Source organism: Chrysemys picta, chromosome 4 (assembly GCF_011386835.1).
Source record: "Chrysemys picta bellii isolate R12L10 chromosome 4, ASM1138683v2, whole genome shotgun sequence".
NCBI classification, from domain to species: domain Eukaryota; kingdom Metazoa; phylum Chordata; order Testudines; family Emydidae; genus Chrysemys; species Chrysemys picta.
In genome coordinates, this window is record NC_088794.1 from 149,571,367 (window position 1) to 149,642,979 (window position 71,613).

The 71,613-nt window shown below is 47.4% G+C and overlaps 1 protein-coding gene across 2 annotated transcripts; it reads left to right on the forward strand.

The window, feature by feature from the left end:
* The first annotated feature begins 4,694 nt into the window (after positions 1–4,694).
* Positions 4,695–13,919, forward strand: VCPKMT (valosin containing protein lysine methyltransferase). 2 transcript variants are annotated; one of them, XM_008168600.4, is made up of 6 exons: positions 4,695–4,962; positions 6,139–6,249; positions 6,634–6,706; positions 7,770–7,889; positions 9,989–10,093; positions 13,381–13,919. In XM_008168600.4, the coding sequence occupies exons 1-6, from the start codon at positions 4,739–4,741 to the stop codon at positions 13,393–13,395; spliced, it is 648 nt and encodes a 215-aa protein (XP_008166822.2). In that variant the 5' UTR covers positions 4,695–4,738; the 3' UTR covers positions 13,396–13,919. The 2 variants fall into 2 exon arrangements, with proteins under 2 accessions (XP_008166822.2, XP_005290302.2); XM_005290245.5 differs by having other exon boundaries at positions 4,697–4,962; positions 9,989–10,098.
* Positions 13,920–71,613: the final 57,694 nt, after the last annotated feature.

The following is a 71,613-nucleotide window of genomic DNA, read 5'->3' on the forward strand; positions in this document are numbered from 1 at the left end:
TTCTAAAAAAATAGAAATGTATTGCATAGCAAAAACAGTGCAAAATAGTGAAATTAAAAAATACAGTCCAAACTTCTAAAATAAATTAATAGAACCAAACTTTAAAATCAGAATGGCAGAAAACATTCCTGTCCATTTCTGCCGAACATACACTGACCTGTGAGAGCCATGGTTGGTGTATGTGAAGTTGTAGTTTTCCATACTGTCCCAAGACATGGAGTGGTGGGGTAGGGATGCAGACCATGATGTCATGTGGAAGGTTGGGGGGTGTAGGGAGCTGCTGGAATGGAGTTCTCCATTACCTGCAAAGGGAGGAGAGCCCATGACTATTGGACCTGTAGGCCAACAAGAGTCTGTACCATTTGTATTTGCTGCCTGGGAAGCCCCATTATGTCCTGGTGCATCTCCCTCTCTTTTTCCTGCTAGGACTCCTGTGCTTTCCTCCTCTCCGCAATTTCTTTCTCCAGGCTGTCTGCTATATTCATCCTCCAGGTCAGTGGTCCCCAACTTTTTCGTCTGGCAGGTGCCAGACGATGAGCCATGGAGGACCGTGGCGTCGGACGAGCATCCGCCAAAATGCCGCAGACAAGCGGCAACGTCAATAGGCGTCGCCGCCGAAATGCCGCCGACAAGCAGCGTCATCCAGAGACAATGCCACCGAATTGGCGGCATTTTGGCGGCGGCACCTCTGGATGAGGCTGCTTGTCGGCGGTATTTCGGCGGATGCTCGTCCGGTGGCCAGTACGCGGGCACTCTTAGACGCCCCGGCGGGGGCCATGGCGCCTGCAGGCACCGCATTGGGGACCCCTACTTCAGGTCCTCTGTTCACGGTCCAATGCAGCACTGGCTTGTGGGATCTCAGAGAACATCTCCTCTCTGGTCCGCTTCTTTCTCCTCCCAATCAGGCTCAGGCATTCCATGGGTTGGAGGGAGCGTCCCTCCAGACCACAACAGCAGCAACTCCAGATAAAACAGACAGATGTTTCATTGCATTTACAGTCACAAAGAAAAGCAAAAGGTAAGTTTCAGAACCCCCTTCCCTTATTCCCAGAAGAGTTTTAAATAAGACATGCGTCCTGACACTTCAGCTTCGGAGTGCTTCTGCACAGAACACTCTCCAGCTGCAGCCGTGGTGAGCATTGTCCACCATGGATGAGTGAGGGTTTGGTTGCATAAAACAATACCATTTCAGCCCGTTTCCATGGGTCTCAGCACAGGGCAATGGCACCGAATACTGGCACTATTTTCCACCGGCGGCGGTGATTTTAGCTGATATCTCACTGAGAGTCACAAAGGCACAGACAACACAGCTTCTGCTGGCATTGCAAAGCTGACTGGGCCCGTATGCACTAGCCTATTTAGTGCAACGGTGCCTGCCAAAGTCATTGCCGAGTGGTGTGGGAAAGTGTCATACCGCAGAGAAAGAAATAAGGCAGTCATCCCTAGAAACCTTCGGGAGAGGATTGCAGAGTACCTCCATGAACATTTCATCAAGATCTCTCTGTAGGATGCAAGGGACATCCCTATGGTTATAAACAAACTGTTCTGCATGCCCTTCACAGCCAACCCCCACAGTGAAATGAAAAGCAGATAACGCTACCTCTGTATATTGTGTACCACTCTGTGACAGAATGTACCTGTGTCCACATCTTACACACTACTTTAATCATCTTTGTACTAGGGCTGTCGATTAATCGCAGTAAACTCACGCGATTAACTCAAAAAAATTAATTGCGATTAAAAAAAATTAATTGCGATTAATCGCAGTTTTAATCGCACTGTTAAACAATAGAATACCAATTGAGATTTATTAAATATTTGCTTGTTTTTCTACATTTTCATATATATTGTATTCTGTGTTGTAATTGAAATCAAAGTGTATATTATTTTTGATTACAAATATTTGCACTGTAAAAAGGATAAACAAAAGAAATAGTATTTTTCAATTCACCTCATACAAGTAATGTAGTGCAATCTCTTTGTCGTGAAAGTGCAACTTACAAATGTAGATTTTTGTGTGTTACATAACTGCATTCAAAAATAAAACAATGTAAAATTTTAGAGCCTGCAAGTCCACTCGGTCCTACTTCTTATTCAGACAATTGCTAAGACAAACAAGTTTGTTTACATTTACAGGAGATAATGTTGCCCACTTCTTATTCACAATGTCACCTGAAAGTGAGAACAGGCGTTCACATGGCAATTTTGTGTCCGACATTGCAAGGTATTTACATGCCAGATATGCTAAATATTCGTATGCCTCTTCATGCTTCGGCCACCATTCCAGAGGACATGCTTCCATGCTGGTGATGCTTGTTTAAAAAATAATGAGTTAATTTAATTTGTGACTGAACTCCTTGGGGGAGAATTATATGTCTCCTGCTCTGTTTTACCCACATTCTGCCATATATTTCATGTTACAGAGGTCTTGAATGATGACCCAACACATGTTGTTCATTTTAAGAACACTTTCACTGCAGATTTAACAAAACGCAAAGAAGGTACCAGTGTGAGATTTCTAAAGATAGCTACAGCATTCAACCTTAAGAATCTAAAGTGCGTTCCAAAATCTGAGAGGGACGAGATGTGGAACATGCTTTCAGAAGTCTTAAAAGAGCAACACTCCAATGCGGAAACTACAGAACCCGAACCACCAAAAAAGATCAACCTTCTGCTGCGGGCATCTGACTCAGATAATGAAAATGAACATGTGTTGGTCCACACTGCTTTGAATTGTTATTGGGCAGAACCCGTCATCAGCATGGACCCATGTCTCCTGGAATGATGGTTGAAGCATGAAGGGACATATGAATCTTTAGCACATCTGGCATGAAAATATCTTATGATGCCGGCTACAACAGTGCCATGCGAACACCTGTTCTCACTTTCAGGTGACATTGTAAACAAGAAGCAGGCAGCATTATCTCCTGCAAATGTAAAAAAACTTGATTGGCTGAACAAGAAGTAGGACTGAGTGGACTTGAAGGTTCTAAAATTTTACATTGTTTTATTTTTGAATGCAGTTTTTTGGTACCTGATTCTACATTTGTAAGTTCAACTTTCATGATAAAGAGATTGCACTACAGTACTTGTATTAGGTGAATTGAAAAATCCTATTTCTTTTGTTTTTTTATAGTGCAAATACTTGTAATCAAAAATAAAGTGAGCACCGTACACTTTGCATTCTGTGTTGTAATTGAAATCAATATATTTGAAAATGTAGAAAGTATCTAAAAAGATTTACATCAATGGTATTCTATTATTGTTTAACAGTGCGATTACTCGTGTGATTGCGATTTTTTAAAATCACGTGATTAATTGCGATTAATTTTTTTAATCGCTTGACAGCCCTACTTTGTACAAAGTATGTCTTGTAAAGTTTCATCTGAAAACTCATAATTTGCTGGTCAATAGTGTCCTGATAAAATATGTGTGGCAACAGATTCCATGTTCCAAACTGGAGGCTGGCAAACAGGTCTGTCTTACACAAAGGAATGTGTGCTCAGTTTACTTTGCAGTTAAGTAGTGAACAGAGTGATCAGCCAGGAAGGGGAAACAAAGGAAGCTCAAACAGGTGAGAAAAATGCAGCAGGGAACATCCTTCTACATAGACTGTCTGTCTCCTGGTAGCCAGCTGGAAATGTTTTTCAAAAGAGGACTGAAACTATAAAAAGGAGGGTCAAAAACCTTCAGAGACCCCACCTTTTTTTAATCGCTTGACAGCCTTAAATATTTCTAGTTGGTTTGGTGACAAATTCTATTTTCCTTCGGAGACAGTGACATCTGCTGGTGAGAAAGTAAATATGTATCATTTTGGTTTGAAGTAACTATTCTTGAACAAAAAAAGGTCAGAAACAGACTTCAAAGAGAAACAACAGAACTAAAATTCATTTGCAAATGTAACAGCATTAATTTGGGCTTGAATAGGCTGTGTGCTGATTAGGCCGCAAGCAGCCCATGGGCCGCTGGAATAAAGTCTGAATGTTGCACTGTCTTGCTTTTCTCTCTTTTTATGCTCACATGCTGAACAATTGCTAGCAGATTGGAGGGGAGGAGAGAATTAGAAAGATGGAGGGGAAGGAGCTTCAGCCTGACAGACACACTGTGAAGGGTACAAGGAAAAATACTAAGTGGGTTGTGAGATGCCCAAATCCAGGATACGTGTGTGCTTGTGCTGGTGTGTTCCCAAGTCTCCTAGGGGACCATGGTTTCAAAACTGGGTGCAATAGCCTCTCCCCCCCCCCCCCAACCAGCTGTGCTTCTGCAGCTGTGCAGGGTGGGGTAAAGGGGGCAGGGCATGCTCTTCGCTGGGGGGGACAGGAGCATGGTTTGGCAGGGACAGAGATGCCAAGGGGGTGAGGGAGATGGATGTTGGGCATCATCTGGCAGGGGAGATGGGGAGGCCGGTTGATGTTGGGGGAGGAGGTGGAACTGGTGGAGACGCTCTCTCGGGCAGGGGGGTGACAGGATGGGCTGGGAGGGGGTCAGGCAGGCGGGCACCATCTGGGGGTACAGCGGGGGGGGCATCGCGGGTGGGCACAGTCAGGGGGCGGGACGGGAGCACGACCGAGGGATACAGTCAGGGGCAGGGGGCACCATCCCCGGGGTAGCGGAGAAGGGGATGGGGGGGGACGGTCTGGGGTGGGCAGGGGCCCGCGGGAGGCGGCTCTGAGCCGGGCCCGGGGGCGGGGCGGCGGGGAGCGGAGCGGCCTGTGCTGTGAGGAGCCGGGCCGGGGCCATGGCGGAGCCGGGCTTCGTGCGGACGCTGGAGAAGCGGGACGGCTCGGCGCTGCGGCTGCAGCAGCGCGGCGCGGGCGGGGTGGGCTGCGTGGTGTGGGACGCCGCCCTGGTCCTGGCCAAGTTCCTGGAGCGCGGGGCCCCGGGCCGGGCCCTGCGCCGCCGCGCCGTGCTGGAGCTGGGCGCGGGCACCGGCGCCGTGGGCATCATGGCGGCCACGCTGGGGTAGGGCGGCGGCTGGGGGCTCGCCGGGCCGGGCTGGGCGGGAGGTGAGGCGCCCCCTGGCCATGGGCCCAGCTGCCAGGGTGGATCCGAGCTCAAGCGAACCCCAAGTCCTTGGGGGGCGGATCTGGGGCGTTAGCTCGCCCCTTGGGCCCCCGCTGCTGATCCCCTAGGTCGGGGCTGCCCTCCGGGTATGTCCGGGCCACACACGCAGCTGGGGGCTGTGAGTCGGGTTTGAGCCCGACCCCCCGTCTGTGCAGGAATCACGGGGCGCAGCCCGGCGCAGGGCCCGGGGCCTAGGATCCTGCTGTGACTTGGGTCTGTGCCCTGTCAGGCTGGAGTGTGGACACAGCTCAAGCTGCAGACCCCAGTCAGAAGGGCTGTGTCGTGCGGTAGGGCCAGGTCCGGTATTGTAAACCCGGGTTTACAGCGCCGCGTGGAGGCTCAAGCACAGGCCTGGAAAAACCTAGTCACAAGCCCGGCTCCCACACACTTGGGCTTAGTGTTCAGTGTAGACATACCCAGAAGGTAGATCTATGCTGTAAAAAAAACCCAACCCCTGGCAGCAAGTCTCAGAGCCTGGGTCAACTGGCTTGGTCCTAAAAATTGCAGTGTAGACGTTCCTGCTTGGGCTCTGAAATTTGGCAAGGGGCGTGGGGCTCAGAGCCTGGGTGCCAGCCTGAGCCCGAATAATTTTTAGCCCTGCACCTGAGCCCCGTGAGCCCATGTTACCTGACTTGGGCTGGTCGTGGCCATGCTCCAGGGTTTTTTGTTTTTTTTCCAGCATAGATTATGCTGAGAGACCAAAGTTATGCAAATTTACATTGGAACTCACCTGGGAGTTTAAAGTACAGGTGGGGCCTTCAATGCAAATATCACTCTGTTTTCCTACAAGGATCCCACTTTGTAGGAGTTGTAGTAGAATCCTGTTTCTTGGTCTAACCCTCTTAAATTTTATGGCAAGTTGTATTTTGTGGGCCAAGTCGTCTTTCCATTAGAATAGGAGTGTGAATTGCTGAAGTAACTCAGCACGTATTAAGTCATGACTTTAGTCTGCAGTAGCTTTCCAAAAGGAATGAAAGAGGTTACAGATATGTCTATTTTCAAACATTAATAAGGAGTCTTAAATTTGTGTTTCTGGGGCTTCCATTTTATGTATTAAAGATATTTCTTTTGTAGGGCAGATGTTACGGTCACTGATCTTGAGGAACTTCAGGATTTGCTGAATATTAATATTGAAAAGAACAAGCATCTTGTCACAGGCTCAGTTCAAGCCAAGGTACTGAAATGGTTTGTATAATCTTTTAATCTTGATATTTAATTTATACACAATTGCTGTAGCACTTTAATAATAAATATTTGTTTTATCAGAGCACCTATGAGCCCAGATCACAGACCAGAACGCCCTTGGGCTAGGTACTGTGCAAACACAACAAAAGGAGAGCCTTTCCCAAAAGAGCTTACAGTCTAAGTTCAAAATATGTTTGGAAAATGTGATATGATAGATTACTTGTAAAAATGGAAATTCACCTAAAATATACAGTGGAATAAGTAGTGGAGGACTTAGCCCAAAGTCATATAGATTTTGCACTAAATGTTACACTTGTAAAACATAAAATTTTTTTTTCTATAATTAAAATTTGCATTTTATATTTACCTGTTCACTTTTTCTAGGGGTGAAGATGTAAAAGAATTTCTGCCTGCACCAGATTATATACTTATGGCTGACTGCATTTACTATGAGGAGGTAACTATTTGAAAACTGTAGAAATAATGCATTTGATTGGAAAGAACCTGGGAATTTTGGATTTGTTGTGAGAAACTGGAATTCATATTAAAATCTTTAAATAAATATTGCCACTAGTTTTCAGTCTGTGTGGCTCAGAGGAACATTATTTGATGGCTGAGTATTGAATGATGAATTTTAAAAGCTGTAATTTTAAGAATGAGCAAATAACACATTTAGGGTCATGTGGCACAGGGCCTGAATCAGGTCTTTTGAGAGCAGTAATTCAGAATTGTGCCCAATCTTTTTTTCCCCATGGAGTTGTAGGGAAATAAAACACTGGTAGCTGATACTGGAGAGTTTCACTATCGGTGGAAATCTTATACGATGATGCTTAAAGGCTCAGCATTATCTCCTACATGGATTCCCCATGGGTCTGTTGGGAGGAGAAACCATGCTTCAGAAAGTGGCCCTTCTGGTCCATCCCCCTCTGCAGAACTCTCTCCCTGTGGTACACCTGAGCTGAGGCTAGCACAAGATCTGGGCTGGGGAAGCAATCTGAAGGAACTAGTGCTCCAGACTCTTTTAGTTTTCTCACCAGCCTCCAGATCCTCCACCCTACAACTCTGAGCCCTTTTTTCCTAGAGGACAATCTCTAGCCCTAAATCACATCTTCACATTAAGTCTGGTTAGATATTTTTTTAATTTTTGAAAACAGGTGTCTAAGTCCAATGTATTGCTGTGAAGAAAGAGTAATCTTGCATATTTCAAGGAAACAGCTACTTTAGCAGTGTAGGATATCCTTAGCTTAGATGATATAGATGTATAGGTTGATCTAGGTATGTAAAATATGTAAAAGGCCATTTTTTCTAAGCAATCGCATATTGTAACTTGTTTTTCCATTTATCCTTTCTGCTACCTACATGTCACTTGTCCTAGGTACTATACTAAATCTAACTAGCTGTCTGAAAAGTAAAATAGGAAAGTGTCCAGTTCAGTGAAACTTGTCTCTAGTTATGGAATGTAGTAGTAGTAAAGTGAATTTTGAAGTCTAAGTGGCAAATACTTGATCTCTTTTGGGCAGTCATTAGGGCCATTACTGAAGACCCTGAAAGACCTGTCAGGTCCTGATACCTGTATCATATGTTGTTATGAACAAAGGACTATGGGTAAGAACCCGGAAATAGAGAGAAAATACTTTGAGGTAAGTGTCCTTCGCCGTCGCGCATGCTTTGTATATATGAGGACTGTGTAATGGTTCAGTTGAAATCCACAGACCCTTCTGTGTCTCTGTACAAGTACAATGCATAGTACAAGTCCAGTATGTTTGTTGTGGGAAAATTCCATGTGACTTTGGACGAGAACACTTTTTCAGATGCAGGGAAGGAGTTGATCACCAGTTGCTTAAATTGTGTTTTGTGGTTTATTGGTAGATGCTATCTATGCATTTATTTAAATAATCTCCTTTTTTGGGAAAAGAAATTCTCTCTTTTAAAAAAACAAAAAAACCCACCTTAGTTCTGCATTGATGCTTTTGATAATTCACATTCATTGTGAGCATAGTAAACCAGAGTCACAAAGGGAGTCAAATAGTTGTCTGTGCTGCTTGAAAGAGCTTATCAATTAATGAAAGAGCACCACATGTATAGGTCAGTGTCTGCAAAAAGAATAATGCAGTCACTTTTATAGACATGAGTACATTCGCATTTTGCTTTTCTTTTGCCCCCCAACAGCTGGCTTGATGTTCCCAAACAGGGTCTCAGAGATTTAAAATTAGTCCTTTCAGTTTTTTTTTTTTAAAGAAATCTCTTCAAAATGCTCTTTTAAAAGCATAGGCTTTTGGTATATTCCGAATATAGGTACAATTTTCAGAAGTGTTAGTGTGACTGAGGAGCGTAAGCCCCATTTTCACAAATGATTTAGGAGCATAAGTCTCATTGAAATTCAGTGGGATTTAGGCGCTGAAGAGCCTAAATGAGCTTGGAAAATCGGGTTTAAGCTGTTAAGTCACTCAGGGTATGTCTACACAGCAATTAAACACCCAGGGCTGGCCCGTGTGAGCTGACTTGAGCTCTCAGGGCTTGGGCTGTAAAACGGTGGTGTAGATGTTTGAGCTCTGGGACCCTGCAGTGTGGGAGGATCCCAGAACTTGGGCTCTAGCCCAAGCCTGAAAGTCTACGCTGTAATTTTACAGACTTGCCGTTTGAGCCCCGTGAGTCCGAGTCAGCTGACATGGGCCAGCAGTGGGTGTTTAATTGCTGTGTAGACATACCCACCTTAAGCACTTTCAAAATGTTCCCCCTATATGTCAATATTAGAGCATGAGTACGTGGCATAGAGGAATTATATCTTGGTCTGGGAACCTCATCGTCACAGCATAGTACTTCATAGCTGGTAGAAAAACCAAATCATGGGTAACAGCTGGATTCCCCGGAGGTACTGCAGGCCAAATAGTCAGAAGTTGTGGAGGTGCTAGTGAGTCCAAAGTTTGGCCCTGCATCTGCAAAGCGCAGCTGTTGCATATGGGCACTGGGGCCTACAGAAAGCGTAGTATGGGCTGGGGAAGAGGACAAGGATTTCAGAATAATGTCTGTGTATGCCAGCATTACCAATACTCTGAGCATTGCATTGGCTTTGGGGTATGTTTCATGGTAGTGGCCCTAACAATATCTTGAGTGGTTTGGAGCCTGGTTACCTGAGGAATATTGCCATGTTGCCAGAGTTGAGATCAGTGCTGGTGCTGGAGCCAGTGCTCCCACAATATAAACAAGAGCGGGTCAGATGTTCTCACGAGGTTCCTTCTTTGGCTTGCCAGAATCCAGATTAACTTCCCAGGCATTCTGAAAAGCCCATCTTTTTTCACTGGCATTTAGGGAGGTTGGGGGAAGGATGGGTGGTGATATGTGGTTCGGCCTAGTACTTTAGTTTTTGTGGAAGAGCCTTTTAATTGGAATTTAAGAACTCGAGATTTGAGGAATTGAAACACTATTTTGACTGATTTTAAGTTTTCCTGTTGGTTCTTAAATTTTGGGAAGTGCACATGACTCTGGATTTGCACCAGATAAGTTAAAATTAAGATAACTGTGCTCCGTGGTGTAAAAAAAAAAAAAGATTGTTAATTAGCTAAATCAACAAACTTCTGTGGAAGAGAGGGATCTTTTGTGCTTTCTCACCTCCTGAAGCATAGCTGCTTTATGCAGAATATTTTAGGACCGTCAGTGAAATGAATGCACTTAAAGGTATGTTAAAATGTCAACATTGCTAGGAGTATTTTGCTTACTACCTTTTATGTTTTAATAACAGCTGCTCCAGATGGACTTTGAGTTGGAAAAGGTTCCACTGGAGGAACATGATGAGGAGTATCGGAGTGAGGACATTCACATCTTGAACATCCGAAGGAAAAAAATGGCAGGGTATTTTTTATTGGCATATTGGAGATTGTCAAGAATTTGCAAAACTGTGGTTTACCTAGCATAATTTGAGCTGGTGGCTGAGTGTGAGGAGACAGAAGTAATATTCAGCCACCATTCCCAATGCTACAGTATGCAGCAGTTACAGATACATACAAGTATAGGTTTCAGAGTAGCAGCCGTGTTAGTCTGTATCCGCAAAAAGAACAGGAGTACTTGTGGCACCTTAGAGACTAACACATTTATTTGAGCATAAGCTTTCGTTATACATTCCATGAGCAAGACTTTAGAGTGGTTAGGAAACAAGGTTAATGTCCAATCCACATTGCAAACTGGAACTACATTTGTAACCAGATTGGGGACAAGCTAACTGGAACCAGGTTCCCTGATATTGTATTTTATAGTATAGGGTGGGTCTGAATGGCAAAGTGTAATAGCTTCGGAGGGAATAGTATTTCTGTCAACTTCTTGGTTGATACGCTACCTAAATAATTGGAAATGGCTGGCTTAATTGTGCCAGATAAGGGGACTTCAACTTTCCAAAACATCAAGCTTAAAGGTGAAATAAAAAGTTTTAAAAATAGATATCAAATAAGGCCCCAAGTCTGCAAATACACTTGAACAACACAGGCTTTAAAAGGAAGCTTAAGTTGAAATATTTGTGGAGAAAAAGAATTTCAGATTTAGTCATTTTAAAAAAAATATTTTTTTTAGTAGCAACTGGATGTCTAACAGTGAATGACGGTGAAAATGAGGTAGGATCAGAGGCTAAAATAGGGAAAGGACAAGTTAAAAATACTTAGACAAGTTAGATATCTTCAAGTCACCAGGGCCGATGAAATACATCCTAGAATACTGAAGGAACTGTCTGAGGAGATATCTGAACCATTAGCGTTTTAGCTCTGAAAAGTCATGGAAGATGGGAGAGATTCCAGAGGACTGGAAAAGGGCAGTTATAGTGCCACTCTATAAAAAGGAAATAAAGACAACCCCGGGGAATTACAGGCCAGTCAGCTTTAATTCAGTACCTGGAAAGATAATGGAGCAAATAATTAAGCAATCAATTTCCAAACACCTAAAAGATAATAAGGTGATAAGTAACAGCATGGATTTGTCAAGAACAATTCATGTCAAGCCAACCTAGTAGGTTTCTTTGACAGGGTAACAAGCCTTGTGGATGGGAGGAATCGATAGATGTGGTATATCTTGACTTTAGTAAGACTTTTGATACTCTCTCGCATGACCTTCTCATAAACAAACTAGGGAAATACACCCTACATGGAGCGACTATAAGGTAGTAAGCATAACTGGTTGGAAAACCATTCCCAGAGAGTAGTTTATCAGTAGTTCACAGTCAAGTTGGAAAGGCATATCGAGTGGGGTCCTGTGGGGATCTCTCCTGGGTCCGGTTCTGTTTATTATCTTCATCTTATAAAATTTGCAGATGATGCGAAGCTGGGAGGGGTTGCAAGTGCTTTGGATTAAAATTCAAAATCATCTGGATAAACTGGAGAAGTGGTCTGAAGTAAATAGGATGAAATTCAATAAGGACAAATGCAAAGTACCCCACTTTGGAAGGAACAGTCAGCTGCACACATACAAAATGGGAACTGACTGCCTAGGAAAGGGATCTGGGAGGTCATAGTGGACCACAAGCTAAATATGAGCCAATAGTGTAACACTTGCCAAAAAAAAGCGAACATCATTCTGAGATGTATTAGCAGGAGTGTTGTAAGCAAGACACGAGAAATAATTCTTCCGCTCTACTCTGCACTGATTGGACCTCGACTGTAGTATTGTGTCCAGTTCTGGGCACCACATTTCAGGAAGGATGTGGACAAATTGGAGAAAGTCCAGAGAAGAGCAACAAAAATTATTAAAGGTTTAGAAAACATGAGGGAAGATTGAGAAAACTGGGTTTGTTTTGTCTGGAGAAGAGAAGACTGAGAGGGGACATAACAGTTTTCAAGTACACCTCTACCCCGATATAACGCTGTCCTCGGGAGCCAAAAAATCTTACAGCGTTATAGGTGAAACCACGTTATATTGAACTTTGATCCGCCGGAGTGCGCAGCCCTGCCCCCCTGGAGTACTGCTTTACCGCATTATATCCGAATTCGTGTTATATCAGGTCGCGTTATGTCGCGGTAGAGGTGTACATAAAAAGGTTGTTACAATGGGGAGAGAGAAAAATTGTTCTCCTTAACGTCTGAAGATTTTTAAGAGCAGGTTAGACAAGCACCTGTCAGGTATGGTCTTCTAGATAATACTTAGTCCTGCCATGAGTGCAGGGGACTGGACTAGATGGCCTCTAGAGGTCCCTTCCAGTCCTACGATTCTATGATTTACGGTAAAGTTGTCTGTTATTGTTTGGAAGAAAACACTAGCTGCCAAGCCCTGAGTTCGCTCATGTAATAAAATGCTTTAGTTAACGTCTTGCACATTTCACTTACCTTGAAAAGCATAGGACAGATGCTTTTATAGTGAATTATAAGACAGTCTAGTTTCATTATAGCTCCTGAAAATGTCTGTCCTCTGAAATGCTATCTTGTAATTTCCTACAGCAAAACCTAGCAAATTCCAAAAGTATCCTACAGAAACAGTGCCCTAGACTACTACTCTTTCTTCAGTGCTGGAAACAGAAAAGTGTCACAAGGCTGTATGAAATTAGGTCTTTTGTAAACTTATACCAATAGGTCCAGCATTTAAAATGGAGATTGGAAAAGGGGGAAACTGCTTAAACTCTTCAAAAAAAGGTGCATCTCCAAAAAGCGCTACAGAAAAATGAATAGTTGATGTGGGGGTGTTGTTTTTCTAAATGGGACAATTGAGTTGCTGTTGGATATCTTAGGTGTAACAACATTGTACTGGAAACTTTAAGGATATGGGGTTTCTAACTTGGAATTACCTATTAGAGCTAGTCATTACCATGAGTTTCATTATGTTCCCTTTAGGAATAATGCTTAAGACCATCTGCATTTGTCTGACATTTGCTAAGCATAGGAGTCAGTGGAAGGAACACAATACAGTTTTATGTTAAACTTGCTGCTTGTTGTAGTGACAAACATTCTAATGCACAGCTTAGCACTGACGCTGGTCTATGAATCAGGTCCTTGGAGACATTGTTCATGGTAGCTAGATCATGTTCTTTCTATATGATGTAACATGGAGAATATATTTTACAGAGTGTAGTGACACAACATATCCAGACCTAGTGTTTAAATACAAATGGGCCATTTAAAAACCTGTGTTTGAGTTTTAAATCTTTTTTTTTTTTTTTTACAGAATTTCCCATCGTGAGATCTTTGACCATATTATCTGATCCTCTGGAGAAAAGAGAGAGTGTCAATTAACTCAAAGAGGCTGTCTCCAAAGCTGTTCATGGCAAAATTTACAGAATGTCTGCTAGACGGCGGATTCGGGATGAGACATAAGGAGACAGTGGGTCATTCGCTATAGAACCACAGGCAGTATCCGTCTTAGAGGACAAACGAGATCTGTTAATATTGACAAAGCAGCCTCACCAAGAGAGAGCTAAAAATGGGACTGAAATGTAATCTAGACTGATGTCCTGTTCCATTCATCTGCATGGGCCATCTGTCTAGATGGGAGGGCCACACTGGTGAATTGGAGACACGTTCAATGTGCTGAGTTCAAACAATCAGATCCAAGCGTTCCATAACAAAGCCTGTCTGAACAGAGGGGCGTGCAGGAAGCTGAAGGTCACCCACTTTTCCCGAAGAGGAAACTCTTTATCCTGACTGAATTTCACCTTAAATTAAGCGCAGATGTCTATGTATACTTCATAAAGAGTTTGTACTTGAGATGGTTCTTGGTTAGCTTTTGTTCTGCACTTAGTTTTGTAGCCTTATCTATAGTTATGGGTTACTTTAACTAATTACCCACCTCAAGGTGGAGGTTTACACCTACTTTAATCTAGGAGAGATCAGCCCCCAAGAATGACTATAGTAGAGAGGTTATCAATAGAAGAGAGCCTGCCCCAAAGTGAACAACAGAGATGCAACATTGATTTTTCTAGACTAATTACTTTTATTAGCTAACTGAACAATACACAGTGCAGTCTGATAAAGGAGAGACCAACCAATCCAGAATGATGGTATTTGCATTACTCACATAGAATATCAGGGTGGGAAGGGACCTCTGGAGGTCATCTAGTCCAATCCCCTGCTCAAAGCAGGACCAATGCCCAACTAAATTCTCCCCCCCCCCCCCCCCCCCCCCCCCCCCGGATTGAGCTCACAACCCTGGGTTTAGCAGGCCAATGCTCAAACCACTGAGCTATACCTCCCCCCTTGCAGAAAAGCCTGAAGTGTTAGTTCTCATCTTCGCTGTCATCATCATCACCACCACCACCATCACTACTAGTAGTCATCCTTTTGTTGTCTCACCCCACCAAGGCACACGGGCCAGGAGACAGCTTTTCTGATGTGGTAGGCTGATGCCCATGTGGGTTCATACGTATTTATGAAGGTTTTAACCCCTTTTCCTTATTTGCACTTCCACACCTCACTGTGTTTGGGGTTCCCTGTTTGCATAGGCTAACTTTTTAATTCCTCTCCTACTAATTAGCATTTACATCACCTTATCACTCAGCAGTTATTTTCAAAATATCAGCATATCACAAACCTAGACACCAGCTCAGCAGGTTTATTATTAACTTACTTATGCTAACTTATCCTAACGCCTAATTTGGCTAACCTAAATATTTTACAGGCCTGAGTCATGTAGGCTTTGTGTTACAATATTAATTAATACTTCTATTTCACTACTAAATATACCTGATACTTTTTATCCTTAGCTACAGTTTGTATATTATTATTTATATAGTGGTGGTGTCTCGGGGTGCCCCAGTGATGCACCAGCACCCCTTGTGCTAGGCACGATGCAAAACCCACATAAGATGGACCCTGACATATGCTAGATTGTTCTACTTAACTCTGTGTGTGTATTTATTTCCAAGGTTAGTAATTGAAATGTCAAAATATGACTTTCTGGTGAGTTTAAAATAGTCCTTGTAACATGCCAATCAGGTCAGCTTTGATTGCTAAGGTCCATCTTAATGCTAAATGAATATTTAATGAGATTTAATTTTGGTAGAAAACCTTTTCTTGCTTCTGTGCCATAGTTTAATCAGACATGGCGAGATTGTGCCATTTTAAATCCATGAGTGGTCGCTTTGAGATCAACGGGACTACTTGAGTAAGGTACGGAGTGTGTCCCATAATTTTATATTGGTTACATATTACAAAATGTGGCAATATTTCAAACTTCAAAAGCTTATATGTTTGGTGCCAGTGAACGTTACTTAAACCCTAGTCATGGATTACTTTGTAGGGATTAAGGTTTAACAATACAGGGCAAGGCATTTATTGAGTGGTTGGTTAAATTCTGGCACTGTGGCTTCTGTTTAATGCCCCTTCATAGCATTCCTTGTAAACCTTGCACTTCGCTGCATAGTCTTTGCATAGCATGGCCAACGTGGATTGCACTCTTATTTTAGTATGCAGTTGTGAGTTTGCCCTTGAAATGTAATTGTTCTGTCAACCTATAATGCAAGGAATTTGGTAACTTTTCAGTTTTACCTACATGGGGAAATCTACCAGCATAATTATACTGCTATAGTTATACTGATAACTTTCTGTGTGAACGCTCTTTTTCTAGAATAAGCATTCACATGGGGAGTTGTATAGGATAACTAGATAACTACGCTGGACATTTTTTCTTGTGTAGACAAACCCGTAAGCTCCCTTTGAGCTGAGTGGGAGCAGAATCAAGTCACCGTGAAAACCTTCCCTACTCTGGCTAGGCTGGCGTGGAAGGGTTTGCTGGGGGAAGGAGAGTTGCTTCTTCCCTGTCCTTGCCTCCCATTGAAGTATTCCGTCATCACAGCCGCACTGTACTTTGGCAGGGCCATGAGTTTCCATTGCTAATGTAGGTCTTGGAGCGGTATTTCTAACCACCGTGGGTATCTATGTAAAGTAACCGAACTACTTGACTTTGAGATTTAAACTTTCAATATTTTTCTTATCACAGGAGTTCAGCTTTTTAAAAATGTTATGAAGAGGAATGACGGTGGCTACTATAAATTATAATCCACCTGTCTGATTGGCTTCTTTTCACTACCTGCACTCTTTAGTTGTGTGTTTCTAATATGTGAGAATTGTGCTCCTTCAAGGAGAGTGGGAAAGCCCTTTCATACCCCCTCTGCTATTTAAATGGTAACATACAACTGATTCCACCCAGTAAGAGGGGGAGATGTTAAAACTCAGCTACTTTGCATGGCTTCTTGGCACGACTTCAGTTTTATGTAGAGGAAACTTTTTAACCCAGCTGGAGTCAAGGATCAGTCCTTAGACCTGATGCTGTTTTATTCCCAACTCCTGCCTTCTGGAGAAATGAGTTGGGGGAGATGCTTTCAGAAAGACACTTCTCAAGAGGGGGGCAGCAAAATATACCCCCTAAAAGCAGCTTGTTGTTGCCTTGTTGCGGCAACTGTGGCGTGGGGGACTGGTAACTCTGCTTTTGTTGGCTGGCTCTTGTTGTGGGTTCCCCAGAAAGGCAAACTCACTTCTGCTGCATTCTCTTTCTTGAAACTCACTTTCAGCAGGTTTAATTAACACAATGGTAAAAATGAGTCTCGTTGCTGGCAAGGGCACCTTGTATATACTACGTCTCCTACCAGTTCAGCTGTAGGCAGGACCGCAGTGGCTGGACCCATTTTTACTAGTGCAGTGTCAGTTCAGTCTGCTGGAAACAAGTGTGATCTATCCGGTAAGATGAGAGGAAGGTGCCTATCGGATGATTCCCACAGTGCTTATCAGTATGGATTCTTCCCCACACCAAGAGGATAAAAAGGTAGATGATCATAATCAAAAGTCTAAGTTGGCCCCTGCTCCACATGGGTAAAAGCTCATTAAACCTTTGTGGGAAGCGGAAGAGTTTATAGTTGTTGCTGACGTGGAGTTTGCTTTCTACTGACCCCTCCATTCCATTGCATGTTTTACTGGGTGTGAAGTAGTCAAGTGTGGTCTCTAGTTTTTGAGCCTGATGTCAGGACATTCATCTATGCTGCCTATCGAAGAACACAGACAATGTGAACACTCACCTCCATCCTTTGCTCACCGAGAGGCTAAGTGTCTGCTCGACAGCAGACAGGAGCCAGTACAGTATCTCCTCTAATCTGAAATACCACAGCTCAAACTCAGTCGAAGTGTCCATCCACTCAGTTTCTTGCCAAGCAGCTGGGCTGGCCTAAAATTGTGCCTCTAGCTACTCTTGGTGGGCAAATCTTTAATATACTTAGATCTAAAGCAGTGTCTGGATGCATAATTTTACAATGTAAAAGCAATAGCTTTATAGAATATCAGGGTTGGAAGGGACCTCAGGAGATTATCTAGTCCAACCCCCTGCTCAAAGCAGGACCAATCTCCAGACAGATTTTTGCCCCAGATCCCTAAATGGCCCCCTCAAGGATTGAACTCACAACCCTGGGTTTAGCAGGCCAATGCTCAAACCACTGAGCTATCCCTCCCCCCCCTCCTTAGTGTAGCTACAGACATCCTTTGCAACAAGATAATATGCATCGGATTGTAAATGTTTAATTCTATTTAGCCATGGAGAGAGACACTGAATTGTTCACCCTCAGAATGGTACTGTGCGTTTCAACAAAGTGTAAACCCAAAATACAATCCTTTTACATGCACTGCACCTCTTCTTTGAGACTGGGCCACTGATTGGATAGTGATTTTCTGTAAGACAACGCTTCTCCTGTAGGTGGCATTGCTTTTCTTTGATTTGATAATCTGTTCATATCGCTTTAACAACACAAACACATTTTAATGTTTAAGCTTACTTTTAATTAGTTCCTTTTTCATTTGCCTACCAGGACCCTTCTGGCTTTATTTCCCTTACTACACCTGATGACCTCATGAGCACACAGCAGTGCAGCTCTTCTACAACTTTTGGTGCTATAAGTAACTGAACAAATGCACAAATGTGAGGCTCTGAATTTAGGTCATGGTAAACCTTTAAAAGCACAATAACTTGTACGGCAGCTTTAAAATATATTTGTAATTGAAATATACAAGTGTTCTGTTAATGACTTGGGATCGTCAGCTGTTGAAAGATGTTTTTACTTTATAAGGTGAAGTCACATCTAAAGATTAGCAATGTTTAAAAAACCCTGTGTTTCAGCCAGCCAACGGTCATTAATACATACAAGATTCTGCCATCCAGAATAATCCCATTTCCCACCCCAAGCCCAGTCACGCTCCTTAGATTGCTGTCCCTGCCGTTTTTTTCCAGCTCCCTTTTTAAACAATTAGCATTTAATGAAGCCTCCTGCCCATTAAGTGCGTGTGCCTGTGTCCAGTCCAACAACAGCCAGATTAGTGAAGAAATTAAAATCCAGCCAATCCAATTACAGCATCTATTTTTAAAGGATATGATCTCGTTCTTGTAACTTCTCATTCCAATGCTAAACCGTGATGGCAATGTTTAATTGTGCGTACAAGACCCTTGCTTGTAGTTGCTTTCATAAACTTCCAGTTGGCGGGTGCCCTCACTGAGAATTGTTAGCCTTTCATTTCAATAGCCTTACTTTATGCAGTAGGTGATACTGTTGGTTTTATGCCACCTTGGTAATAGGTATTGGAGAAAATGCGAACCTTAAGACACAACGTGACTTGTGAAAGCAATAAGAATATGTCTGCTTAGCAAGATTACTTTTGGGACTTTAGTTTAATGAAGAATTACTCTGAGTGCAGGGGGAGAATTAAAATGTTTTGGTTTTGAGTAATTTGTTTTTTGAAGCCTCAGTCCAGTTCTGGATCACTCAATGAATTCAGTCTGATGACATTTTATATTGACAGGCATTGATTCATTAAAGCACTTGTGTGTGTGCTTAAGTCAACAAAGCACTTAAGACCTGCTTAAAGCGAAGTACGTGCTTAAGTGCTCTGCTGACCTGGGGTTGGTTGTGGGGCCAATCATATGAGGTGCTAGGTACCCTCAGTTTCCAGTATTCAGCACCTCACAGGATTGGGCCTAGTAGGAGTTAGGACCATGAAACATTTTTGTATGTTGTCTGTCAGGTTGGAAATAGTGCCTAGCACTGTGACAGACCAAGATGCCCTGATGACCGAGCAGGCAGTCATCCCCACTGTTCCTCGACCAGCAGTCTCAAACTTAAAACCTACAGTCAATATATAACCCCGCTGGAACTCCACCCACCCTGCCGCCACTCTGCTCTAGGCCCTTCTTTTCTGGAGCTGCCAGGAGTGGATTTTGGGTCTGATTTTTTAAAAATATTTTCTTTTCTTTTTGTTTAAGGTTGATCGTCACAGGGTAACTTTTATTTATATTCTGGTGGGTTGGGTAGAAGGGGGTGTCAATGCTTCAAGTGTCATTATGAAAGCCCCACTGTGAAACCTTGATATAAAATGTAAAAATAGAATATATCCGATATAATGTCTGCATCGAATACCTTCTGTAGATCTCCAGCAGTGTTTAAAGCCGGGTAGGTTTATATTTTTCACATTTTACTGCCGTAGTGGAGTTGCCATTTGCCAGGCCCCTTTTTAGGGCCTGAGGAATTTCCAAAGAGCCCTCCCTCTGCTCCCTCTCCTCAGGGACCCTTGGGAGTCCCTTGTAGACTATCCTCAGCCCTCCCCTGAAACTGGGTCAGTAGCCCAAAGTCATTCAAAATACTCCCCAGTATCCCCAAAATAAGGTCCATCATACTAAGCCCATAGTTCATATCTGTCTCCAATGCTGTCATCCCCGCAGACCTTATTCTGCTCAGCAGGTTAGCCGAATTCTGGCTTAGGCTTCCTACCTCTTCTGCGAGCTCCCTGTTTTGAGAGGAAAGGTGACGTATAGATTACCCTCCTTGTGAAAACCGATCCTGATTGGCTGGATGGCTAGCTTGGCTCAGAAACTGGACGAACCAGGAAGAAAGGAGGTTGTCCCAGGGAATTAGTGGGACGGGAAGATCCCAGGAGACTCACTTTAAGGGTCAGGGATCAGGAACCCTGCCCTACCCTATACCACAAGGCTCCTGGGCCCTTAAAGTGACAGTATCCTGGGATCATCCCATCCCGCTGCTAACTTCCTGGGACTACCACCACCTCTTCCCCTTTCTGCTGCTTTCTAAGCCTGTGTTTACACCGACATCCCTGGAATGGGGTCTTCTGGTCCTCCTTAGGCTTCATGGTTCCTTACCATGCTGGGGCCTGTGTCACTAGTTGCTCACACCAGGATGCCATGCAGAGAAGTCTGTCTCATTGTTACCTTAGTGCTCCCACAGCTGATAATTGCATCTCATTGTTCTCTCTCATCTTCGATGGTCTTTGGGGAACAGGGGGGACATTCTTCTAATTACGTGTTCGTACAGTCTCTAGCCCAATGGGGTCCTGACCCCTGATTTGGACCCTGGGGACCCACTAAAATACAAATGGAAAAAAAAGTTTCTTTAATCAAGTATTGGCTAATTTGGCGATTGTAAACTCTTGTGGGTGTGGACCTGGTCTTGGTATCTGTCTACGGGTCTGGTGTGTTGAAACAAAGGGGAGCTGTAATGAATAAATCACAATTTCACAGAGGGCGGGGAGATCATGGAAATGCCCACAAACCATGATTTTCTCAATGTTTTAAAAAGGAAAAAGGCCCCAGCAAAATCTTTAATAGCAAAGTTTACCTTAGCTAGTCAAGTCCAAGGAGGGTATGAATTTTACAAGTAATGTTAGTATTGACTAAATGTACTTGTAAAATTCACCACCCCCCCTTTGAAATTGACTAAACTTAATTGTAAAATTCATTCTGTGCAAACTCTGTGATGTTCAGTACTTTGCCATTTACTGTCATGAATTTTATAAAAAATAGTCTTTACACAGGGCACTAATAATGAACACAGATTTCACATTCGTCTGTTCCCTATACGTAAATCAATTATAGCATTTTTAGATGTCCTCTTGAGGTCCCTTCCACGCCTACATTTCTATGATTTCCTGGAAAACGATTTATAAAACAGGATGCATATAAGTGAAAAACACTGTGTGTATGTATTTATGGGTGTGCACACCAATGCAAAGAAACGTCATCATGACTTTTTCAGCTTTGCTGCAATTTATTTTTAAAATGTAGAAACATTTTGTAGTGCAGGTGAGTGAAGGACTTGGAGGCCAGTGTGTGTGTCCTTCAAAAATGGCTGTTGCCTGGATATTTTAAAAATAGTGTTAGCTTTTAATGCTGAGAGGCTCGTTTGGTTGAATTTGAACCCTGAGTCTGATTCATATTTATTTTGAAAGTTTGTCACTTTGCTCTTTACTGACAAATGCATTGATAAATGAATCATTTCTCCAAAGAAACCAAAACTCACTTCCCACCTTTAAGGCTCTGATCCTGCACCACTGATGTCAAAGGGAATGTAGTCACTGATTTCAGCGGAAGCAGTATCAGATTCTAACTGCCTGGATATCCATCTGTGGGCAACAAGTGGCCCTGTCCCGAGTGCTTTGGCTTTATTAGAAAGTACTACTACAATTAATATATGGATTCCAGCCTAGGCTGGTTTTTGCATGATTGTTGATCATTTAATGACTGTACACTATGAGCTCAACAAAGATATAAATAATAACCTGCCGTGCAAGACAAACAGGTGCCTTGGTACCTGTTTGTACACCAGCTCTGTTGGGCTAGACAAATAGCTTGCGGATGGGTTAGTAGAAGTTTCAGGCCTGGTCTACACAGCAGAGTTAGGTTGACGTAAGGCAGCTTACGTCGACCTAACTGTAAGCGTCTACACTAAAATGTAGCTCCCGCTGATTGTAAGTCGCCCACTACATCGACTTAACTCCACCTCCGCGTGCGGCATAGCGCTTAGGTCGATGTAGTTAGTGCGACGCAGTGTTCCTGTAGACACTGAATTACTAACATCGCCTGTTGGCTGTCAGTCCCATGTGGGACTCGCAGCTGGAGCCCCTCTGCCCTAGGCTGACAGCCAGACAAATATGAAATAATAACAACCACGAAACTGACAAGAATGTCAATTTCACTGTTTGTAGGCTCCCTGCCCTGGAGCTGGGAACCTAACAGCCCCTGCAGATGGGGCTTAGGGCTGCTAAAGCGGTGTGGAGAGCCTCAGTCCTCAGAATCCTGCCTCCAGCTGGGCACTTGCAGGCTGGCTGCTGTGTTGCAGGTAACCTGCCAGCCCCACGCTCCGGCTGTGAGCCCCATGGCAGGCTGCCAGCTTGGGCTGCCAGCCCCAGGCTGGGGAGGGCTCCAGCTGTCAGTGCTCCATTTCTGTTGGTGGAAGCGCTTCTGGTGAGGACATGCACCATTGACAGAAGGAGCATAGTGTGGATGTAAAACGCTGCTTTAATTACTGCTGGGGCTGTAGGTTGACTTAAGTCAACTTAATTTTGTAGTGTTGACAAGCCCTTATTGGAGAAATGTGGCCCAACTCACTGCAGTATGTTGGTTTAAATTCTTCCAGAACTCTCTTGTTCTTCACTTGTTTGGTATAAGTTGAAGATGAAAATGGAAAAAAAAAAACTAGTTCAGTGATCTGCAGGTGTTAAGACTGTGAGCAATCAGTGTTTGAGAGACCTATTGCTAATGTTTCAGGAATGGCAAATATGTTACATTTGGAGTCAGATCAAAGTATACGCTGGCAGGTGGCTCATTCACATACATTCCCTGCAAGCAACACCAGCATTGTCTCCTAGTGACACTAATTTGAATGGCTTTGTCATGTCATATTTCTGGTCCTTTGCCATATCGTTTAATCTCTGCTGTTACGGTTAATGTACCCTTTCACTTTCAGTTAGTTAAAGCAAAGAAAAGAGAATGTAGACTTTCCATTTAGCCCACAATGGAGCTTTTAATTTCCCCACACATGACAGCTCAGGAATCCAGACTAAAACTCATGCAGTCCAAACTATTCTGTAGAATTTACCAGGTGCTTTTCTGTCACTATGGCTGTGGCTTAAGTGAATTGTGAATGCCAGAAATGTGACAGCTTAGGTTGGAATATGTCTTTTGGGGAAGAATTTCAGGAGCTTAGACTACAAAATATGAGGAAAGCCACATTTCATCATGCTGTGTGATTTTCTTTTTTTTTCTTTTTTTTCTTCCAATGCTGGAACACAGGGAGAGTACAAAAATAGGTGACAATTGCTTTACTTAGTGCCAGGATAGATGGAGAGAGATTTCTTTCCCACATGGTAAGGGCTGCAATTTGGACTCAGCCCATATGACTGCCTGTGATAAATTAACTTGCAGATCCCATGACTTAACAGTTCAAAACCACGTGTGAATCTATTAAATGTATTAATGTATTAAAAATACTAACATAGCAGGATTGTGCTTTATAGACATTAGTAAAGAGGCATCTCCAGGGGATAATTGTATATTTGGGAGTTTTGTCTTCTGTCACTTAATTTTGTTCTGTGGCATGTCCTCTTGGATGGATACAGTTTTATGTTAGGAGTCAGGACTTTTTACCTTGGGCATCTAGGAGTTGTAGAAATATAGACCATTTGTCATGAAGGGCTTGATTGTGCTCCATTGAAGGCAGTAGTAAAGCTCTCGTTGATTTACTTAGAAGATCAGGCCCTTTGTAAACAGAAAAATGGGTTAGTATATATGTGCCTGTTTAATTTATATCCAGTGGACATCCTTAAAAACGTGCAATATATTGCTTTCCTTGTGGCATTACCTAAACCTCGTTCATGGCTTTCATCAACCTAACCAAGGCCTTTGACTCTATCAATCATGATGCCCTATGGAAGGTGCTGTGTAGGTTTGGCTGTCCCCAGAAATTCATTTCCATCTTCAGACTACTCCATGATGGGATGACTGCCACCATTCTGTGCAACAGCTCAGAGACCAAACCATTTATCATCCACACTGGTGTCAAGCAGGGCTGGGTCATTGCTCCAACACTCTTCTCCATTTACCTTGCCGTGATCCTGAGTCTCATCCACGACTGTCTTCCTGATGGAATCGGGATTGAGTATTGCATGGATGGCCAACTCCTCAAACTCCGATGTCTCCAAACAAAATCTAAGATCATGAGAATTGACATCACTGATGTCTTCGGTTGTAATGATTGCGTCATCCTCACATACACAGAGGCCGACCTGCAAAGCACCTTAAATCTTTTTGCAGATGCCTATCGCAGCCTGGGTGTCTCTCTCAACATCAGGAAAACCAAGGTACTCTACCAGCCCTCACCTGCACAAATTATTCTTTGTACTCCACAAATCACCATCAGCGGAGAACCCCTGGAGAATGTGGACCATTTTCCGTACCTTGGCAGCCACCTCTCCTAAACAGCCAGCATTGTCACAGAAATTGAATACAGGATCCTCTGTGCCAGCACATCCTTTGGAAGACCACTCAACGAGTCTTCAATGATAGGGAGGTGAAGGCAGTTGTCATCCCCACCCTTCTCTATGGATGTGAGACCTGGGTAACCTACAGACGACATCTCAAGTGGCTGGAGTGGTTCCAGCAGCGCTGGCTCAGGAAGATTTTCAGGATCAGCTGGGAAGACCGACGCACTAACATCCGTGTTCTCTCTGCAGCCAACATCAGCAGTGTAGAAGCACAGGTCATGAAACACCAACTCCGCTGGGCTGGCCACTGTGTTATGCCTGACACTCGCCTCCCGAAGCAAGTGCTCTTCTCTCAGTTAAGTCAGGGAAGAAGGGCTCGCGGAGGGCAGCGGAAGCGTTTCAAAGACTTACTGAAAGTAAAAAGGGAGGCATCAGCCCAACGAACTGGGAGGACTCAGCACAGAACAGAACACGGTGCTGGCACCACACCATACGCCAAGCCACAGCTCACTTTGAGGAGAGCAGACGTGCTCATGAGACAGAGACGCGACAAAGGAGGAAAGAAAGGGCACAATGCTCCAGCCACCAACTGTGTCTCCTCCAAGATCACACCTGTCACTTCTGTGGGAAAATCTGCAGGGCATGAATTGGGCTCCTCAGCTACTTAAAAACCCACCAGTGAACCCCCTTGGCAGAAATCATCCTCGCATCGAGGGATAGCCGAAGAACACCTGTACCTCGAATGAGGAATTTTTACACATCTCACAGTAACTGCTTCATGGAACCCACTGTTTTAAAAGCATCTACATATGCTAAGATTTTAATCTGTATTTGTATTCTAAATGTTGTAGGGTTCCAGCAATGTCTGATGTGTTGAAACAAAGGGGCGATATAATGATCACAGGTTGCACGTTTGTCTGTGTCCTCTATTTAAATGAAGGATAACATTTTTGTATATTTCCTGGAAAAGGATTTATAAAACGGGATGAAAAGCAGTTATGGGTCTGGGGGTTTATGGGTTTGGCGGCCAACGTAAAAAAATAGACCTTTGGGCTTTGTTACAAGTCTTTTAAAATGCAGAAAAATCTTGTAATGCTGAAGTGCAGGTCGGTGAAGAACTTGGAATCCAGGGTATTTGTCCTTCAAAGAGACTGCTGCATGGATATTGAAACCATCCGGCTAGTATTTAATGCTGATAGATTTATTTGGTTGAATTTGAATGTTCAGTCTGATTCATATTTATTGTCGTCTTTCCTGACAGTTTAGCTCCAAATGCAGATGAATCATTTCACCAAAGAAACTAAAAACCACTTCCCACCTTTAAGGCCCTGATCCTGCACCACTGACGTCAATGGCAGTGTAGTCACTGACGGCAGTGGAAGCAGGATCAGGCTCTGTTTGTCTGGGGGGAAGCAAGAAGCCCTGTTCTAAGTGCTTTGGGTTTATTAGAAGTACAGTTGTGATTACTCTGGGGCGAATACCTGGGCCGGTCTTTTCCTCACTGGTGATGGGCTCATGACTGTAGGCTACGAACTCACCAAAGACATAAATAATACCCTGTGCTTGAACTCTTGAGAGAGATCTCAGCACTACATATAATCCCTACTTACATAATTTAGCAAGTGTACTGTCTTATTCTTTCCTCTAAGGATCCTTAACTGGTGAAGAGTGGAGTATTGAGTTTCACGAGCCCTGCGATGAGCATGTATGTATTCAGGCCAAAGAGGTGGTTGGCTTGCCAACAGGTGTAAGTGCAGCAAAATGAAGGTGTTGCTTACCCTATTGATATGCCAGCATTGGGAACAACCATAGGAGTTTATCTACATTTTTCTTTCTTACCTTTTCCTTTGCCCAAATTCCCTTCCCTTGATCAAAAACCTCCTGGTTGTGTCTCACTGCTTCTGTATCAGCAGTGTGTGGAAACTGTGTCCTTTGTCAATTGCTTGCTTCTTTGAGAAGGCCTGATTGGTGATTGAGTGGCAGAGCCAGAACTAAAACCCAGGAGTTCCTGGTTCCCGGGCCCTGACCACACGTCTAACTGAGCCATGTGACTGGTAGGCAGGCGGCGTGGTAGATAATTGGCCAGGGCATTCCCAGGCAATCAGAGTTTGAAGGAAGGCAGGCTGCACGATTGTACAAGTGATTTGAATTTCCCCGAGCTCTAGAGCGAACCTGGAGCTGATGCAGGCACAAACTGAGGTAACCGGGGTGCTGGCCTTGCGTAGACTCCCCAAAAGCATAGTTGTCCATCTGAAGATCTGAAAAAAAGCTCTGGCAGTGGATAGGCTGGAGGTGATGTCCTGCCACAGACTGAATTAAATTGCTGCTGACCAATACTAGCTCTGACCAGGTTGCAATATGTTACAGTTCATAACCCTGGGGCTGCAAAACATGCGAGCCAGGCCATGACGGAGTGCACCTAATGCCCTCCGTATGTCCCCTGCTCATGCCCTCCGTTAGCTGGCTTCATAATGCGTGTGCATCCTAGCCGTGTCACTACAGGCACTGGGGTTCGTTCTCCGGCTGTTCTCTTCTAAAAGCCGAGATGTGTTCTGGGCACCGCACCACGTTATGATCTAGGGCACTCCAGTCAAGTTCGACTTGGACAGCCCCCACTGGGATGCATTGCGTCATTTAAGTCTTCATGTCTGTCACCAAGGTAAGACGCTGATTCATCAACAGGTGATGAGACGACACGAGGCTAGGCTGTGCTACCTGAGATGAAATAACACAGTAGGCAGGGCTGGCTCCAGGGTTTTGGCTGCCCCAAGCAGCCAAACAAAAAAAGCCGCAATTGTGATCTGCGGCGGCAATTTGGCGGGAGGTCCGAGCGGGAGTGTGGGACCATCCGCTGAATTGCCGCCGAACAGCTGGACGTGCCGCCCCTCTCCGAAGTGGCCGTCCCAAGCACCTGCTTGGTAAGCTGGTGCCTGGAGACGGCCCTGACAGTAGGTGTCACCTCCAGCTCTCGCCCTGCCTTGGGACCATCACCTCTCTCTGTCTCACCGCCTGGGCATTCCTGGCCTCTCTCCTCTCGCCCACCTCTTCTCTGTGGGGGACAAGGGCTGCCTCTGTTTGTGAACTTAGGTGCTCTACCCACGCCATGTTCGGAGAATGCTTTAGTCGCGGGGCTGTATATTAGCACTACTTAGACAGCAAGCTCTTTGGGGCGGGGACCGTCTCTTTGTCATGTTTGTAAGTGCCCAGAACAAGGGGGACACTGGGGCCCCTAGGCTCTGCCACAATGCAAATAGTAAATAATAGAAAGTGCCAGGCAAGGAAAGGGAGCTGTCCTGGGAGGTAAGCAGGGAAGCGGCCCCTCGCCATGGCAGGGCCTGCTGAGCTTGTGGTTCTAATTGTTGTATTAAATCTCTGACTCATCTGGCTTGGAGCAGGCTGACAACGTGCATAGTACACAATTTAATGTGCTGTGGTGGTGCTTGGATACAAATGCAAATAATCACATGTTTCAGATAGTTGGAGCACCAACCATGCCCATTAACTTCACTCGCTGGAATATGAATTCTGAGTCTCTGCTGCTCATACTTAGCCTAATTGATTAAACACGGGAGTGACTTTCCTGCTAGCACCATAATATCTGCAGCCATTTTCCCAGGGCATAGATTTCCCCCTCCAATAAAAGAAAGTCATCAGTTACTGTCTCAATCCTGATCTCTTTTGTCTTTTCCTACCTGCCTCTTAACTTTGCTCAACTTCACTGTTTAAAGATCAGAACGAAGTATACAACTGGGAGGTGCTACCCTGACCTGATTTATGGCCGCTGCTGATTGGTCAAGCTAGTTCATGCTGTCTTGGCTAGATCAGTACAGCAGGGGCTTTGGAATTGTGTTCATCTGACAATTTTACTGACAACTTGCCAGTAGCCTGAGGGCCATAATGAATGAGATGGAGCCGATTACAGTCAGGCTTATCTTTTAATAAAGGGGCGTACCCCAGAGAGGCTACAGATTGCAGTGTGTTTGCTGTCTTGATTGGGAAATGGTATTTGTTTTCGTAAATCCTTGTGCTGTGGTGATGGGCACTTTCTAAACGTGTGTAATAATAATGAAGGTCATGCCATGCCTCTGTGTGGGAAGTGGATGGTCTCGGGCATCATTGCCAAGTTCATTCAACTTGCGGGCTTCGCTTTGGTCATCCTGAGAAATGGCTCTTTTAGTTCCACACCATGACCTGAGCCTGCTAGTTGTTTTTATGGTCCTCTGGTATTTGCTTTCAGCAGAGACAGCCTTCCCTGAACACCCGCAAATGAAGATCTAGTGCTGTGAATTCTGATTATGACCTCGGTGACAGGGCTGGGATAAGTAACCGTGGCAGGGCACTAGTGTAGCGTCTCATCAGCTGGGTGGTTTAGCACCATGTGGTGAAGATACTGGTTACTAGTGATATAACTTGTGTTGTGGTACCACCCACAAGCTCCAGCCCAACCAGAGCCCCATTGTGCGAGGTGTTGTATTGAGACATAGCAAGAATCATTGAAGATCAGGGTTGGAAGAGACCCCAGGAGGTCATCTAGTCCAACCCACTGCTCAAAGCAGGACAAACCCCAACTAAATCATCCCAGCCAGGGCTTTGTGAAGCCTGATCTTAAAAACCTCTAAGGATGGAGATTCCACCCCCTCCCTAGGTAACCCATTCCAGTGCTTCACCACCCTCCTATTGAAATAGTGTTTCCTAATATCCAACATAGACCTCCCCCATTGCAACTTGAGACCATTACTCCTTGTTCTGTCATCTACTATCACTGAGTACAGCCGAGCTCCATCCTCTTTGGAACCCCCTTCAGGTAGTTGAAGGCTGCTATCAAATCTCCCCCCACTCTTCTCTTCTGCAGCCTAAACCAGCCCAGTTCCCTCAGCCTCTCCGCGTGAGTCATGTGCTCCAGACCCCTAATAATTTTTGTTGCCCTCCGCTGGACTCTTTCCAATTTGTCCACATCCTTCTTGTAGTGGGGGGCCCAAAACTGGATGCAATATTCCTGATGTGGCCTCACCAATGCCGAATAGAGGGGAATAATCACTTCCCTTGATCTGCTGGCAACACTCCTACTAATGCAGCCCAATATGCCGTTAGCCTTCTTGGCAACAAGGGCACACTGCCGACTCATATCCAGCTTCTATCCACTGTAATCCCCAGGTCCTTTTCTGCAGAACTGCTGCTTAGCCAGTCGGTCCCCAGCCTGTAGCAGTGCATGGGATTCTTCCGTCCTAAGTGCAGGACTCTGCACTTGTCCTTGTTGAACCTCATCAGATTTCTTTTAGCCCAATCCTCCAATTTATCTAGGTCACTCTGTATCCTATCCCTGCCCTCCAGCGTATCTACCTCTCCCCCCAGCTTAGTGTCATCCGCAAACTTGCTGAGGGTGAAATCCATCCCATCATCCAGATCATTAATTAACATGTTGAACAAAATCGACCCTTGGGGCACTCTGCTTGATACCAGCTGCCAACTAGACATTGAGCCATTGATCACAACCCGTTGAGCCCAACAATCTAGCCAGCTTTCTATCCACCGTATAGTGCATTCATCCAATCCATACTACTTTAACTTGCTGGCAAGAATACTGTGGGAGACGGTATCAAAAGCTTTGCTAAAGTCAAGGTATATCACGTCCACCGCTTTCCCCATATCCAGAGCCAGTTATCTCATCATAGAAGGCAATCAGGTTGGTCAGGCATGACTTGTTCTTGGGGAATCCATGTTGACTGTTCCTGATCACCTTCCTCTCCTCCAAGTGCTTCAGAATGGATTCCTTGAGGACCTGCTCCATGATTTTTCTGGGGACTGAGGTGAGGCTGACTGGCCTGTAGTTCCCCAGGCTCTCCTTCTTCCCTTTTTTAAAGATGGGCACTATATTTGCCTTTTTCCAATCGTCCAGGACCTTCCCTGATCGCCACAAGTTTTCAAAGATAATGGCCAATGGCTCTGCAATCACATCAGCCAGCTCCCTCAGCACCCTTGGATGCATTGCATCCGGCCCCATGGACTTGTGCATGTCCAGCTTTTCTAAATAGTCCTTAACCTGTTCTTTCACCACTGAGGGCTGCTTGCCTCCTCCACATACCGTGCTGCCCAGTGCAGCAGTCTGGGAGCTGACCTTGTCTGTGAAGACTGAGGCAAAAACTGCATTGAATACTTCAGCTTTTCCCACATCATTTGTCATTAGGTTGACTCCCCCATTCAGTAAGGGTCCCACACTTTCCCTGATCATCTTCTTGTTGCTAACATACCTATAGAAACCCTTCTTGTTACCCTTCACATCCTTTGCTAGCTGCAACTCCAATTGTGCTTTGGCCTCCCTGATGACACCCCTGCATGCTTGAGCAATATTTTTATACTCCTCCCTAGTCATCTGTCTAAGTTTCCACTTCTTGTAAGCTTCTTTTTTGTGTTTAGGCTCACCGAAGATTTCGCTGTTCAGCCAAGCTGGTCGCCTGCCATATTTGCTATTCTTTCTGCACATCGGGATGGTTGGTTCCTGCACCCTCAATAAGGCTTCTTTAAAATATGCCAACTCACCTGGAGTCTTTTCCTCCTCATATTAGTCTCCTAGGGGATCCTGCCCATCAGTTCCCTGAGGGAGTCTAAGTCTGCTTTTCTGAAGTGCAAGGTCCATATTCTGCTGCTCTCCTTTCTTCCCTTTGTCAGACAGTCACTGCCCCAAGGAGCTTCCAATCTAACCAGACAAAGGTGGGAGGAAGGAAGTATTATCCCTATTTTACAAATGGAGAACTGAGGCACAGAGTAGATTGAGTGGCTATCCCAACGTCACCCAGAGCGTCCATGACAGAGCTGGGAACTGACCCCACATTTCCCGAGTTCCCAGATCACTGCCATAACTACTTGATCTTTATGGTGTTTTTTAAGTCGGGGGGAGGGGGAATTTGACAAATCACTGCAAACGAAATCCAGGCCACTTGGCTGAAGATCCCATCATTTGCTTGGTTTGTTTTTCAACAGGGAGGGGAGCCCGAACGATTGAAGCAGAAGAATGATGTGGAACTTGCAAAATGATGAAGCGAGAGAGACTGAAATCGCAAGCTGCTTGTGAGCAGTCTGAAGCTCTGTCACAGCCAGGCGTCTCTAATGAGGACGGTGTCCTACACTGCTTATGTGCCTAGCTTGAAAGGGAGAACGTTGAATGCCAAAGCTGAGCTGGTCTGTCTGTGTCTATGTATGGAATTCCTGACGGGAAACTATCCAGCCACCACTGAAAGATTGATGGTGAGCAGTTTGCTACTGGGGATAGCTAGCTAAGTAGTTACCAATGCAAAACCGTTAATGCATTTTACCCTCTGCAACAAAAGTGCATTGACCAACTGTAGTAATGAATGAGGCTGTGGTAAGGTATTCAGCATGGCTCATGAAATGATTTTAATTTTATGCTGTCAGTCTGAAAGCGTATCCCGGCTCCTCAGCCAAACCCATCTAGGAATGACTGTCAGGAAAGACAGAGAATCTGATGGCAGTCCCATCGCCTTTTCTTCCCAAGCATGAGATGAAATAGACACTTGGGTGAAAAAAAAAATTTTTTTTTTTCAGTCAAGAAACATTGAAAGCAAAAGTGGAAATTTTCAAGAAAATTCACCCATTTAGGACAAGCTTGTGAAGTTCCTGAAGGCAGGTTTCTGTTGGGAACACCGGTGAACTTCCATCCTGGACTAAATGGGCAATCTCTGATGGAGGTGATATGTAGCTATTGTCCAGGACAGAATGTTGCCAGTTTCTATTTATTTGTACAGCTGTTGTTTTTTTAGGAAAATGGCAAAGCTGGGAAGCATGCCAGCAAACCCAGTCACCTTTTAGATACTGCTCCACACCCCAAGACCCTTCACTGTCTCTTCTCTCCAAAGCCAAGAGGCACCTGTGACTGCAAGGTGACTTTTGCCCTCAATGCTGCCCCAGTGGTCTCTGTCAGTGAGTCTAGACCCATCCCATCCCAGTGCAGAAGTTTGGCTCAGCCCAATCTTTGCAGTGTGACTGCGGGGTAGTGATGCAGCCGGTCAGCTGTGTGGTGGTGGAGTGCCCAATTGATTAGAGGGTGGACTGCGACCTCTTACTATCCTCGATGATGCAGTGGTCAGATGGTATCTAGATTATTGACTTGTGATGCCTATGGGAGAAATCACCTAGACAATGAAAGTAACGTACAGATCTGGGAGCTCGTCTTAATACACAGTTTTGAAAACCGCTTTCATGTGCATCTTAGGATGTCTAATATCCATAGCCCTAGTCCTCATTGCTAACCGAAATTAATACCCCACCAGGCTAAGCAGGAAATGAGTGTTGCACCTTCCCAGGCCTTCACCATCTGCTTTCTCTCGCACGAAGGGCAAGTATCAGCAGTTTGCTTGTGCTTCCTCAAGCAGAAACAGGTTTATACAACGTTGCAGAAAGAAGATGCATTCTTTGAGTGCCTAATAACTCCTGCCGTTGTCACGGAGAGCTCCTCCCTGGCTCGCTTGGCACAGAGAGATGTGACTGCTTCTTTACTTTATTGCTTTTCCTCAGTGATCAGGAAGCACCGGGCAGTGGGGAAAGGCAAGAGATCGGCATTGCCGCACTGTTTAACTCGCTGCCAATATCGCGTATGAAATCCTCCCCCAGGCACACTATAGGTGTGAGGAGGGACGGACTGGCTGCAGGCTGAGAGAGAACAAGTTACCCTCAGACACTTTTTGTGTCCTAGCTGCTGCCTGAGAGCCATGCTTCTCTTTCCGATTCCCCGTCCCGGCAGTCGGAAAGGAGATGAATTGATGACTAGGCCACCTGGCTCCTGTAGCTGCTTGCTAGCGCAGGAGTTCTGCTAAGTGATCTCACGTGACAGGGCTGGAGTATACACTAAGCTGTTTACAAAGCACCTTTGCCCTGGGAGCTGAAAGGTGAGTCATGAATGAGAGTGACTGAAGGCATTTGCACTGCAGTTGCTTTATCACAGTGATTGGGGCCCGGTGCTGTGGCAGGATTGGGCTGTCCAGTGTTAATCTCAGCATTGGAATCCCCGGAACAACTTCCTTAGACCCCGACAAGACAGAGGGAAAAGTCTCTTAGAGCATTGTCGGGGACTCAGAACCCAGACGGCACGGTTCGTTGTCTGACTGCAGAGAGACAGGCAACACCAGCAAGGTCCGGTGACAAGCTCTTTATTGAGGAGTGCACACAACCATAGAGAGCGGCCCGTCTCCAGAGAGAATCAGCCATGGTTTTAACAACTAGTAGGGTTATATAGACAGTTCCGTTGCGTCATAGTTAAAACAACCCAACCCCCCTTTATTAGTTAGAAAGCTTCTAATATTCATGCATATTTATCTTTTTTGACACTACAAACAATTCGTGATGCCTCAGCAACTTATCAGCTTTGTTGTCATGCACCAGAAACTAGGAGAAAGGAGGGAGTTAAGAACAGATGAAGAACAGAAACAGGGAGTGGAGACTGCAAGTCTCCATATGTCCAAACAAACTGTTCCTAGCACATCTGGTACAAGAATGCGCCCCCCCCCCCTTATCTCATTCTCCGCAGCTCAAGCAAGCATGTCCTCAGGTTTCACAGAGAGACAGGAATGGCCCAGCAACTACTGTTAGCCTCACTCTGGCGAAGCTGGCCAAACAACCTGTTCTATTCTCCATTTTCTTGGGCCTAACAGCATCAAGTCCCTTCCCGCCCAATGCAGGAATGTTCCCTACAGGACATTTACTTGACCCCCCAACTCCCTTTCCTTTTATATATCCGGCTTCAGTTTTCCCTTTCCGAACTCTGTCCTCACACCTCCTTGTAGTGCCCCCAACCACTCCTCTCTCTCCTTGGACTTGATGCTCTCCAGGGGTTTGTGGGTTGTCACCTCCTCGCTTCCCCCAGACCCAGTCATCATCTACTCAGCCCCTGCTCCTTTAACCCCCCAGCCCGATTGCTCTTGCTGCCCTTCACTGAATCCCCTTGCCCTTCCCAAGCCTGCCAGCCTGTTTCTAGCCGTGTGGCCCCCTGCTCCTTGGCTGTGGCCCAGGAGTGCACCACACGGCACAGCTCAGGCGGGGGGTGATGCAGCTTTATGCTCCCTTGATCCTGGGCCGGGCCCCTGGCAAGACGCAGAGCTGCCTGCAGGCTGTTTGAATTGACCCTGGACAGCAGCTGATTGGTAGGTGGAAAGGAACCCGTCTGGCCAGGATAGGGGTAGCATGGGAGCCAGCACTCTGGCTCTGGGCCCCCGGAGCAGCACATGCAATAGGGTGATTCCCCAGCTCCAGTTAAACCAGCCGTAGGGTCCCAGCCAAGGACCAGGGTCCCGGTGCCCCAGGCTGCGTGCACTATTCCAGGCGCAGGTCCCCTCACAGCCGTGTAGAGAAGGACTATGACCCTGCAACACAACGGCTTTTTTTTCATGGCAGCCACATTGCCTGGCAAACTCCAGTCTATTTCCCTGCCTACCCTTGCCCCCAGCCGTCCTGCAGCGTTGCTCCATCCCAGGGCTGTGTCCCCGAGCCCTGTTTGTCTAGGACCGCTGCTCCCTTGCGGCATTAGGATGCACTTTTCTGAGTTCATTCCCATTTAGTGTTTTCTGCCCTAGCGCTGGATGTATTGGACGCTTAAATTGTTGATGCCGGCTGCGTCCAGCCCAGAGAATGGACGCCTGTCTCCTCCCTGGGCTGCAGAGTAGGGCAGCTCCTGGCAGGATCGTCTCTTTCTCGAAAGACCTTTCCAAGTAACGGTTCCCATGAAAAATCCTTGTGTCTTATCCGTTTAAACTTCCCGTATAGTTTCCTTATACAAGGAACACTAAAGAAAGACAAAAGCCAGCAAAGAAAGGCCTGGATCAGCCACAAAGGACTCGGGGGAAAACACTTGCTTTGGAGGTTAAATGGATCCAAAAAGTTTCTAATGCTGATTTACAGCTAGCAGGGAGTGTCGGGGCTTAGAAAGTGAGTGTGTCTTCCCTGTGGTGAGTGCGTCCTGATGGACTTACAAGCTGCCATTTTAAGAGCGTAGGTGGTGGTGTGTGTGTGTGTGTGGGGGGTCCTGTTCCTGCTTGCAGGCTAGAGGCGATCATGTGATCTGCGTCTTTCTTCAGCAGTCTCCAAAGAGCCAGGTGGGCTGGATTGTGCCTCTGCCTTAGGGAGCAGCCTGCTTTATCGCTCTCTTTTTTTGATTCCCGTGTGCTATCGTTCTGGATTCTGAGAACAAGTTGTTACATTGCAGCCTCCCAGCAAGACCTTTAGATTAAAAAAACCACCAAACTTCTCCGTCTGTGTGCTGTGAACCTAGCAGTGGAGACACAAGCCGACCCAGGGCCTGAGCTGCACGGCCCTTTGAAGATTTGAAAAGTGATTCACACTGCGAAGGCAAATGTCCTGAAGCTCTGTGTCCTCCAAGCCTCTTTCCCTTGGATCTTCTGCTTTGAACCCCTGTTCTTGGCACGTTCTGCAGCCTCCACTGGCAAACGTTACATGGCACCTGAGACAGAACGGTAGCTGTGGGAAGGGGCGTGGGCGAGCAGCCTGCAGAGCTCAGACGGGCTGCCGAACAGCAGTGCTATTTATGGTGCAGGCTCTGAAAACAGACACGTGTGCGGTGCTGGGAGAAATCCCCAGCAGCTCTGAAAGCAGCTGGAGGCCCGGCCCCCGGCATGTAGCTGAGTTCTAACCTGCTGCGTGCGCTAGGCAGCACCTTCCCCCCGAGAGGGCTGCATGGTAGTACCCAAAGGAGGCTCTGCCCCGTTTGTTGGGGGCAGACCATGGAGGTGAGCAGGCTGGCAGGCTTGCACGGCTCTTGTGACTCGCCGGCCTCCAGAAAAGCAGCCCCCTGCGGTATAAGAAGCTCTGTTGGAACCTGCCATATTTAAGTTGTAATGTATTTTAAAAGGCAATCTGGGTCCACGTCCGGCCTGAGCCATAACAGAGCAAGGAATAAATACCAGGGCCCACATTTCTGCTGTGAACATATGGGACTGAGGAGTTCTGAGAGCGGGGTGGGAATTGGGGCCCTAGTCCTGCAGGGAGTCCCCAGGGACAGTGATGGGGCTTGGCGTGGGTGCACCATCTGGAGCAGGATTGAGGTTTTCGCTTGTACTGTAGCATTCTTTATTGGTGTTACACTAGCGCCTCGTGATGGACCAGGGTCCCATGTGCCAGGTGCTGTACAAACAAACACAGAACAAAGACTACTCCAGAGATTACAAGAATATAACTCTAATTGCAAGGGGGAAGCTAAAAGTCCAGGGCATTTTTTTAATCCCCTCCTGAGGAGGGAGTTCATCATGGCCTTGGGGAAGAAATCCATTCTTGGCGTCCAGCTCCGCATCTTTTGGGAATACTTTAGTTGTTCATTGCCTTTGACTCCTCTCTGCTGTCTTCCCCCAGCTCCCCTGCTGTGAGGAACAGCTCCCAACAAGCCCATGAGCACAAAGAACTAGCCCGCTCTTCGGAGCGTTGCCATTTCTTACTCATGATTCGAGTTCAAGTTTATCTTCCAACATAAATTAATCCACCGACAATAACGATTGACATCAGCAGTGATTCAAGCCTGCAGTTCAGCCTCTGCCTTCTCCTAGGAACGGCTGTCCCTAGAGAGCTGAATCTCCAGAGACAGCCAAGGGCCACAGGCAGGATAGTTCACGACAGCAGATTGGCCAAAAGCTTAATTATCAAATTAATTCAAATGTATTTGTAGTATTGTGCTCAGGGTCATGGCCCCATTGTACTAAATATTGTAAGAGACAGGCTCGGCCCTAAAGAGGGTACAATCCACGCAGGTAGAATCATTCTCTTTTTTACAGATGGGAAACTGAGGCACAGAGAGATGTAGCGACTCGCTCATGGTCCCACAGGGAGTGTGGCAGAACCAGGCCCTGCACTGAGATCTCCTGAGTCCCAATCTAGTGCCTTAACCATTGGATTATTTTCTCTCCCATCTTTCCATGCAGCTGAGGTCCCTGGTGGATCCTCCATGTTCTTCACTGAAGAAAGATGTATTTTAATATTGGCTAAAACCCTCCCTGAGAGCACTGGGCAGATCATGGGCAAGGATTTAGCCTGGGCTAAGGTAAGTGTGACCCTGGGTGGTGTGTGTCTGTACATGGGCTTTGGGCAATGCCTTTCTGCTTATGTAGACGAAGGGCTGAGCGTGTATTTACACTTGGAATGCGCACGGCACTTGGCTTCAGCGTTTGCAGCCGAGCCAAACGCTGCTTTGGGCTCGCTGACTTGAGATCCGTTTGATGGAATCGCTTGCTGTGGTTTGGCAGGAAACAGGAAGCGCAGGGTGTGTGTGTGAGATTCACTAAGGCCTTGTCATCCCTGCTAAAAAAAATTGTTCTTGTCACCTTGGAGTGAGTTATCCTGAGGTAAACACACAGTGAAGAACAAGCAGGCTTTGACTGAGAGGTAGGGGGTATAGGCAGGGCCAGATTATGACATTTTGAGGCCCTAAACTATGTCAAGTGTAAGAGGCCCCATATAAAAAAAAAAAAAGGAATTTATTATTTTCACAGAAAGGTCATTGAATATATAAACACGAAAGCTTTATATTTGCATATATACAAAGGCGAAGTAATAAAAATAGAATAATAATAATCTAACTAAAACACATCTTGCAATATGCCTGTTTGCATTATAAAATAGTTTCAAATTAACAGATTTTCGTCTGATTTCTTAATTAGTAGATATGAAAACTTTATATCTACAGCAACACAAAAGCAGTTACAGTTACACAGACCAGCTTACTTAATGGAAGCAGTACAACCTGCAGTATGTCTGTTTGCACATCTCATTAATGTTAATACTGGAATTCAAAACATTTTATTTCGTGATTTTTGGAGAACATTGATGATGTCCTCAACTGATAAGCTATGGAGTTTGTCACTTTCGATGCACAGAATGCTTAGGGCTGATGGCTTTTCTTGCAGCATTGTTTTCTGCCGTTCATTCTTGATATATTTCCGTTGCAAAAATGACCTTTCTCCTGAGCAGTTTACCATTAGACTAAAAAAAAATCTGCAAAAGCGCTTTTAAAAAACAGAAAAAAAAATAATTTTATATTCTAAATATTGAGATTGATATATCTATGCAACAACAAAGATGTTTATTAATGTGTGTGTGTGTGTGTGTGTGTATGTGTGTGTGTGTGTGTGTGTGTGTATATATATATAAAAAATATGTTGAAAACCTGTCTTACTTTACCAGGATATTTCTGTGAAAGTTAGTGCTATTTTGTCTATGTTCTCACAGGAAAACAAGAGAGGAGAGAGATAGATAGATAATATTTACACCATGAATAAGGAAAATTATCCTTCTTTTCATACAAATAAATGAAAAACTGATTAATTTTGTTAGGAAAATACAAAGTTTATCCAGACTATATATAAAATATATTTACAAATGTTTATTCCAATTTAATTGTTGCTATGAAACAATGAATTATTAGGATTTTTCTTTTGCCATACTATAAAAATACACAAAAAGAACAGGAGTACTTGTGGCACTTTAGAGACTAACAAATTTATTTGAGCATAAGCTTTCGTGGGCTACAGCCCACTTCATCAGATGCATAGAATGGAACATATAGTAAGAAGATACACACACACACACACACAACATGAAAAAGTGGAAGTTGCCATACCAACTGTAAGAGGCTAATTAATTAAGATATGAGCTATTATCAGCAGGAGAAAAAAAACTTTTGTAGTGATAATCAAGATGGTCCATTTTAGACAGTTGACAAGAAGGTGTGAGGATACTTAACATGGGGAAATAGATTTAATATGTGTAGATTCAATATGTGTTACTGTATGTTCCATTCTATGCATCTGATGAAGTGGGCTGTAGCCCACAAAAGCTTATGCCCAAATAAATGTGTTAGTCTCTAAGGTGCCACAAGTACTCCTGTTCTTTTTGCGGATACAGACTAACACGGCTGCTACTCTGAAACCTATACAAATACAATGTATTAATATTCAAACCTATACAAATACAATGTATTATGTATTTGTGATTTATAAGTATATATAAGAATTTGTACATCGCATATTACCTATAATAAAATATTATCTTGTGTGCTCCAAACCCGCTGAGCAGAAAATCTCAGACTTTTTTCTAGGCAGACATCTCTCTTTGCAGTTGCTTCTGTATCCTCTGTGTCCCCCAGGACCACTAATTAATCTCGAATGAACACCTCAGACACACAGAGTGACAACAAACTAATGGAGGGAAGCCAACACAGATTTATCCTCCTCAAGATCCACTCGATCCGAGTCCATAAGACGATCACCTGCAAACTCAGTCATTTGAAGCATGGATAGCGCATGAAGCAGAAGGCAGAGTGTGCACTAAAATACACACTTGTACGTATGTACAGATCAAAAGAAGAAAGAACATACGAACACTTAAGCAAACGAAGAAAAACAGGAGTGAAGGCACTAAGACTGAGCGTGTGGACCATAAACAAAAGATGGCGGCCTTCCAGTTATTACCAGCCAAGGGGGAATGCTATACATGACTATACTAGACAAATTAGAAGATTGGGCCGAAAAAAACCTGATGAGGTTCAACAAGGACAAGTGCAGAGTCCTGCACTTAGGACGGAAGAATCCCATGCACTGCTACAGACTAGGGACCGAATGGCTAGGTAGCAGTTCTGCAGAAAAGGGGTCACAGTGGACGAGAAGCTGGATATGAGTCAACAGTGTGCTCTTGTTGCCAAGAAGGCTAACGGCATTTTGGGCTGTATAAGTAGGGGCATTGCCAGCAGATCGAGGGACGTGATCGTTCCCCTTTATTCGACATTGGTGAGGCCTCATCTGGAATACTGTGTCCAGTTTTGGGCCCCACACTACAAGAAGGATGTGGAAAAATTGGAAAGAGTCCAGCGGAGGGCAACAAAAATGATTAGGGGTCTGGAGCACATGACTTATGAGGAGAGGCTGAGGGAACTGGGATTGTTTAGTCTCCAGAAGAGAAGAATGAGGGGGGATTTGATAGCAGCCTTCAACTACCTGAAGGGGGGTTCCAAAGAGGATGGAGCTCGGCTGTTCTCAGTGGTGGCAGACGACAGAACAAGGAGCAATGGTCTCAAGTTGCAGTGGGGGAGGTCCAGGTTGGATATCAGGAAAAACTATTTCACTAGGAGGGTGGTGAAACACTGGAATGCGTTACCTAGGGAGGTGGTGGAGTTTCCTTCCTTGGAGGTTTTTAAGGCCCGGCTTGACAAAGCCCTGGCTGGGATGATTTAGCTGGGAATTGGTCCTGCTTTGAGCAGGGGGTTGGACTAGATGACCTCTTGAGGTCCCTTCCAACTCTGATATTCTATGATTCTATGATTCCTAGGACGAGTCCCATACGAGTATGAGCTTGGCAGGATTGCTTCACGACACTGCCATCTCCAATCTCACATTTTTCCTGATTTTATCGGCAGTGAGATTATTTATTTATTTATTTAAATGTTATGAAGGCACGGTCAGAATTTTACCAATAGCAGCTGGCCAACAAAACGCTGCCTTAGGAGACTGATAGCAGATTTAGTCGTAAAAATACTAATTTTGCAAGTGCAATTATCGTTTTTTCTCAGCCCTGGCCTCCCGCCTGCCAATAATGAACAACTAGTGAAAGGTAAGAGTGGGGTAAGGGTATTTGTGTAGCCAGATGTGTATATTTTTGACATATTTGAATGAAAATATCTATATTTAGAGAGAATCTTCTTTTTCACATACCGCCTTTATTTATCAACCGATTATGATAACATTTGAAATGGAGTCAGTTTCTTCTTTTTTAGAGGCCCCTCATATTGCGAGACCCTAAGATGTAGCTTAGTTAGTTTATGCGTTAATCTGGCATTGGGTGTAGGGCTGTTGACTTGTGGGTAAAACACAAATTGTCAGCGCTGTGTTTTTACCTCAGGATGGCTCATCACAAGTGGTAGTTACCGTGAGGTAAACAACGCACTTTTTTTAGCAGCAAGCTAAAGCCCCAAACCCTGCTTTTGCCACGTAAATCCTGTGCAAAGACCATCCACTCAGGCTTTGAGATTTTTATTTTTGCTGCTGCCAACTACGCAGGGAAGGATTAAATGGGCCCTGCTCCTGGTCCCTTTGGCTTCACAGAAGCAGGATCGGTCCCATGCAAAAACACAATTATGCCACTGGATCCCAGAAGAGTCTGTTTTATGTTACTAATAAACTTGATTCAGTTTTGCCTTCTGTGAGCACACAGCTTCATCAAAACTTGCGTCTGCGAGCAGGGAAGCCCAGGGGTTGTAAATGTAATAGAGTGTTGCAGTTTGATTTATAAAAGCTTGTTTTGCATACATACTAGCTGAGATCGAATTAAAAACTGATGATGGAGAAGGGGTCCCAGAGGAGCCAAAGTAAAATGGGTGTGTGGCTCCTTTGTGAGTCGGGGTGGAGAAGGCATTTTTCCTTAGTGCTCAGTGCAGCAGAAAACAAGAGTGCTCATTGAACGGAGACGAGCGAGTCCCTAAATCTGAGGCCAGAACTGAGGGACATGTGGACTTTTCCCTGCCGCAGGCAGCCTGGATGATTGTGATTGCAAATAACCACAGTGCTTGGCCATCTCTGGTTTTAATGATTTGCTTGGTACCCAGAGAACAAGATGACAGGAGTCTCGCCAGACTAGCTCACCACATAATCAGATTTTGCTTAAACTCCTAGGATAATGCTGATGTCGTTGGCTCGCGTGTGATCAAAGTGGAGATATACCTATCTCCTAGAACTGGAAGGGACCCTGAAAGGTCATTGAGTCCAGCCTCCCTGCCTTCACTAGCAGGACCAGGTACTGATTTTGCCCCAGATCCCTAGCGGGGCCTCCTCAAGGATTGAACTCACAACCCTGGGTTTAGCAGGCCAATGCTCAAACCACTGAGCTATCCCCAGGGCTGGCTCCAGGCACCAGCTTACCAAGCAGGTGCTTGGGGCGGCCACTTTGGGGGGGGCGGCACGTCCAGCTGTTCGGCGGCGGGTCCCTCACTCCCGCTCGGAGCGAAGGACCTCCTGCCGAATTGCCGCCGCAGATCACGATCGCTGCTTTTTTTTGTTTGTTTGGCTGCTTGGGGCGGCCAAAACCGAGCAATAGCAGGTAAATAGTATAATGGCTAACGAGGGTCAGGCTGGAGACTCTTGCCTACATGCTCGGGGTCTTACTGATCGCCATATTTGGGGTCGGGAAGGAATTTTCCTCCAGGGTAGATTGGCTGAGGCCCTGGAGGTTTTTCGCCTTCCTCCGCAGCATGGGGCAGGGATCGCTAGCAGGAGGGTTCTCTGCAAATTGAAGTCACCAGGACACAGGATTTGGGGACTTCATCAGCAGAGTCAAGGGTAAGGGTAGGGACGGTTTTGTGGCCTGCAGCATGCAGGGGGTCAGACCAGATGATCATAATGGTCCCTTCTGACCTTAAAGTCTATGAGTCTATAAACCCTGGAGCCGGCCCTAGCTATCCCTCCATCCCACAGGACTAAAAAGCTGCCCCAGGGAGGCATGTTTATAGGTTTGTTGTTTCTTTTCCCATGAAAGCTCAGCTCAGAGGCAGCGTCTTTCTCCCAGGGCGAGGCTTGCTTTTGCCCATAGGTACAGTGGGATTGACTGAAGTGCAAGGAGACCACTAGACACTGCAAGAAAAGACCCGTGGCTGGCCTGGGTCAGCTGACTCGGGCTACGAGGCTACGAATCGCAGTGTAGACATTCAGGCTCTGGACCCCCGTGAGTGGCTTCCCTAAGGTCACTTAGTGAGTCAACACACCTGTAACCCCTCCTGCTCCTTGGGCCCCAGATCCTAAACGCCGCAGTCTCGTGATCAGCAATTACAGCCGAGATAATAGCTCTGTCTGAGCCGTTGGGTGGAGCAGCACGTGAGATCATTCAGCTGTTCCAGTTAATGAACACCCCGAGAAAAGCTGGCAAGCAGAGGCGGCCGTTTGATTGTTGGCTTGCTGTGCCCATTTCCCGGGGGCTGAGGCCCTCTGCACTAGTTGTTTCACTGTGCCTGGCTCCTTTGATAGGCCTCCTTCAGAAATGCCAATGAGGAGGCCTACCAAGAAGCCCAGGGAAGAGGGTGGGGGGTGCAGGTCTGTCCTTGTGCTTGGAACTCACAGCTGCATGCTCCGGTTTCTGGGGGTGGCTGGCCCCCAGATGCAATTGAGGGGGAGAGCGGGACCATTTCAGAATGGCAGCAGGAGTTTGAAGAGATTGTTTCAGGCCTTTCTAGCCAAGGCACTTCCTGGTAAACTTTCCCCCTTGTTAAATGACCATTTCTCCGGGGCTGGCTACAGGAATCGCTTTAACCCTTGGGGGCTGGGTAATTCCCAGGCCCGTGTCACTTTACAAACCATTGGAGGGCATTGTGCCAGAGGAGGAGAGGTGGATTTGTGTTTGGAGGACCCAGTCCTGACTCTATTCACTGCCTCTCCTTGCTGGGAAGCCCCTCTCTTTTCCCTGGGCCTTCCCTTCTGATGTGACCTGTTTTCTCCTTGCTGCTGTTTTCTGAACTGCCCCTAGTCTGGGCGCCAGCAGAGTGGGGAGAGAAGTCCTGTTGGGAGGTCATGGTAGGGGTGTGTGAGGAACTGGCATGGAGCTGAAGAGATTGGGGAGGGCTAGCAACAGAGAGCGGCTAGTGGCCAGCATGAGGCTACTGGTGGGGGATGCGTTGCCTCGAATCTAAAGCAACCATCCCTATTCAGCAAAGTGCTTAAGCACATGTTCAAGACCCATTGATTTGATGTGCTTGAGTGCTTTGCTGAATCAGGGCTCGGGAAATCAGCAGCCGAAGGGTTAAAGAGCAGGTGTCACTTGGGGTCTTCGTGTCCTCCCCGTCCACTTGAGAAATGTTTAAACTAAGCTCTGGTTAAACTGTATCTTTGCTCTTCGAAATAACTCCGCTGGCTCTCCTTGAATAAAACCAGCCCCCCTCCTGCCCTGGCACATCTCTGAGGAATAGCGTTTAGTGCTGTGGTGTAATTTTCTAAAAGATCAGCCAAATTGTTTGCCCGTCCCATTGTTTCAGATGCCTTCAGATGCCTTCAGAGCCTGCACGGGGATCGGCGGTGCTGAATCGCCACCATGCTTTGATCCCCTCTGCCTGGAAGGGCAAACCGGATGGTAGAAAGAGCTGCGAGTCGGGAGGAGGATCAAAGACCCAGCGTACCAGCAAAGTCCAAAGAAGCTGCACACGAAGAAGAGTCCCAGATGGGCCTTTTCAAACACCTCATTCCTGATCGCCATGTTTTAATTGCAGTGCCCAATTAACAGAGAGTTTTGAAGGTAGAAAACTGCAGTATCATTCTTTGCTAGTGATTCAACGGGTTTCCTGTCATTTGCTATTGCGAGAGGTTGCTATGGGGACCCAATGGGCCTCTTGAGCCCATAGCCAGGGATGAATCTCACCCTTATAACCACACCCACCCAGGAACTAGGGGAGGTTCTAACTTCAAACCAAAGGCCCAAACCAGTTTGCACTCAACATACTTCTGATTGCAATTTACAATCCAGGGGCAATTAATCTGTCGATCCAGACGTTAGTAGACAAAGTGCTACAAGGTAAAAATGAAACAAAGAACATAAAAAACCATTGATACACAAATCAGGACCCACTTGTGTGAGGGGAATTGGGTTTCTTAACGTAAAGCCTCCTCAGCTTTGGCACTGAATAATTTAAAGCGAGTTCTTATCAAATGAACACTACAAGTGACTACGTGAAAATTCCCTGCGTTTCTTCATCTTTTAAAACTACAGTGTTACCAAAGCAACAGGAAGGTTCCCTAGTTTTCTGACTTTCCTTGTGTTTTTGCTTTGTTTTGACCTCCTCCTCCTTCAGAATTAGCCAGTTTCCTTTGGCAGCTGCAAATAAGAATTCTAATTGTATTGATCTTTTTCTCATTCTCCCTTGGACCAGTCTCTGAGACTTTATCCACTATGACTACATGGTGCCCAATATTACTATAATCTTAAGGGGTCTGATCATTGCCCTAGTTCAAGAAACTGGGGGAAGGGATAGCTCAGTGGTTTGAGCCTTTGGCCTGCTAAACCCAGGGTTATGAGTTCAATCCTTGAGGGGGCCATTTAGGGATCTGGGGCAAAAATCTGTCTGGGGATTAGTCCTGTTTTGAGCACGGGGTTGGACTAGATGACCTCCTGAGGTCCCTTCCAATTCTATGAAGAAAGCACTTAAGCATCTGCTTAAATCCATCCTTTTCCAGGACAGTGCCTAAGCATATGTAAAGTCCCTGTGATGAAACAGAGAAACTGCCAGCCAGCACAGCAGGGATTAAGAAAAGCCTCTGGGCCCAGCTAGTCCAGGCCCACTAAACCTGCAGCCAATGTCAGGCCTGGAGTGGGGATAAAAGAAGGGAGCCTGAGTTTAGGGCTGACTGGTGAAGAAGCAGGAGCTAATTGTCTGCCTACCTGAAGGGATGGAGCACCGGCCTGCCAGGCAGGGCAGCCTCCTGGAAAGAAGCACCAAGGGAGACTGCAGAACAACCCCCAGCACAGGAAGTAACTGACTGAGCAAACTCCAGAGACATTGTGGGGCTCGACCTCACCAGCTTGCGGCTGCCTCACCCAAAGGAGCCCGGGACTGCAGCAAGGCACTGTCTGGATCCCAGAGGGATTCTTGCAGGAAGCAAGCCGCCCAGTAGACTGAATTGAGGGGCCATGCCCCAAACTGAAGAGACTGGTAGGAAGTAGCCCTGGGCAGTAGATTCTGACTCCCTGTCAGGATGGACACCAATCCCCCTGTTCAGGGGCTGACATACACAGCACATTTTGCAGCTGTTTGCTGCACCAAAGCAGTCAGGGCGTTGACTCATATTATTACCAATCAAGACCTATTGTTTCTGGGTCCAGTCACTGTGACCACACAGAGCGTGGAGAGTGAAACTGAATATTCATGGCAAGACTGCTGACTTGAAAATTGGTTCAGGAGCTGATGCCACCGTCATTTCAGAAGGGCTTTACCATCCTTCAGAGCTCAAGTCACTCGGCACAGCTCCGACTTCCCCTGGAGGGATCTCAACTGCATGGGCCAGTTCACCACAGAGACAACTTACACAGACAAAAGCTTTGCATTCGGAGTGCAGGTGATCAAAGGATCAAAGACCAACAACCTTTTCAGCCACCGTGCGGGAGTCAGGATGGATCTCGTGAGAAAGGGGGAAGAACTCCATGGACGATTTGATGAAATTGGACTTTTGGGAGGAGATTCAGTACAAATCAACCTAAGAGACAATGCTCAGCCATACAGTGTACAAACACCCCTACCAGAGAGACCTAGGAAGAGACTAGCTGCAGATTTATGTGAATTCAGAGGACATCATTACCTGGTCATTGTGAACTATTTTTCCAGGTATATAGAAATAATGTACTTGAATGGCATAACTTGTTGCAGTATTATCAAGAAACTGAAGCACGCTTTTGCTCACTTCGATATTCCAGAACCACTAGTGATGGACAACAGATCACAATTTACTGCAGCAGAATGCAAGTCCTTCTGAACAAAATATGATTTTGATCATATTACTAACAGCCTCCTTTACCCACCAGTGAATGGAGAGGCTGAGAGAGCTGTACAGACAGCCAAGAAAATCCTACTGCAAGAAAATGCATTCCTTGCTCTTCTGAGTTACAGATCAACACCCCCAACTGCTACTGGATATAGTCTAGCACAACTCCTGAGGAGAAGACAACTCAGAACTACTGTGCCAACTTTTGAAAAGGCTAAAAGAGCCTAGGAACACTTTGACAACAGACATCACTCAGAACTGCCAGATCTAGAATCGGGTAACCATGTTTGAGTCGAATTGGATGGAGAAAAAGGATGGACAACTCCAGCTTCAGAGGGAAAATAAATCAGCGCTCTGATTGTATGCGATTGAGATCGACAGTGGAGAGTTCAACAGAATCCATCAACATCTACAGTTTATCCCTCAGAAAAATCAATCATCAGAGCAAATTCTACAGATGGCAGATGCAGAACAAGACGATGACGACGACGACTCAAGGATTGTAGGCCACCTACAGTAAGTTGTTGCAACTAATGGACAGCTAGTTGTTATGAATTAGGGTCATGTGATTAGAAAACCAGTATGATTCAGAAACACTTACCAGACTGACGCATACTGATCTTCAAAGACAGCATGATATTGTAAATGGTAGGAATGTAGAACTTAAAGGGGGAGATGTAATGGAATGCTAAACTGCACTATACCGATCAGCCACTAGGTGGCACTGTGTAAAAGACCTTATTTAAGATAACCTCAGCCCAACAGGGCAGAGCACTAAAGGATCTTGTCTGGTGTGCACAGGGCCGACTCTGGCTTTTTGGCCGCCCCCCCCACCCCAAAAATGGGGCGGCCAGAACGGCAGAGCAAAAAAAAAAAAAAAAAAAAAAACCCTGTGGCGCGGCCAGAGCGCGGGTGCAGGGGGACCGGCTAGCGGGGGGGAGGGGGCGGGAGTAGGCGGGAGAGAGAGAGAAGGGAGGAGGCCAGGGCTACCGCGGAGCGCCGCTCCGGTCGGCGGGGAGGGAAGTACGAGGACTTCCCTGCCAGGCGCTCCCATCCTCCGCGCCGCCGCCCCCTACAGGGCGGCCGGAGCGGAACAACAACAACAAAAAAAGCGGCCGTGCCGCCCTAGGATTGGGCGGAATGCCGCCTCGTTCAATCCCGCCCCAAGCACTAGCTTGCTCGGCTGGTGCCCGGAGCCGGCCCTGGGTGTGCACCAGGCTGAGAGAGAAGGTCTGTAGCCAGTCCATGTCTAGGACAGGCACAAGACATTTAGTTAATCTCTTTATGTGACTGTGCTAGTCTACACCCAAAAATGAAATCAGCCTAGCTTAGGGTGACCAGATGTCCCGATTTTATAGGGACAGTCCTGATTTTGGGGTCTTTTTCTTATATAGGCTCCTATTCCCCCTACACCCTGTCCTGATTTTTCACATTTGCTGTCTGGTCACCCTAGCCTAGCTATGTGTCTCAGGGCGATGAAAAATGTCATGCCCTGCGTTACGTAGTTAGGCCGAGCTAACCCCTACTGTAGATGCAGCTAGGTCAATGGAAGAATCCTTCTATGACCTAGCTACTGCTTCCCATTAACTACATTGATTGAAAAACCCATCCCGTCGCTGTAGGAAGCGTCTATCCTACAGCTGCACAGTCGCAGTGCCGTAGCTATGGGGCTGTAGCATAGACAAGGCCTCAGACCTTTAAATATTCTAAATGCCACCTGCGACTGTTTGTACCTGTGTCATTGTAGGTATGAAAACAGAGGCTCAGTTAAAGCCAGGCTGAAAATCAGGCGCCTTTGAGCAGCTCGTATACAGGAATTGTTTGCGTTAGACAATAGGTAATGGCAGCTTTGCTGTAACCCCCTCGCAGTGAAGTCTGTTAATATAATAAGCTCAGTGATCAGTTTGTTTGTTTGTCTGCTCTTGGCTGTCCCCCGGCCGTCTGTCAGATTACATGTCTGCTATAATCCTTCGCCTTGTTCGCCCCTCAGCTGTGGTGGCAAGGGCCAGATGTGGCTGAGAATAGCCAGCCTTGTCCGAGATATTATTTGGGTGGCACCGTTCCATGAATGAAGCTGAGATTTCCTGTCGAGGCGACGCTTACAGCATGAGCGAATTGAGCCCTTCCTGCTGCCACACCTGTGGGCTGAAGCGAATGCCTTTGTCAAGGGGAAAGTGGCAGCTGCTGCTTTGAATGCTGGCAATGGAGCAAAAAGTTGGTCTCAGTCCCTGCTCCACAGAGTGAATGGAGAGCCCCCAGACTCCCGAGCTGGGTTGCTGCTGCGTGGAGGGAAATGGCCCTGCCCTCCAGTGTGATCAAGCCCTCGCCTTGTAGGGCATGGAACTGAAGTGACAAATGTTCCCAGCAGTGCTCAGCTCCCAGGGTCCGATTGTGAACCTGGCACTCACCCTCGACGGGGACTTGTCTCTGACAGCACATGCTTGTCTTGCTCATGCCTGTTGTGACAGAACACCCTCCCTCCTGCCCCCCAGGCACGCCAAATTTAGGTCCCCTCTTCCCCAAAGCATGCATATGCCCTCCTGGAGAAACAGGGATTATAAACGAAACCCAACCAATCTGCATCTGTCCCCCGCAGAATGCAGTTCCTCCTGGAGCCTCTAAGGCTGCTCCACATACCAGCCAGGTGTCTGACCAAAGACTCCTGGGGAAAAAAGGTAGCACCAAAGGATGCTTTTCATGTGTGTTTGTGTAGCTATGTCATCCTGTGTCCGCTCACAAAGGATGTGAATCTGTTGCAAAGCCTGGCTCTCTAGCTCAAGCTGGAGATGACTATGCTTTCACCTTTACAGGTCCCTGGTTCTTCTAGCCCTGATGGCCACTAATCCATGTGCACATGTTGTGTTTTGCTACAGGAAAGATCTGTCCAACACGGTGCTTCTCAGCTAGCTTGAGACAGCAGGCCCACCGCGAGGGTGCTGGAATGCGAGATGGTATCCGAGCAGAAAAAATATCAGTCCCGTTTACCTTTGAACCACTCTGGTTTGTTTTTGCTCCGGTGGCTAAATCTTCCCTGTGCCTGGCTCCGCTATTCATCCCTGCTGGGCAATTCAGTCCATTTCCTGCACAACGCTGCTATGGCTCGGTGATTAAGGGAAGTGGCACTTGTGAGCAATTTAGTTCCACCCTCAATTTTCCACAGAATATTGTTTTAGGATTTATTGTGGCATTTTCTGGCTTAAGCGCTGTATTGATTGGTTTGTGTCACAATAACTGCCTACGTGGTGACTAGTGGATTCTCGAGCACATCCGTTCTATAGTTATGATGGCTCAGCACAGTGTGTCTGGGAGATGTTCCTGCATAGGGAGCAGCTAGAGGCAGACTGCTTCTCAGTAGTTTGGCGAGAAAGGCCCGTCAGCTGTTACTATCCCCCCTGGATGTTTATAAGAGAGGAAGCAGGTTTGCTCCTAAGCAGGAGCTTAAATAGCTGTACCCCAAGGCTGGCGACAGTGCTGAAACAACAGGAATGCAAAGTTAAGGTGACACTTCCCATGTAACCTTAACTCTGCCCAAAGGAACTAGGAATAGCACAATATCTTCCCCTCCCTAACAAAACAGAGGCCATTTTCTCTGTACCCACTGTTCCAGGAGTGCTCTGTAAAAGAGAGAGGCCTGTATCTAGGTAAAGAGCTAGGTAATTTATCAACTACCAGTAGGTGGCGCTCAAGACTATGTAGCCCTGTTCTCGGTATTGTTTCTGCTCCCTGATTAGATGAGAGGAAATCTCCAATCAGGGGAGTAACGGCTTGTGCACAGATACCCTTGTACAGGGTTGAATGCGGGAATTCGTACGAGGAACAGCCATTCCCCACCCACCTGTGTATGCACCAACAGAGTGTTTGTAGACCCTGTTGCCTGGTGTCTGACCCTCTCTAGTGGTCTGCAGTGTTGCTGGAGCTGTGTTGTCCCCAGGAACTGAAAGAGACAAGGTGGGTGAGGTCATAGCTTCTATTGAACCAACTTCTGCCGGTCAGAGAGACCAGCTTTTGAGCTTACACATAGTGCGGCCGGGGTTCAAATGGGTCAGATGACCAAGCTAGCGCAGCTGGGCGAGATGAGTGCTTCTCCAGGCTTTGCGATGCACAGACCAGTCCTTAAGACACACTCTCTCCTGACTGTGTCACCTCCTCAAATTGTGTCCTTCCCTGCACCATGAGGGAGGGCTGTGCGCACCGCATCCCGTCACTTAGGGGTCACCCACCAGGGAATGATCAGAGTCCGCCATAATCGCCTGCCAGCTTTGTCTTTGAAAAAAGGCCGTGTAAGCCAATGGGAGTTTTGCCCCCATCAGGACGAATGGACAGAGCCTTCAGGGGGCAGCCCTGGCCTTTGTCTTATAAAATAGCCAATTACCCAAGGTGGAAGGGTGAAGGGCGCGAGATCTCTCCAGGAGGATTGTGGGAGAGCAGCTTGTGTGTGTGATGGAATGAGAGTGAAATAGCCAACAACGGGTACAATGGAAGAGTCTGTCAGGGACAATGCCTTGCCAAAGCTTTGAGTTACTTCCTCCCTCGGGATTTATTTTTGGCTGTTCCTCCTTGGTTCCTGCTCCAGAACATACCCACACGCCAGGACAGCTCTTTATGGGACTTGGCCTTAGAAGCAGGACAATGATAGGCAGTTCCCAGCTAGGACTGCTGCCCTCATGCCAGGTGTTAAGCAAGTTAGGTTTGTTAGATGTGGTGGGAAGGTCTGCTCCCATGACACACGGGCACTCAGAACTGGGGCAAGAATGGGTGTAGGCCCAGACCACCCAAGTCACTATCCACAATACCATGGCCTGTCCTCCCATCTCCTCTACCCTCTGCCCCCAGTGTCAGCAGGGTCCAGAAGAGAGTCAGCTCCCAAACTGCTCTTTCCCGCACCCCACTTGCAAAGTTGTACTGTGTCTCCACCTCCCAGTCCAGGGGCGGGGGGACAGGTGTCACTATAGGCAATTTAGAGTCCTGGTCAGGAGGCAGTCAGGGATATAGGTCGGGGGGAGACCCAGTGGGATGTGGGGATGGAGCTGGTTGGAGCCCAGAATGTGTTATTGTGCACAGGGCACTACAAAACCCAAGGCTGGCTCTGGTGCCATGACCCACCACCACCCAGCAGTGACTCATCCAGCCAACTAAGGAGCAGCACAGATGGTCATTTCCATCCACTTCTCCTCACGTATGAGGATGGGGGCTGTGACCAAGGACCCCAAGCCTGGAGAGCCCAACATATGGAAATAAAGGGGAGAGATGCCAAGCGATCCCATAAAATAAAATGTCTTTAGAGGTAGCGCATCTCACAGTTCCCAGTATCTGATCAGATGCCAAAATCTAGTGCAACTTGCAGAAGTAAGAGGGTGAATTTGGTAGTCTCAGCCTTCCAAGCCAGAGAATTCATGGAACAGCTGCACACCAGACAGTCCTGATGGGGATGGTTAGTTACCCCATCCTCCAGGAGCTGCAGATGTGCCGTAGCGTCCAGCTGGGAGGTGGTAGAAAAGAAAACCGAGAAACCACAAGCCCTGAATAGCAGGGAAGGGAAACAACGTGACTTGGTGAAGGGGAATGATGCTTGGAAGCCTCAGGGCTTATTGAAACATGAGACCAGTGACCGACTCAAGCCTGAATCCTTAGCACCTCCCAGGAGGTGTTCACACAATGACCTGACTCGGGCCCGCGGCACGTCCGAACCTGGGACTGTCTGTGCTAAAAGTACAAGCCTCTGCCACTCAAGCTGAAGGTACCTCTTCCAGCCATGCTGGACTCTCACCCTCTTCTGCAGGTGTCAGGGGGTGGTAGGAAGAGCAGGTTGTTAGGACAATTAACCTGCTAGGCTGCACCTGGGGGAGAGCCAGGGCTTGAAAAGCTAATGGCTGACGAAGTCCAGCTGGGAAGGGGGAGGCTGAGCTTGTATAAAGCCAGCAAGCTGAGCCCAGAAGGGGGCTGCAGGGGAAGTGGTCTGCAGTCACTCCCTGGGAGGGAGGAGTTCGGGCCAGTAAACCCAGAGGAGGGGGCCAGAAGATGGAAAAAGGAAGTAGGAAGGAGCCCAGGGAAATAGTGACAGGGTCTGTCTGGGAGCAAGCACACTGGAGTTGCTGGACATGGGCTGGAACCCGCAGTAGTAGGTGGGCCAGGATTCCCCTACCAGCTGCTGGGGAAGTGGTGCAGGACTTGGCCTTGGACTGGCTGACTGTCTGGAGTGGCATGTGGACAGCTGACCCAGTGGGGCAACCTGGCTGGAGGAAGCACTGCTCTGCAAGTCCTGGAGAGTAGCGTGAACAATCTGTCGGAAGGGACGTCAGACCTGAGTGGAGCTAATCCCCAGACCCAGCCACGAGGAGGTTCGTCAGCAGTGACCCCCGTAGCAGTGGGCCGGCGGCTAGGGGGAAATGAGGACCCACGCTCGCCTCGCGTGTGTTACACTGAGCACGCAGGAGCAGGCCATTGCTTTGCGTTTCCAGAAAGCAAAACTCGAGTGTGACTCCACTCCTGAGCAGGGCTGGGCTGGGCACACAGACGAGCTGCAGGGCTCTCTGAACAGCACCTGTGCCGTACAGTCCGAGCCACACGACTGTGGGATTGGGGGCCATGTGCAGTTTGATTTTTATAGACCATGTGGGGCTTAAACACTCTTGTGTGATTTCAAACCAGATCTGAGAAAACAACCCAGGCTGCCAAGATTCCTCACGAGTCAGAGAAACCTGGGCTATTAAACACTAATGCAAATACGACAGCCTGTGATTGCTTCCGCTTGGTGGGGCTGATGTATGTTGTTTCTCTATCACAGACGTGTTTTACAAATGTGTCTGGGAAAGGAGAGAGAGAGAGCGGGCAGACAAGCTGTAAGTAAACACACTCTGTCTTACTGTACATCCCTCTCAGGTGGGCTGCTCCTGTGGTCTCCTGGAAGGGATCTGCCTTGCCACACAGAAACTGGGTTTGATTCCCAGTCTGTCCTCCCACAGCGACTCTTTGGGCTGTGCTGGGACTCCTGTCCTGGCTACACCATGGAGCCTCAAGGGGTGGGGAGGCTGTACAAATCCAACATCTGCCTTGCTTTAATTGTCACACTCCTTAAAAGAGCAAGTCTTGTTCAGCCTTTGAGAAGTTAGCCCAGCCAGGGCCGGCCCACAACATTTTGGAACCTGAGGCGGGGAGCTCAAATGACGCCCCCATGCCCCCTCGCTTGGGCCAAAACTTTGAAAGGTCTCAATTCTGCCTTCTTCCTGTTCTACTCCTCTCATGGTACTGCTCTGCTACCTACCCCAATAAAGGAGAACTAACAACTTAAAATGCCTTGTTCAAAAATTTTAAGTAACACGTAACTTTCAAACGCCTGAACAGCAAATGTAACTTTTCTTGTCTGCATAGTAAACACTGACATTTTTATCTGTTTGAATAATCAAAGTGGTGCTTTCCGTGCCTTCTTGGTTGCAAAGATTGAACTGCTTCCTGAAGGTCCACAGTCTGGGCCAGCTCATGCTCTATTGAGATGGTTGCAAGGCTGACTAGCCTCTCCTGTGTCATTGTGGAGCGTAGATGTGTTTTTATTAACTTCAGGTTGGAGAAGCTGCATTCTCCACTGGCAACTGTTACAGGAAGTGTTAGAAGTATGCGCAGAGCAACAAAAGCATTTGGAAAGAGGGTGGTCATCTTATTTGTGCGCATATATTCCAGAACAGCCTTTGGAGTTGATCCTGCTGAAATGTATCTTGAAAGGGCTTTCAGCACCTAAATCACTCGCATCAATATCGCACATGTCATCGTGTGTCAACACCGTCTCTAGTGCCCTGCATTACTGGTGTAGGTCGTCTTCAGGTATAGTGAGGAGTTTTGGAATATCATACAACATCCCAAATACACTGCTGTGTTCCTTGAGCTGCATGAAACGTTCTTCAACTGACTGTATTGCACAATCTAGCACCTGGTTAAAGAATTCAACTTTGAATTGTTGTGGGGTCTCTTATGGGATTATCCCATGCCTCGTAATCAAAATGTCTTCTTCTTCGGTGACTCTTGTATTCTTGAATGGGTGGGAAAATAGCTTAAGTGTGAAGTTCCTCTGCCAACTTCTGTGCACTCTTCACAACATTCTGAAATCCCTCATCTGACCGGTATGACTGTAGGTATGACTTTGCTTTGTCCAGTTGTTTCAGATATATCAAGTGTCTCTTGCTTACAACATTTATTTCAAACAGTATGTCATGCCACAACACTAAGCCACACAGAAATTTGAAGTTATGTATGTTTCTGGTGATTCCATTTCCCTCTGCCACTGTTCTCCCACGAACATTCCTCTCCTAGCATTATCCTCCATAGTGACAATTATGGCATCATCTATCTTCCCAATTTGGTGTTTGATAGGCTTTATCGCCTCCACTCGACTTTCCCATTGTGTGGCACTCAGTGGTTGCAGTGTCAGAGAGGATGTTCCCAGATGTTGCTTCAAAATTTGCCATCGATGAGTTGATGCAGAGAAAAATACATAGATGCTTTGAATTACATTAAAAAATTCAGCAGCCTCACTAGAAGCTGATGCTGCATCACTGACCACCAAGTTCAATGAATGAGAACTGCATGGGACAAAAAAAGCTCAAGGGTTTAACTCTCGGATCCATGTCTGCGCTCCCCTGTTCTTTCCTCTCATCTTGGCACCATTATCGTTCCACTGACCTCTCATGTCAGCTATCGCAATTCCTGTATCTTCCAGCTTTTTAAGAAGCACATTTGTCATACCAGCTCCTGTAGTATCATCAATGTCAATAAATTCTAGAAAATGCTCTCTGACAGTCACCATTACAGGGACATTTTCACTAGGTTCTGTTGTTACAAAAAGCACCATTAAAGTAATTTGTTCCATATGGCTGATGTCAGGTGTGCAGTCCAGAATAACAGAGTAATATCTTGCTGACTTCAGATCTGCCACAATCTTCTGTTTGACTTTTGTTGCCAGTAACTGTATGATCTCATTTTGAATGGTTTTTCCAAGGTAGTGGTGTGTGCACATTTCTTGAGTGGTGACTCTTCTTAGATGCTCCTGGAGTACAGCATCAAACTCAGCCATCAGCGCCACAATTTTAAGGAAGTTTCCATTGTTTGGCACATACAGCTGATCTGAAATGCCACGCAGTGCTAGGTTTTGGGTAGCAAGCATTCTCACAATGGCAGTGAGCCTTTTCAGAACATTTTGCCAGTAAAGAGACTCTGATGCACTCTTCTCTTGATAAGTATCAGGGGGTAGCCGTGTTAGTCTGTATCTACAAAAACAACAAGGAGTCTGGTGGCACCTTAAAGACTAACAGATTTATTTGGGCATAAGCTTTCGTGAGTAAAAACCTCACTTCTTCGGATGCAACGAAGAAGTGAGGTTTTTACTCACGAAAGCTTATGCCCAAATAAATCTGTTAGTCTTTAAGGTGCCACCAGACTCCTTGTTGTTCTTCTCTTGATGCTGATCATCTATGGTGGCCTTTAACCTTAGTCTCATCTCAAGCTCTTTCCACCTATGGAATGCTCGCTGGTGATTTGCTGCCTTCTCATGGCATGCCAGATTTCTAGCCCGATTTTTCCAGTCCTTTGTTCTTGTAGAACCCAATGTGGCTGGAACATTAGACTGGAAGAGTTTGCAACAAAAACAGTATGCAGCATTCTGGGGTTTTGAGTACATAAGCCATGGCCTCTCTACTTTATCACCATTAGGGATTTCACATCAGTAATGTGTTGGATGGAAACTTCTATTTTCATTGTTTTTGGGGAACATGAAATTTTTCACTTGCTGTGGCCCATGCAGTACAAGGAAGTCCCTCAAGCTACTGCTCAAGTGGGTCCACAGTCCTGGATCATCTAGACTTAAGGAGCTAAACTCAGCAGCAGCTGTTTCTTGCGCCTCCACCACACTCTTCTCTGATCTACACTTTTCTTCAGGAATGTGCCTGGTTACATCCATTGGAGATGGAGATATGGATGCTGCAGTAGCTGCCAGGTCACCTGCACTCTGACTAACTGGAAGATCAGGCATCTCCTCACCACTCCCATCCTCACTGGGGCCGGAAGGCTCACCGTGAACATTTGTGTCTATGTATCTCAGGAGAGCTCCTTCCTGCTCAGGTAGAAACGCTTCCTTTGCTTTCTTTCTTTTTCCGAATGCTGCCCCAGAGGGGCGTTTTCTTCTTTCACTCATGGCTGTTGTTCTGTGCCAGCTATAGTAGCTCTCAACACTCAGTTGAAGGGGACTGTAGCGGGGTGCTTACTCCGCTCCTGCCCTGAAGGGCCTAAAACAGCCCTGGGGGAAGGTTGTGGCTGGGAGTTGCTAAGCTGGGCTGATTGGGGAAGCAGCTGCAGCTGGGCCATGCCCCAATCAGACCTCAGCTGGCTCTATATAAGAGGCTGGGAGCCAGGAGCTCAACAGTCTCTCTGCACTTAGAGAGAGAAGGGCCTGGAGACATAACAGGCAGGCAGGAGAAAAGTGGAGCAGGGCTGGGGACAGGCTGAGGAGCTCCAGCCTGGATAGCCCCAGGCTGCGGCCTAGTAGGAGGCCAATGGGTACTGGGGGTTGCAGAGGGCAGCCCAGGACTAGGGCTAGGCCAAGGCAGCAGGTCCAAACCCAACCTTGCGGATGATGAGTGGCCTATACTGCAGTCTGCCCCAGGAAGTGGGGGCTAGTTGGTGACTGGCAGTGGCCTTATCCTGAGGCGAGGTAGGGATAGTGGGTGGGGGTTCCCCGGGGAGGGGAAACCCAGTGGAAAGGGGTTCTGCCAGAGGGCAGCCCCCCCTCCCCAGATACAAGGGCACCGGGGTCCGGGAGGGACACGGGGGCCAGAGGACAGGCGGATCACCGGCCTGCAGGGGGCGCTCCAGGATGCTGGAAGAGCTAATTCCCCGAAGTGACCAGCAGGAGGCGCCGCAGGGGTGAGTCCATCCCTCTACAGGGACAAATTAGCAGGCTGGTAGCCGGGCCTGAGTGAGGGAGAATATCAGTGTCTTAAGGGCCTAACTGGCTCCTACTATTTCAGTTGATTGCCTGTTCTCCTCAAGTGGGTTCAGGGAAGCAGCAGGAGACAGGAAGCTCCCTGAGAAGTTGGTGTGAATCAGTCCAGGCTCCTGGGGGTGCTAGGGAGGTACATAAGAGGCTCCTCCTCCTCTCTCTCTTCCTGCAGCTCCTGCTGCTTTCTGTTATTCCCTCTCACCTTTTCTCCTGCCTGCCTGTTATGTGTCTTGTGCCCTCCTTTCTCCAGCACTGCACTCCACCATCTCTGTGCATCTAGAGCAGAGAGAATATATATGCATCAGCAGCAGACACCAATGTTCTACACTCTGGGTCCTAGTGGCGCCCCCCCCAGCCCCAGTCTGGCACCTGAGGCAGTCGCTTCATGGTAAGGTCAGCCCTGAACCCAGCCTAGGTGACAGAAATAGAACGAACTGTGTCATTGGCTAGAACCACATTCCCCCTAGTCACATTGTTCCTGTAACTCCTTGCATGTTCCCCAGGCCCTGGAATGTGCAGCTACAGCTCGTGTGATCAGCTGGAGGCCTCTGGCTGAAGGGTGTCTAGAAATGGAGGGTGATTGGCTTCTCCTCAGGAGGAGACATTTAAAGAGCTTTAGCTCCGCCGTCCCTTGGAAATGCCAGGGGGTCTCCACCTTCTTTCCTGGGGCATCCAACTCGCCTCTGCAAAGAAAAAGAGGTGAATGGATAAGGGTAACTCGGTATAGTGCATGTCTGCCTCTTACCCTGCCTTCATCTCAGGGGGTGGGGAAGCTTGTACCGCCACTGCCATCCTTGTGTGGCAGAGCACTGCCGTCTCCAGGGCTATTCAGGCAAGGCCGGTCTCTTCAGGACAGGGCCTGTCTCTCTTGACGTGTGGGGACGTCTGCCCTGGAGCTGGAAGGGGCTAGCTCTGAGCGAACTGGTATGCTAAAAATATAAGCGTCGCTGCGGTGGTGCGAGCAGCGGGATGGACCCACTGTCCCGCTACCATCCTGCCCGAGATCATAGGGACGTACTTGGGCGGCTAGCCCTGCTCGCGCTGTCTTGACACCACTTCTGTTTTTAGTGTGCCCACTCGAGCAGAGCTAGCCTGGGTATGTCAACCCGAGCTGGGAGTTGCACACAGTACACTGAGATCCCGATCCCAGCTGTGGCCTGTAAATGCCGCCAGGGTAACCATAATCTAACAACCAACTTTCCACCACCACTAAATTCACGTAATGGAACAACCTTTAGAATTCGAGCCCCATGCAGAGAGAGGCGACTCTCCAGTTTGGAGATTCATTGTGAGGATAAATGCACACTACAGTATTAGTTCTTGATTGTAAACACCTCGCTCTCTATCTGCCCCAATGGGCCTCCTCCCACCCAGACCCTAGACATTCAGTTGATCTAACCTCTCCTAAGAGTAACGCAAGGCCGTTCAATTGCCTGCCAGGTCGCCGAGTCCTTCTCTCGAGGACAGGGCCGCAGTCTGATTTGTTTCAGCTTTCAACAAATTGTTAATAGCCAAGAAATCCTCCAGGAGCCGTTGGACTCTAGTAAAGCTCTCCATCAAGCTGTGCAGTGGTAAAGGAGGAAGAGGGGACGAGAGGGGGTTCTGTATAACTCGGCACCTGGTAGGGTAGAATCAGACGTAATCATTGGCTGTCCCGGGTTTCTGGCATTCTGTCCAATCTGAATAGTGTACTCCAGGGAGAGAATGAATCAAGCAGAATAGTTTTGCATTTTTAACGCCTTTGCTAACTATATTCTGCCTGCCGAATTCTGGGAACCTGCTGGGAGAAGGGATGGTCTTGTGACTAAGGCACTACAATTCAGTTCCTGACGCTGCTGCAGACTACCTGTGAGACCCTGAGAATCTCCCGTAATTTCTATGTGCCTCAATTCCCTGTCAGGAAAGTGGGACTAATGGTGCTTCCTTTGTGTGCCTCATCTCTTTAGACTGTAAGCTCTTGGGGACTGGTTCTTGACTGTATGCACGGCATCCAGCACAATGCAGTGGGATGCTACTCTTGGCTGGAGCCTCTCGTCACTTTCACAATACAAATAATCAATGGTAAAAAGAAAATGCAATTTGGGGGTGGCAAAATGTATGGAGGGGGGGGTTGCGTGTTGGAGCATTTGCACAGAAATTTCTTCTTTCGGGTATGGCTTTAACCGCAAAGGATGTTTGATTAAAGCAAACAAACCCTGTCCTTACTTATTACTTTTTAAACCTCTGCTGTTTGGTAGAAGAGAAGGGGCTGGGGGCAGGGATTGCTGTAGTCCCTGTTAACTTCCCCTGATCATAAAAAGCTTAGATTTCTTTCCTTGTGAATGTCTTTGGTCCAGGGCTTCAGTTACCTACTGCCCATGCAGGGCTGCTGTCCTAAAGCAATCTCACTGCTCTCAATACTCATCCTACTGAAAGGAAGATAAAGCAAACTAAATGAATAAATCCTCATAAAACTATGCTTGACGTCACAAGTGGCTGGCAGATCAGAGAGGTCACAGAGTGTCTTATTCTCCTGCGCAGCAGATGAACTTCAGGGGGGAATTGATCCTGACATCAGAACCTGGGTGCAAATGAACTGAGCTGGTGGGTCTAGAGCAAATGAGTCCATCACACTCATCAACTGGCTCCTCATGGAGTCCTTTTCATTCCTGCCACTCGCGAGCCCTCCCCTCCCTGCACCGGGGCGTGCTCAGAGTGACACCACACCCACTTAAACAGCAGGCAGATCTGCCCTATCAAACCATTCTGGCAAGACTGGCAAAGACCGAGCACCTTCACGACAGAGACTTGGGTCCTGATCCCGCAGTCCAGCCGAGCTGCGCTCAGTGTGCGACTTGAGAGGGGAGGCGGCTAAGATGCGTTTATGCCCCGGTTGTGCTCCTCTGATGGCTGGAGCTGCCAGACTGCTCTGGAGTCCTCTGAGGGTCAGTCTCAGTTATGCCAGCTAGAAATTGCTGCAGCCCAGAAGCACTCCAGGCCCATCTCTCCCCCTGGCATGCTGCCTCTGTGGGGCTGGCAGAGCGCTGATTCCAAGCAGCTGTTTCATTAGGGCAACTTCATGGCCCTTTTGCATTGCTGGGGCAGCCGGAAGAGGCTGTATTGGGCCCAGAATCTGACTTCTAATGGGCAGCATGTATATGTTATATGTATATGTCCGGGGTCAGTAGGGTTACCATATTTCAACAATCAAAAAAGAGGACGGGAGGAGCCCCGCCCTAGCCCCGCCCCCGTCCTGTCCTAGCCCCGCCCCTGCCCCTTCCACTCCCTCCCACTTCCTGCCCCCTCAGAACCCCCAACCCTCCCCACCACTCCTTGTCCCCTGACTGCCCCCCAGGACTCCACCCCCTCCCTAAGCCTCCCTGCCTCTTGTCCCCTGACTGCCCCCTCCTGAGACCTTCCCCACATCCTAACTGGCCCCCTAGGACCCTACCCCCTACCTGTCCCCTGACTGCCCCAACCCTTATCCACACCCCCACACCCTGACAGCCCCCCCCCAGAACTCCTGACCCATCTAAACCCCTCTACTCCCTGTCCGCTGACTGCCCCCTCCTGGGACCCCTGCTCCTAACTGCCCTCCAGAACCCCACCCCCTACCTCCCTGTTCCTTATCCCCTAACTGCCCCTTCCTAAGACCCCCCCCCAACTGCCCCCCAGGACCCTACCTCCTACCTGTACCCTGACTGCCCAAAACCTTATCCACCCCCCCCAGAAAGCCCCCCCCCGATCCCCCCTGCTCCTTGTCCCCTGACTGCCCCCTCCTGGGACCCCTGCTCCTAACTGCCCCCCAGAACCCCACCCCCTACCTAAGCCTCCCTGCTCCTTGTCCCCTAACTGCCCCCTCCTGAGACCCCCCCCACCTGTACCCTGACTGCCCAAAACCTTACACCCCCAACCCCCAGACAGCCGCCCCCCGAACTCCCTGACCCATCCAACCCTCCCCCCTGCTCCCTGTCTCTTGACTACCCCCCCCAGAACCGCCCTGCCGCTTCTCTGGCCCCCGGCCCCCTTACTGTGCTGCAGAGCAGCGCGCTCGACAGCGGGGGAGGGCAGCAGGGTCGGAGCTCCAGACGAACAGCCGGCGATCTGTGAATGCAGGGGGGGGGAGGGAGAGAGAGGAGGGGAGTGGTGTCAAGTTTCAGGAGAGAGGAGGGGGGAAGTGCAGGAAGGGCTCTGGCTCTGGCTCTGGCTGTCGGAGCCCCGGGCTGCTCTGTAAGCCGCGCGCACGCTCTGTATGCGGGGGGGGGGGGGGGGGGGGGGAGGAGGGGAAGTCCGGACATTGACAAATTCCCCCCGGACGCTATTTTTAACTCGAAAAAGCCGGACATGTCCGGGGGAATCCGGACGAATGGTAACCCTAGGGTCAGTCACGTGGCAGATAGTCACTGGGAACTCAGGAAGGGAGGAGAAGGAACAGTACTGCCATTAGGCTCATGAAAACCATGGGGAGTGTAGTGGATAGGAACTGGGAAGTATCCCTTTAAATAGTTTGCGAGTCCTCCAGTGACCCATAAGTCTCTGGCGGAGAAGTGGGGTGTATGTGTCTCTTGGCCTGGCAGGTTGTATTTAGTTAGTAAATGATTTGGCCACTGTGCACATGTGGTTCCTTCCTGTGATGTATGTTCTGTAAAGAGCAGAAGACACCACGTGGCTTGACTCAGTGAAGAGCAGCTAAGGGGAGAGTGGGTGATTCAACCTTCACTCCGGGGCTTCTCTTTGCCAGGTGCTGAGCACCCTCAGGTCCCAGTGACATCAATGCAGATCAGACCTTAGGCCTTTCCCTCTCGCCCAAGGCTGGCAGCCAGGATGCCAATTATCAGGGGGATTCTCAGGTCTTACTGAAATTTACAAGCAGAAGGTTGATGCTTGAGCGTGGCGGCTGTCCCACCAGGGAGCGCACACTTTGAAATGAGTTCTCAGTGCCCTTCACTTTACTGCATGTTGCAGTGTCGCTGGCCATAGTTTCTGTGCATTTCAGTTCCTGGAAATTTGCACTTATGGCCCAATGGTTTCCTTCACAGTCATCATGCCTCTTTTTAGCTGGAAATTCAGATGATTTGACAGTTGACAGGATGCGGAAAAAGGGGACGGATAAGCAAAGTGGCCTACTTAGAATACCAGCCCTTAATGAGGAAATGTCCATGTCTCAAGAAGTTGGAGAAGGATCTCGGATTTGTTCTAGGGGGCAGAGTTGGAATCTGAGTCCTGAGCTATTGGAAGATTCAGAACTCTGGGGCATGCTTCACTGTGAGGTTGAAGTAGGAGGGGTCTAATGAACCACCAGGGACATACATGCTTTCTTTAATATTCCCCAGGGCAGGCACGCAGTGACGCAGCACTGAAATAAACGTGCGGTTGCAAAGGAGCCCAGTAGCGGCAGCCTTTCGTACTAATCCAGGATTAGCACTCGCAAAGCATTAGAGGAGAGTTCTATTATCACTCGGCATTCAAAGGAAATCCTGAAGAACGTTGCGTTCAAAACCACCGTTCTTTAGGACCTAGGATGACTGTTGTGTTTCACGCCTCTTCTGTGACACTGACATTCTTCTGGTGAAAACTAATCTGATTGGTTAGTTGTGTGTCTTGAGAAAGCTTGGCTCTTTTGACATGGTAGGGTCCTTGGGTTATGTTTTGGATAAAATGAAGCTGGAATTAACCTATGCGGTTTGTGATGGGAAAATCTCCAGTTCCCAGCAAACTAGATTCTGCTAGTTTGTCTTCTGCTCTTTAAATAAAAAAAAAATTAGTGGTTAAATATTAATTAAAATGACTTTACAGAAATGCCTCTGTGATGATATCAGGCTTGCTAGGAAGCTGCAGAACTGCGGTTATACCAACTTGATTACATGGGCACCGAGGAAGGCTGAAGAGCCTCAGACTAACATTTTTAATTATCATCATCTTCATCAACAGATCCATATTAAGTGGCAGAACAAGATCAATAATGAGAATATTCATAGACAAACCCAGCAGCCACCTCCGTCAGCCCTGGTTCTTTCTTAGTAGGGCAAGTTATTAGAATAGAAGACCAACAAATTCCAAAGTGCGTGTACCAAGGAGTGCTGCTTCACGGATGGCGATCACGGACGCCAAAAGCTTCGGTGGTGAGTTAAGATCACCAGTGATGGACACAAACTGAATATTCAGCCGGACCACCTTTAGGATCTAGCTAAATATCGATCCAGGTGATGTTCCATCTGCAAGGAGACTACGTCCCTTTGGGATTTGCCATGATGAGGATGGTGATGATTTCTATAAAGAATGAATCTTGCTTCCATACCAACCATGCTACTACATAGGTCTACCCCTTGCAGTGACTGGTCCAAAGGATTAGTGCGCTACACTTTCTTGCAATGGGCTTTCTCCATTGTCTCACAGTCCCTCTCCTAACAAGGTTGCATTTTAAATTCAAGAAGTCTCCTATTTGCTATAGCTCCATAAGGGAATGTAGTGCAATGCAGAACAGATAAAGGACAAATTGCTAGCCCCAAAGTACTTCATGCAAATACAGCAAAGCGGAGAGAAGACCAAAAAACCAGTCTCAGAGTAGCTTGGCACAAGGAAACTTCATGGAGTAAAATACCTTTTTAAGGAAGGTTTTGAAGGAAGAAAGACTTGATGCATTGGAAACAGGAGGCTGCTCCCGTGGCATGAGGTGATGGGGAGGGCGGGGAACCTGCGAGTGGGCGAGAATGACAAGTAGAGTGGGTGGGGAAGAGAAGGTAGAGGAGTGAGAAGCGGTGTGGGGTGTACGGACAGCAGCGATGCAGTCCTACGCCCAAGGTCCCCTGTCATGGGAGCCCATCACTCACGCAGTATCAAGTGTGAGCCCCCTGTGTCCCCTCATGGTCGAAGTATCTTTGTCTTAGAGTCTGATTTCTTGAGCACGGCACGTTTCCACAGCACCACGAATGCCATGTGTTCCCTTGAAGGGCCTGATTTTTTTTTTTTTTTTAAAGCTTAGCCTCCCTGTCATGCTTGCCAATAACTGGGGGGCACAATTTTGGGAGGAGTTGTTCAAGGAAGCAAGTGAGGAGGCATAGACCTCTCACTACCCGACACCCCCTCCCCCCTGATCAGGTAGCAACACCTCCGGCATGTCCTCGTTTGCACTCACAAATAAGTATTGCACCTACTGTTTTGCAGATGCACAAAACGAGGCTGGTTTAAGACCTCTTTAAAACAAAACAGGCCCTGTGGTAAGTGTGTGGCTGATCCAGTCTATGTCCCATTTGTGATGATAGACTCGAGACACTCACGGGCACACCTCTTCTGTAAGGTCCACCCAGATGAGGCACCAGACCCATATTCTGGTCACCTTGGCCCAGATCTTCAAAGGTATTTAGATGCCTAACTCCCATGGATTTGAATGGGAATAAGGCTCCTAAATACAGAGTTCTGGTGCTTTACGTATCACCAGTCATTTGCTTGTCTATTTAGACTGCAAGCTCCTTGGAGCCGAGACTGTCTCCTCTATCTTCTCTGCAGCACTGTGAACCCTCAGCAAGTAATAAATTGGCTTCTATAACGAAAGCTTTATCATCACAGTCGGCTGACTGAGGTTTCTCCGGCTAATCTGTCAGGGAAGAGGTCAGAGGCCACAGACCTCCCAGGTTGGAAGGATTTGCTCATGCTGCCTGTGTGATCGGTACATACAAACATGACCCAGCAAAGCTATAAATTCCCCCATGCGTGTCATGCCTCCAGGCAGCTCACCCAGGGTCACGTCCTGTAACAGCAGGGCTATTCTTACCTTGAGTGTCCCAGTGCTCCATGGAATCTTCACAAGCCCATGCAGCTGACCTTTCACAGACTATGTGACATCCATCTGGGGCACTTCAGGGACTAGCTAGAGTCACTGAGGGCAAGGGAAGTGCAGGCTTTGACCTGATAGTTTTGAGTGATAATGCTGAGGCTGCTGTTAATGACTGAATCATGCCCCGCGGAATGGCTCCTCTCGTGTACTTTGCATTGCCAGAAGTCTCTTGCAGCTGTTTCCCCAGGGTGCTACCTAAATGGAAGGAAAAGGCCCTGAACCAGCTTGACCATGCAGAGACGCTCGAACCGGGCTTGGGAAAATGTACCAAGCATCTTGCCAAGTCCGGTGTGCAAATGGGATGAGGTCCATGGCAGGTTTAAGTCGCCCAGTTCACCAAACTGATACCCTCACCTCGGGCTGACCTTCACAAAAGGATGGGGGACTCTTTTTCAGATGGCTGAATTGAGCTTTTTCTATCTCGAGCTATATGGAGCACAACCGAGCTTTTCCTCAACATCAGGCACATCTTTACCAAGCCTGTCATTCCCCTGGAACTGACTGGTTAACTGTGGAGTGTTCAAGAGGCTGATTCCCACCAGAAGTCTGTGGTAACCAGTGGACATCAATTCGGGCTGCTGAATTGTATTGCTAGAATATCACGCTCCTGCTAGCCTCCTCAGGGCTTTCTCCCTTTAGACAGCAACGCGAGACTCATCCTTTTCAGCAATGCTTCTCCTAAGGATGGTGCTGGGAAATGGCTCCATTCTAGTTCTTATGCAAAAATCCTTCAGGGCCTGATCCAAACACCACTGGAGCCAATGAGCATCTTTCTGTGGACTTTAATAGACGTTGGATCTAAGCCATGAGGATTGTATTGAAACTTAACATGGTTCTATACAAATTATTTTCCAAACCCATGGAATTTAGTAGCCATTGAGGGGAGCTTTGTATAGCAGGGATCTCATTCTTAAGTCTATTCTGCGGGGTGGTCCTATAGAGAAAAGATCATTTTCTACTAAATTCTAAGGACTTTTCCATGAGGAAGGAAATGAATCAACTAGATTTGATCCCTCTAAAGTAAGTAGCCTGTGGGGAAAGGGAGGGGAGCTTTGTTCCTTCTCTTTGAAGCAATTGATGTACCTATGAATTGATGCCGTGACATCCCGTTGGGGCAGAAAGGGGATCTGGTTCCACAGTGCTGTCCTTTTCCTACAACCTCCTTTAGCTGGATGACTTTACTTCAGCATGGGTAGCTCTCTCTCCTGAGGATTTGAATTGATTTGCAACATCTTAGCAAATGTACCTCTCAGATCTTCTCCCTCCTCCGGGGCCACCTGCTGCCATTGCTTGAGAATCTGCAGACATGCCAGCTGCAGAGGATGTACAAGCAACCGAGCATCTCTTTGGAGCAGTACAGGCAGGGGCGGCTCTGTTTTTTGCTGCCCCAAGCACGGCAGTCAGGCGGCCTTCGGCGGCGTGCCTGCGGGCGGTCCGCGGTCACGCAGATTCGGCGGCATTTCTGCGGGTGATCTGCTACCGAATTGCCACCGAAACCGCGGGACCGGTGGACCTCCCGCAGGCACGCTGCTGAAAGCCACCTGACTGCTGCCCTCTCAGTGACCGGCAGGCCACCCCCCGCGGCTTGCCGCCCCCGGCACGCGCTTGCTGCGCTGGTGCCTGGAGCTGCCTCTGAGTACAGGAAAGGTCAGAGCAAGCAGATCGTGTTCTCTGCTACCCAACCTCTGTCTATCTACTGGGCACTAACAGGAGCTGCTATGTATTTCTCCATATCTGTCCCAATTCTGCAAACACTTGGGAGTGTGCATATCTATAAACACGTGAGCAACCCCACTGAAGTCTCAGGGAACTAGTCATAAACCACTGGATGGATTCTCTGGCTTGTGCTATGCAGGAGGTCAGACTAGATGATCATAATGGTCCTTTTTGCCAGGGAACCTATTAACCACTATGTGCAAAGTTATGCATGTGCCTAAATGTCTGGAGGATCTGGGCCACTGAAAGTAGTGGGTGCATCTGAAGCCCATGATGCTTGCCCTCTGGGGTGCCGGAACAGGGAGGGCCAGGGCCCGTCCTCTTTTCACCGGCCGTAAGGGCAAGCGAGGGGGAGGGGACAGAGAGGAATGAGTGGGGGCATGGTTCGAGTGCTGGTGACCCCCTCACTTTTAGGGTGTTTCTGCTGCTCCTACTTGCCCTAACTGGTGAAAGAAAGGCTTTTGTCTTTGCCCATGTGGAAGATACATGCTGGGCTAGTCCGTGACCCACATCAGCCAGAAAACGTTATGTGGTCGAGTATTCTAGAGCTGCTCTCTGGCACACCGTGCACTCAGATGGGCAAGGATATTTCAGTACCGGTCCAGTGCTTGCAGCCACGCCCCACGAACCCATTCCTGCAGGGTGGAGGGGCTGCCCGACGGGTCTGTGAGTGACACCTGCTGAATCTTCCTAGAAACTCATTTTTTATCAGTGGGCCTGAGCCAGACCCTCGCCCTCCTATTGCCCCACGCCTGGGACGTTAGCAGCTTTGCAGGCACCGGGACTTTCCAAAGGCTGCTGAACGGAGCAGGCGCTGGCCCTGATTTGAGGGCTTGTGTTTGTGGATTCAAAAGTTGCAGTTTGCTTGACTTGAGCAGAACCCAACCACCCTGAGTTTGGGTTAATGTGAATTGACTATAATGTGCTATTTATTGCCCAATGTGTGCACGTGATCCATATGCAGTCTGCACTCAATTTGCCGTCCTGTGTTCAGACTCGAGCCCAGGGGAATCCCTGGAAAGCCTGGTGCTTCTGTTTTCCTGTGGGCAGAGACCCAGACACCTTACCCAGAGGAGACCTGCAGGGGGCTCTGTAGCAATTGCTCTCTTATGAGAGGAAATCCAGCCAAACCGCTTTCCCCTTGGCACAGCCCGGTCAGGCTCAGACTCATCCCAGCTGTCTCGGAATAATGTGCACTGGCTACAGAGCTCTCCGTGTGGGGGAGAGGGGGTCACGTGGCTGCAGAGCAAATGGTAATTTTTCACACACTGCTGATGCACATCTCTGAGGACCTCGGGACTGGGCTGCAGCTGCCTCTGCCACTCGTGAGCATGAGATCAGACCCAGGTGCAGCATCGGGGCCCGGAAACAAGAGCATGACGCGATCTTACTGCCCTGCTCCAGGCGAGCAGTTTAACTCTGCAGCTGGTGTGAAACCAACAGCTCTAACTAGGAAGCTTTCTCCCGATCCCTCAGAGCTCTAGGATGTTTCAGGTGTTCACATTAAACGAGGATTCCTCTCTCTCCTCCCCGCTCTCTGACTGCCCATTGTCTGCCTTGCTCCAAATGTCTGCAGCACCATTTGCCAAGCTGGCCCTGAGGAAATGAAGAGTCAGATCTCACCCCAGGCGCTAAGTCATGCGCTAGGTATTTCCTTTTGGCCGTGCCCTGACGGCTCAGGGTAAGAATGCTGAGTGGAATGCTTTAATGTGGGGCTCTGTTACCACTTCCCCCAGGCCTTCGGAATCAAATGTTCCATCTTTAAATAGTTATCCTGGCCGAGCATAAAGGGAAAAGAACCCGTGGATTCCCACGTTTGCTATCATAGGAGATTGAGGAGACCTGCTTGGTCTCCTAGGCCATCCCTTGGCCAGAGCTGATTTGTTTCTTGTAGAACATTTTCACATGCTTTGTCCACTCTAGTTTTATTGTTCCAAGCGATGGGGCTCCTACTCCTGCCTCCCATTTCAGCGGAGAATTCAAAAAGGGAAAGAGAACTAAGGTGGGATTTTCCAAATCACCCAGTGTTGGCCTAACGCTGCTTTCCCCTAAAGCCAGGCCTGCGCGCGGCACTTGGGAACACTCCATCCTAATTTAATTTGCATGGATATGGATCCCAAGGGAAAAGAAGAGTCCACGAAAGAGATGGCAAATTCATCACCAGCTGATTTGCAGGGACGGTTCATCTACCAATCAGAACGCGGGTATCTCTGTTGAACAGTGAGGAGGGATAGCTCACTGGTTTGAGCATTGGCCTGCAAAACCCAGGATTGTGAGTTCAATCCTTGAGAGGGCCGTTTTGGGATCTGGGGCAAAATCAGTACTTGGTCCTGCTAGTGAAGGCAGGGGACTGGACTTGATGACCTTTCAGGGTCCCTTCCAGCTCTATGATATAGGTATATCTCCATATGTTATTATAATAGACTTGTGACCATACCGCTTTGCACATGCATCCTGCAAAACCTTTGGGAAATGCTTAACAAATCAGAGCGTCCCCCTGCAGTTTTGTATTCCTCCTCTTGACTATTTCTCCGCACGCCCCATGCACTGTAATTTCTACCATTAACTAGATAGCAGGGGAGCGTTCAGAGCTGGGGGCTTGGTTCCGCCCCATCTTTGCCATTTTGAAGCTGTGCAGAGTATTTGTGGATGCAGGTAAACGAGTGAGGTGTTCTGCTACTGCCCCCATTTGCTATGAGCATGCGGAAGAAGGGGTCTGAGTGTGCAAAATTGGGGGGGTGCAAGTTTCAAAGCTGTGCTGGGGCCCCTGAGAAGTTTTGGCTTCTACGTTCTGTGACATAGCTCTTCGCTCTTCGCCCTGTGCAATCTCCCCCAGTAGCCATGCCCATCAGTGGTTGTGATGTAGACTTCAATACATTTCATGGAGGCCAAGGCCAAGGCTTCCGTCCCCTCTCTCGAGCGACACCGGGATGGAGTGGAGCGGGACGGGGCGGTCTGGGGACGGGGCGGTCTGGGGCCGGATCGCTCGCTGCTGCCGGCACCAGGCCCCCGCTAACCCCCCAGGCCACCCTGGATCCTGCATCCCCTTGAAGCACGGGGCCCCCCAAAGCTTGGACGGGACAACTCTGCTTGGACCTGTTCTGGGCACCACCAAAAATTATACCAACCTGGTGCCCCTGTGTGTGTGTGGAGGGGGGGGGGGGTAGGGGGGATAGGGCCCACAGCCACTCCCCCTCCAGCCACTCAAAGGCCTGATCTACAGACGTGCGTGAGCTGCCAGCATTCTGAACGCCTGCTTCAGCTTTCCCACAAGGAAATCAATCCCGTAGCAGCCGCGTGAGAAAGTCACTCCACGTTCCGTCAATCGCTGGGGCGAGCTTGACAACGTTGGTTATAATACAGGAGCCTCAGTAGGTGCAAGCGTCCATCTCCGCTCATTACAGCAGGGAAACAAAGGGAGCCTGGCGTCACGTGTGTAGACCAATAGAGACAGACACTTGTTTGTTTGGGGTTTTAGCCATTTCCCATTCGGTGCCGGACTTCATAAAAGTTCATTAATGTCTGTATGGATCCATGGACGTCCCCTAGACTGCCATCTCGATTGGTCCCACCCTATGTCTGCCATTGATGCTCAGTATAATTGAACTGAGTTGTCTGGCCAACCATTATCTCTCTCTATATATACACCCCCACACACCCCTTGATCTATCTAATATGGAGGCACTAGTCATGTTGAGAACCTCTGTCTTATGACAAATTCCCTTTCTCATGATGATTGGAATCATTGTGGGTTGCGGTAGGGGATATTCATTGTTGGGTACCACTGAAGTGAAAAGGCCTTTTTTCTTCTTTTTTTTTTTTAACCCCAAGGGAAGTGGAGGAAGGAGAGAGAACAGAAGGGAAGAATGCCTCTGGATGCTTGGATTGCAGGCTGAGTTTATAGGGCTCCCAGTTTGCGCGGGGGAAATCCCAATCCATGGGTGCAGCCAAACTAAGTTTAGCCCAGGAGCCAATGGGGGGCAAAGGTTGTGATCTCCAATCCTGGGGTCAGCAGCAGGTGGTGGGTCAGCACAATTTGGACAAGCCTGCTCTAAATCATGGCAGTGGGTAAAATCCCCCAAAAGATGCAGGCTCCAACATGCTCCCTTTGCTAGGCCGTGGAGATCGCTGGAGTGCAGC

Coding starts and splice junctions, on each gene's coding strand:
- VCPKMT (XM_005290245.5), top strand. CDS start 4,739: ATGGCGGAGCCGGGCTTCGTGCGGACGCTGGAGAAGCGGGACGGCTCG. Junction 6,250..6,633: donor CAAGCCAAGGTACTGAAATG/GTTTGTATAATC, acceptor CACTTTTTCTAG/GGGTGAAGATGTAAAAGAAT. Junction 6,707..7,769: donor ACTGCATTTACTATGAGGAG/GTAACTATTTGA, acceptor TCTTTTGGGCAG/TCATTAGGGCCATTACTGAA.